Source organism: Saccostrea cucullata, unplaced genomic scaffold (genome assembly GCF_032062105.1).
Source record: "Saccostrea cucullata isolate Sc308-1 unplaced genomic scaffold, CSIRO_AGI_Scuc_v1 ctg330, whole genome shotgun sequence".
In the NCBI taxonomy this organism is placed as follows: Eukaryota; Metazoa; Mollusca; class Bivalvia; order Ostreida; family Ostreidae; genus Saccostrea; species Saccostrea cuccullata.
Window position 1 is genome coordinate 94959 of NW_026935947.1, and position 72089 is coordinate 167047.

General features: G+C 32.8%; 5 protein-coding genes and 1 long non-coding RNA gene across 6 annotated transcripts; 1 reads left to right on the forward strand and 5 right to left on the reverse strand.

The window, feature by feature from the left end:
- Positions 1-2168: 2168 nt before the first annotated feature.
- LOC134244303 (uncharacterized) lies at positions 2169-5240 on the reverse strand. Its single transcript, XM_062726560.1, has 3 exons — positions 4974-5240; positions 4406-4519; positions 2169-3306 (listed from the first exon to the last, which is right to left on the reverse strand). The coding sequence occupies exons 1-3, from the start codon at positions 5146-5148 to the stop codon at positions 2546-2548; spliced, it is 1050 nt and encodes a 349-aa protein (XP_062582544.1). The 5' UTR covers positions 5149-5240; the 3' UTR covers positions 2169-2545.
- Positions 5241-5860: 620 nt separating this feature from the next.
- LOC134244304 (cytoglobin-2-like) lies at positions 5861-12703 on the reverse strand. Its single transcript, XM_062726561.1, has 3 exons — positions 12334-12703; positions 7512-7749; positions 5861-6349 (listed from the first exon to the last, which is right to left on the reverse strand). Exons 2-3 carry the CDS (start codon positions 7715-7717, stop codon positions 5992-5994), a joined length of 564 nt encoding a protein of 187 aa, XP_062582545.1. The 5' UTR covers positions 7718-7749; positions 12334-12703; the 3' UTR covers positions 5861-5991.
- An 8721-nt stretch (positions 12704-21424) lies between these two features.
- LOC134244305 (beta-1,3-galactosyl-O-glycosyl-glycoprotein beta-1,6-N-acetylglucosaminyltransferase 4-like) lies at positions 21425-23365 on the reverse strand. The gene has a single exon (XM_062726562.1). It carries the CDS (start codon positions 23012-23014, stop codon positions 21488-21490), a length of 1527 nt encoding a protein of 508 aa, XP_062582546.1. The 5' UTR covers positions 23015-23365; the 3' UTR covers positions 21425-21487.
- A 14933-nt stretch (positions 23366-38298) lies between these two features.
- On the forward strand, positions 38299-39704 carry LOC134244306 (beta-1,3-galactosyltransferase 1-like). The gene has a single exon (XM_062726563.1). The coding sequence runs from the start codon at positions 38482-38484 to the stop codon at positions 39442-39444; it is 963 nt and encodes a 320-aa protein (XP_062582547.1). The 5' UTR covers positions 38299-38481; the 3' UTR covers positions 39445-39704.
- A 4794-nt stretch (positions 39705-44498) lies between these two features.
- Positions 44499-49887, reverse strand: LOC134244329 (uncharacterized). Its single transcript, XM_062726602.1, has 4 exons — positions 49724-49887; positions 47250-47848; positions 46766-46917; positions 44499-46214 (listed from the first exon to the last, which is right to left on the reverse strand). Exons 1-4 carry the CDS (start codon positions 49769-49771, stop codon positions 46042-46044), a joined length of 972 nt encoding a protein of 323 aa, XP_062582586.1. The 5' UTR covers positions 49772-49887; the 3' UTR covers positions 44499-46041.
- A 6835-nt stretch (positions 49888-56722) lies between these two features.
- Positions 56723-59373, reverse strand: LOC134244323 (uncharacterized). The gene is made up of 2 exons (XR_009987195.1): positions 58970-59373; positions 56723-58229 (listed from the first exon to the last, which is right to left on the reverse strand). It is a non-coding gene; the product is annotated as an uncharacterized LOC134244323 (long non-coding RNA).
- Between the last annotated feature and the right edge of the window lie 12716 nt (positions 59374-72089).

A 72089-nucleotide genomic window follows, 5' to 3' on the forward strand; every position in this document is an offset into this window, starting at 1 on the left:
AAAGTTTTAAAATAAAATCAGAAAAACAAGTATGATTTTTGTTATTTAAATGTGTAAAAAAAAATGTTCGAAAGTATTTCTAGATTCATCCCGTCTTTCTCTCTCTTTCTCTCTCTCTCTTTCTCTCTCTCTCTTAATATTAGGGTATTTATTCTTCATTCTCGAATTAACGGTTACTAGAACACAACATATCCCCGATAATATATAATTATATATACAGTTAAACCTCCGTATCTCAAACTTGTAAATGGTAAATACATGTAGTTGTACAGTATAGTCAACTGGGAAAGATTTAACCACAGTGCAAAACAAATGTGTATGTGGGATTCACTGAAAATTTCCATCCTCTTTTCCTTTTTTATCATTTTCTATGCCATTCACTATCACGTAATCTGATGGTCATAGTTCTTCAGAAAAAAAAAATTGGATAGCTTGTAATTCTGGGGCGGTTTGAATACACTCTCCACATTGTAGGTCGATAGCCGTATCATGGGTGGAGGAAACAAATAAAAAGTTGGGAGAGGGGCGCTAATTGAAAAGGGGGGCTAAACCTACCAATAATAAGGTAAACCCCAATTTTAAATGCCTATTTTATGTCTATCTTTGCAAAAAAAAAGTAGGGGAAGATAAACTCCCCCCTCCATCTAGTCCCCCCCCCCCCGGTTCTGACGCCTATGCGTATCCGGGGTTTCAAAGAACTTGACAATGGAATCTGTACAATTTCCAAAAGTGTTGCGATTAAACGCAGTACATATGTAGGACTCGATTGATTTTACATTTGTCAATAAAAGGGGAGAAAAATAAATGTTCGATTATGATGTATCTTCCTCTCTTAAACTATTCTATTTGCATATTAACTTCTTTTTAAGAAAGTTACATGATCGAGTTGATAGTGAACAAAGCAAGTTCTGAAAAACTTTGATATTTTATCCTTGGCTACACTGAAGCAGTTCCTTCTCTTCAATTCTATAATTTGTGCACACTGATCTCGATCTCGGCCACATTTTATATAATTGTAAGAATGAAAGTAGAAAAAAATTTAAAAGAGAAGAAAATTAGCACGATAGACAAGTAGGCTTAGCAAAATAAGATGCATTATTTTGAAAATTTTGAGCCATAATTATTTTAAACCACAAATGATGTTAATGAATGAAAGTCAAAAGACGTTATCAAATTTTGTGTGTGAACATGGTGAGGCACAGACGTTGGCTCGGCGGCGGGGGGGGGGGGGGGGGGGGGCATAGCACCTTTATTTGCAAAGATAGACATAATATATGCATTGAACATTGAGGCAGTCACAGAAGAGTAAGTGGTAGTGTTAGAAAAAATATGGCAATAAAAAAGTTCGAACCCCTCTCCCCCCCCCCCCCCCCCCCCCCCACACACACACACACACACACGAAATAGTATTAAAGTAATTTTTTTTGCTTGTAAAGGTTTTTCAGGGCTTTTTTTTTCTTTCAATTAGCCCCCCTCCCTACTTTCAATTTGCTTCTGTATGACGCCATTGTGAGGGGAGGGGAAAAGGAGGATGTTTAACAGGCTGTTCAAAGCATATATACTCAATACTTGTAACGGCCCTGAAGCGAATTATATGAAATTTGTTTGAAAACTCTTTTTAAAACGGCTACAGCGTTTCATCGATAGCGTTGATGATAACGTATTTTGTATTTCAGTGTGTGTGTGTGGGGGGGGGGTGCATCTATGATACCGTGTAATGGTATGTGAAAAATACAGAAAATAATTAATACAATATCCTGATATTAAGCGAGAGGAAAAAGAAACAAGGGATTTTTAATAGAAAAATTGCCATTTGCTAATTTCCAGTGCTTGACTGTAGCTTATTTAACCACTAACAGAGAAGAAAAATGTTATTTAAATGGTTTAGACATCGGGATCGAGATGCGTTTCATATCTCGATACGGATACGGATACGTCAGATAGAACAATCATTTTTAAAAATGCGTTCAGTCTTAGGATTTCCGTGAACTTTGGAACAAAGTTCGAATCATGCGTGAAGTTTTTTCCCCTCTTTACATACTTTAAAAACATTGATGAAAAATAAATTAGTTGTCAATAATTTATTCAACAAAATATAAAGAACATATATGTAAGGAATGATATTGGCAATACAACTTTTAAAACCTTTCATCGATTTTTAGAATTGAAAATGTACACTCCATAGAGCGGGGGATGGCATTGCACGCCTTCATTTTTAGGTACATGTGTATCTTTAGTTTCAGTGAAAATGCATTGGTCATTCCAACTGAAAGTTTCAAAGCCATCAATCATTTTATTTGTAAAAAAAAAAAAACCTATACACCAACAATATTTTACTTTGAATACTTTGCTCACATTAAAAATTCTCAAACACATTAAATAATTTACTAAAGCGTCTTTTTTTATTACTGATGCTGTATACTTAAAGATGCGTTGAAGATTTTGAAGTTGATAAATGCTGATGCTTATTAAAAGAGTTCAAGCCATGGCTCAAAGGGTCTGTATTGGCAGAGAGAAATTTTGATATTTTAAAAAGATTTCAACGTCATCGATCTCGAGGGCTGCTAGAATGACTAGACCCTTCCGATGAACTATGGCTACTGAAGGGGGTCACAGCGGGGGTTCCGGGAACTTCATCAGTTCTGTGCTCCGGTCGATTCCATGGAAACGTTGTCGGGTCAAAAACAGGGTCCCTGAGCTCTGTAAGAAATTCGCAATCATCCGTCTCTTTTTCTAATCCATCCACAGCTTCCTGCAGATGATCCAATCTAGAAATCACTGTGAGCCTTCGCTCAAGAGCCGGATCTTCAATTACTTCCGCTCGCTTTGGTTCCTTTGGTTTGCGTGGTGTTTTGGCATCACTAGGGTTAGCATGAAGAAGGAGAGGATATTTATCCTCATAATAAGCTTCTTGTTCTTGTGGAGTTTTAAAAACTTTGGGTTTAAGGTCAATTGTTTGTGTGAATTTAAAGAACAACGGGTCTGAATCGTTTATAGGACTTGTTGGTCTAACGGCTGGTCTTCGTAGAAGTCTGCTAGAAAAAGCATGTGCTTCGGTAGGATCAGGGCTATGCAGTTCTATTCTAGGAATTTGGAATTTCTTTGGAGTAACTGATTTCTTTAGTCCAGAATTAAGGTGTATTGCGGGCAGAGTCTGTTCCCTCCTTATGGGGAAGTGGAGAGGACTGTTCTGTGATCGTTGTGTGTTTCGAACACTCGCTGAAAGCAATGGCCGATCTTTTCTCGATCTGTATACGCTAGACTCTTTTTTTAATAAGTAGTTGATGAGGTTTTTGGTCTTTACATCTACAAAAAATATTGAAGATTACAATTATAATGTTGCTTTAAAATGTAAATGCAGGGTTTATGGGTTATGTATCATTGCGCACGAAAGTATGCATGAAAATTACGAATTACTGCATGCTATGGACAATGCATACATGTACATGAGTATACCCTTAAAAGACTAGAGCAGTGTTTCCGACGAAATACAGTTACATTTAGGTCTATAATAATTGACGACACGTGTTCTATATTAGGAAGACGATCAATCCATCGTGTGTGCGAAACAGATCTGTCTGAATTTATATTTAAGTCACCAATCGGCATGGGAGTGCTAGAATTATACATTTCACGTGACACAAACATTTAGATTCTTGCTATTAATTAATTCCCTCGGAATGATATATGTTATTTGGAATTATTCCATTATTTCACGAGCGTAAGAAGCTACCTTCCTTAATGTTTTCCGAGGCTTCCGTTTTCTTGTCCTTGAATTTAATAGCGCTGGAATTGCTAATGCCAATTTCCATTTTCTAGGATTAGCCACATGATGCCAATGAACGGCGAAATGTGTGATGACTTTTTGTGCAAGATCAGAATTTAATGCTTCGTAAAAAGGTTAAAATTGTTAAGAGCTAAATTTGGGTATATAGATCTACGAAAACTGCAGTGTCTCAAAAATGCCGGCAGATAATGCTTTTGTGGAAATGTCACAGACTTATAGTCATAAAATAGGTAGATTTACTCCGGGGAAATCAATACCAGCATATTGCTCTCTACCGAGACCTTATAGATGCCGTTTGTGGGCAGCGCAGTGACGTTTTATTGAGATTAGGAAAGTAAAATTTACGAAAATCCATGGTTAAAAATAGGCATTTGAACTTTTATTGTTAGAACTCAAAAATGTAATGTGTAGCCTTTATCGTCATTGTTGATGCAAAAAAAACGAGACTTGCTTATTGCTATTTGTGACAAATCAGGTTTAAATAAATATTTGATAGTTACAGTGCATAATATCTTGCTGCTTATAGTAAAAGATTTTAGCATTTAACAACACATATTGATGGAATAATAATGTTTTGGAATGCTAAACATTGCTTTACCTTTTCTAAGCAGACCTTACCCTTTGCCTGGGGGAGGTTTTCTGTTCGGTACATCCCTCTCAGACCCCGAAGCTGATGTAGGGGAACCTCGTAGTCCTGAGGGGGTGAAATGGTGGCGTCATAAAGATGCTGGCCTTTTAATGATATAAAATTAAAAATTAATTTTTGTTCTTCACCATTATATGGTCCAGAATACACATGAATGAAATTAATCTTCAGAGTTTGAATTTGTTCAAAACAACTTTTATCAATTTTTAAGATTTTGGAATGATCAGCTGTGAATTTTATGTTTTTTCTTGGAATATTGCTCATTTATGCTCATTTATGGAGTCTTGTTTTCCTCACGTTTGATTTGATTGGGGTCGATGACACTATAATTATAATAATAATATTTGATCAATCCTGTAACCATCTAACTACATATTTGTATTAATCACATGGGGGAGTATCACCGTTTGGTTAATTTAATCAAAATGATGGTAATATAACTTTTTTCCAGTAATAAATCTTATGAGGCTTATCTGTGGTCACGAAATAGTTGTTTTATAACACTCTATATACAGAAAATACAGTCTTTTGCATACATACTCTTTGCTCTTATTTCCATATGACTTCCGAGTGCACTACAAAGGCTGCGGGTACTAATGACACTGTTACTTCGAAACTCCTCGAGATTCGAGGTAAGATCTCCCTCGTAATCAATTCCATCGTCTAAAGGAATATCTGCTTCGGAGAAATCCGGTGTAAAATATCCATAATTCATATCTGGGATCGAAGAATCTTCAAAAATCGTCAAGATTCCGTTTATGTCCGCGATTCTTTAACATATCCTAATTAATTAGTATCACCGTTTTCTCTTTATTCTTCACCATTATGTCAAGTCCAGATTACACATAAGTGAAATTAATCTTCAGAGTTTGAATTTTTTCAAAACAACTTTTATCAATTTAAGATATTTTGGAATAAGCAGCTGTGAATTTTAAGGGGGGTATTCTTTAAAACGCTGAACGACAAACTGAAAAAAAAAATCCCGAACGCCGCCTTTGAAACAATAAAACAGGATATATGAACAAACCCAAATCACCCAACAAATCAGATTAATACCTTGATTGTTTATTGATTATCAGTCTTGCATGACACTCAGGCTTTAAAAGCTGCAGGTATTTTATGATAACAAAAAAGATTCTTACTGTTCGTGAGGCTAGCTTCACGTGGGTCAAATCACGCAACCGGGGAAATTTAAAACAATGTTATCAGAGCGCTACAGATCATTCATACATATTTCAAATAAAAGATTTTTACGACGTTAGTAGAATTTTCCAAAGCCATGCCAAATTGCACATTGCTGATTTAGACTATTATCTTCCAATCTGACTGAATAAATCGAAATTTAGTGACAAGAGATGAAAAATAAACGAAATATAGATTACATGTACATGTATACTGGTTGGTTTACAATGAATTGCAAACTAAAGTTTGTGCATAATTTTTATTTTACATTATTTTTAAAAACACTCTCGCTGTTCAATACATGATTGCAAAATTTTCATATTTTATCTGGTGTGATAAAATCAGATGCAAAGTAAAAAAAAAAGCAAAGTTTTAGTTAAGATTTTTCATCAACAATATCATCTTGGCACTCACTAAAGTAAAGTTCGTAGCCTTGCACAATGTATCGCATAATGTAGGTAAAAAGCTGCGCCCAGCATTGTTGTACTTCCGGTATGAACTCTTCGCCGATTGCGCTCTCCCAAACCTCCAGAAGAGCTTTCGTGAAAAGATTTAAATAAGATATTTGAAATCCTGGAAATGTCGCATGTTTGGCACCCAGCATTAGCAAGGCTTGTTCAAAGTCCGATTTTTCTTGGTCGAGATTCTCCACTAAATAGTCGATGATATTCATAAACCTTGTCACGTGATCGATGAAAAGTGGATGATGAACTAATTCGTTTTCTTCCATGTCACTGAAGAGGGAATTAAAAATACATAAATATCAATTATTTTTTGTTTTCAGTAAGATCTCAGATTCATGAATATCTAATGAACATGAATATTGTATGCAATTTGAGTCACTGAATCCCGAAGGTCCAGTGCAAACGCATTACATGTACACCTTATGCATTAACTCTGAAAGACGGGTATTTACCATCTCCCTAGGAGACCTTTGCTTTTTTGCAGAAAGCTTTTAAACTCATTAGAAAGTGTCGGTTTGTCTTAAGCAAATGAACTGAAATCAATTCCGATTTCACCGTTTTAAGTGAGTATATCTTGTATATAAAATTCCATTATATAAATTGAAACTATTGCACCGAAAACCTTATTTCTAATCATTATGTCATTAAGAGACGATTTCAGGAAGTGTTAATATCAGTTTGAAATGTTAAAAAATGCTTTGTAATTCTTCTCGAGGTTCAGGTCATTCAATATCTCCTTTTGTAAATATTTAAGGAAAGTTCAAAAAGAAAATGAAAACAGATCAATCTTATATGCGAATTAATCTTGGCCATAGTATTTACTTTACATTGATCATTGCGGCTAGAACCTTACACACAAATAAAGTTTTTGAATGAAATCGATAGTTTCTGTCAGTTTTTTTGACATCACCTATTCATTACGCAAGTTCTCAGAAAAACTAAGTCTACAAAATATCACAATGTTTATGGATTATCACCACCCCCTGTAACTGATCCTTTGTTTTCTGATTCGTCTGACGCGTTCATTTAGCCGACGAGATTCAGTGTATAGCCGTCGGTTACTTTCTTAATCCAATTTTCTCGTTTTTCTCATTTAGCAATTGTTAAACAAAATATTGGTTAAATAACAAAATATCGAATAAACAAATTCAAATACATGTATAAGGGAACAATAAAATATGTTATTAAGGTCGGAGTGTAAAGCAGCACTTCATTTCGGAGATTAAAGTTAAAAAGAGTTTAATTTAAAAAAGAGTTTAAAAAACAAACTTTCAAAGATCTGAAGTTCTGAAAATTGGATGTCACAAGCTTTCACAAAGACCTTAATTTAGAAGGAAACTATTATATATTTGATTAAAGAAGCTTTGCATCTTTGAAGCTACTAAACAATTTCATATTGAATGTAGCTCACTTCGAAACAAAGAAAAAGTACCTGAATGAAGAGAATGTATATTTCAATTTTGGCTCCTCCAGAAAAATTTTCAGAAACACCTTCGACCCGATGTCGGTCATGTCGCACGCTAATATTGGCCACGTGCTTCGTATTGTGTCTATCTGTGTGTCTGTGAACTCGAAAGTATCACTTTCAATTTCTTCAGTTTCAATGACGTCTGTTGACTTGCTGACGTCACATCCCATTAGAACTGGCAGCGATCAAAATTTCATGTTTTCTGAAAACAAGAGATATTATCATATCAATGTTTAGAATCCGAGTAATATAAAGTCGTGACTTCAGAGCACGTACAAAGCATTTATTGACAATTGTTCCCTGCTTTTGTTTTTCTCTGGATTTGCTAATTGTCGATAATTGAATTTAGGTGGATGTGTCAATAAAAAGCTAAATAATCTAATCATGATGAAAATCGACCATGAATAAAATATCCCTGCGTGGGTCGACATAAAAGTACATTATTAAATCTGCATACTAATCAAACAATATAATAATGTACCACTTAAAATTAGCTGTATCTCATCATTAATGAACAAAATTTAATTAAACTAAAACTAGATGCTGAGAATAAATACTATCTACAAAATCTTTGTACTCAGAATTAAGAGATAGCATGTTTGGTCAAAACATGAACAATGAATTCAGAGATTTTCAAGATTAGCGAGATTAAAACTTGGAATACAAAATAAAAGCAGGAAGTTCTTACCAAAGACGTAATAAGCAATGGATATTTAACGTATATAGTTTTCAGATTCTTTATACGAACACATAATTGCTAAAAGTTTTGAAATGAAATTTAAAAAAATTATATCAAATTCTATGGTACATTTTAGCCCTTAAACATAATTAGTTCAAACAAAATTATTTATGTTTGGGGAACATCATCAAAGTACGTGAACACAAAGCAACAAAACACTTCTGAAAACGTGAGGTTCGCACTTGATCAATTATGCACGATCGAAAGCCTTTTATGGTTACATGTAAATAAACAGCATGCAATTATCAAAACTGGAGCAATTATAGTTTTATCGTATTAGGAGTCGCCCACAGGGCGCAGTGGTTAGAAGTTTGTTCTAGACTAAGGAGTGATCCGGGTACCTGTAAAGTGCGAAACGAAATAGAAACGAAACGAAACGAAACGAACTGAAACGAAACGAAATCTGCCAAAACGAAACGAAATCTACCGAAACGAAACGAAATCAAGACGAAACGAAATCAAAACGAAACCTGCCAAAACGAAACGAAGCAAAACTATCAAAATGTTTTTTTTCTTTTTTTTTTTTTTTGTAAATCAAGGTACATGTATATAATTATAAATGTGTAACTACATGTGGACTTTTTTTTTTTTTACTTCAGATAAAATTCATATACTTCAAGCACTTGATCAATTATGCATTTACATGTTTGAGCTGCAAATATAAGCCTATGCATGTATAGTTTTATGGCATTATTTTCTAATTTTTATATCTTACTCTTTACATGTACATGTAAACGTTTATGTACGGGTCGAAATAAAGTCACTGTAATTGTCCTAAAACAAAACCAGAGACAGATATAGTTCCAAGGTGTCTGGTTTTTTGTTCAATCAGATTATACATGTAACTCCAACGAAATCTTGTGCGCAGTGGTAATTTTAGGAACGTTGCAATGCTCGACCATAGACTTAAAGATTTAACTAGTCTCTCTAAGCGAACGATTCACTTTTAAGTAGGTAAATTATTGTGTTGACATGTTCGGAAGCGGCAGGGAGGGGGGTGGGGGTGGGGGGTGGGTTAGCCTCAATCCCCACTATCTTGCAAAGATATATATTACATAGGTATTGAAAACTGGGTTTACCTTTTTTGTTGGCCCCCCCCCCCCCCCAACTTTCAAGATGCCTATGTAGGAACGGAAACAATTGCCCTATATAAATTTCATATGAAGTAAAAATAGACCATATAAACATTCTGAAAGGTTTGTTTGGTTTCGTCCCGGCAGGTTTCGTTTTGATTTCGTTTCGTTTCGTCTTGATTTCGTTTCGTCACAGATTCATTTCGTTTCGTTTCGTTTCGTTTCTATTTCGTTTCGCACTTTACAGGTACCCGGAGTGATCCTTGTGTTGCAGGTTTGAATTCAACTGCAGTACTTGGAGACCGGTCCTTTGGATAAGACCATAAAAACCAAGGTCCCACGTCACAATTCATGCTGGCACGAAATAGTTCCTTCATTGGCCAAAGGCTTTAAGTATCAATTTTAAGTACAGGTCTAAATTTGCAGCCCTCCACCGGCAAGTGGTGGCATCTCAATATGATTTAAAAATTCTCAAAGGAATGTTAAACAAAAAAACATCCGAACAAAACTGTCGTGTGATGAAGCAAACATAGGGAAATAAACATATAATTATACGGTATCAGAGATTTTGCTCCAAGTATGCAAAGGTTTCTAGGGTGCTTTATAGAGCAGTCGGAAATAGTTTTTTTTCCTATATAAAGTTTGAAGTGGTGAACTAATAGCTTCAAAGCATGATCTGATTTGATGTAACAGACGTGTTAAATTATCAATCTCAAAATATATACATACAATGAAACATAGAGGAGATATCGAACAATATTCAAGCCCAAAAGTCCATTAAACAATACAAAATAGAAGCAGAGCAAACACGGACCTTCAAACATCAGAGGTGGGATCAGGTGACCTGAAGGAGTGAGCCTCCCCTACCGACCAGACATATCCGACGTGTGCTCCTTGTCATCGGAAAAATCATAAAGCTTGTTTGTTAGAGTACCATTAATGTTTTTATCAAGTACAATATCTAAAAATGAATAGATGGTTCAGACCATGTGGTATCATATCCAAGCCCATCGGGATATATCGCATCGAAATAAGAATAAAAATAACCATTGTTTATTGACAATACGTAGTCGATATATCTAAATATCGAGTTGAAGGCCACTTCAAATGTTCTTTCGTGTATTAGATTTTGAAAAATACTGCTTCATATGAATACAAAAATTAAATGTCCTCGTTATTATATCTACGTCACTTTAGTTAGATAACCAATCTCCACAATAGATTATAGACCAGATTCATAAACTGCCTCTTCAGTAATAAAAAAGGAACTGTTACATTTTCATACCTTGTCAGTGGTCATGGATAGACTTTAATCTTTTTTTCATTCTGATTCTACACACATATGCAGATTTGATTTGTTTTGTTTAGAATTCTAATCTACAGACAAGTTAACCGAGGTTCAAAAGATGTCCGAGTTTTTTAATGACGACATCATTGGGTTTTTTTCGGAGACCAAGTCTTCTAACGAATTTTTGAAAATATACCATCTTCTTCTTCCAAGGCACCCGATCCCACCTTTGTTTCCAGAGGTCTGTGTTAGTCATGCTTATCATTTGTATTGTTAAAACAGAATATTTAATGATAATTATCTTCACTTTTCATATTTAAAGAAGTGTATTCATTGTATGTTAATGGTGGTGTGTTGGTGTTAACGTTGCGTACTTATATGTTAACGTTGTGTGCTTATGTTAACGTTGTGTACTGATGTTAACGTTGTGTACTGATGTTAATGTTGTGTACTGATGTTAATGTTGTGTACTGATGTTAACGTTGTGTACTGATGTTAGCGTTGTGTACGTATATTAACGTTGTGTACTAATGTTAACGTTGTGTACTAATGTTAGCGTTGTGTACGTATATTAACGTTGTGTATTAATGTTAATGTTGTGTACTGTTAACGTTGTGTACTGATGTTAACGTTGTGTACTGTTAACGTTGTGTACTGATGTGTTGGTGTTTAACTTAGTGGCGATGTACTCTCTCTCATTGTTCGTTCATGTGAAAGTTATTATTTAAAAATAATAAACTATAATAATGGCATTTTTAATAAATAATAAGAAATTTATTATTTTTAAGAAAAGTAAACAAAAATAATAAACTATTGTATTTAAAAAATGTAGTGACATATTTAATAAGATAAAATATCCCCCGCAATGACCCATTTTTTTACTGGAATAAATTAATCAATTACTTATTCTTTTTATAATGAAATCTGAAAGATTAATTAATCTCATTTTCAATACATATTTTTTTTATAACTTTAGATGAATATCGACAGCTAAACACGTTCACCATGCAGTGAATGAAGTTTCTCATTAACCAAAATATGGTAAAAGCAATTATGTGATTCTTTGCCTAAGTGGCCTAACAGATTAATTAATCTCATTTTCACTGTACATAATTTTTTGACATTTAAGGTTCAAAGATTTAAACACGTTCACCATGCATAAGTCTCTGTCCGACTTCATATATATCATGCAAGCATCACTTAACCCTATTCTGTGTTTGGGGTTCATCTTCATGCTTAATGCATGGGTATTTCCTGTTGATGGAATATATTATCGCCTCGGCAGATCGTAAAAAAGTGGGAAAAAGGTCTCGTTACCATGGCAAATTAACATCTCATTTTTTTATTACACGATGGGAAGATATCTTTCTTTTGAGCACGGAGTTGTAGTAATATAGAATTTTTTTAGTGATGATTGCAAACGTCTCTTAAGCACACAAAAGCTGTTAAGCTTTGCACAAATTGCATATAATACCTCAAAAAAATCATAAATATATAAAATCAAAGCTTCAGAATTACCCTAAAAATGAGAGAGAGAGAGAGAGAGAGAGAGAGAGAGAGGGGGAAGAAATAAAAAGAATGGTAACAAAGACTCACCTCATCAAAGCAGGTGAATAAATATATAGATCCAGATCGTAAATTAAGAACCTTTTAGCAAAGATCGATCTTTCTAAGACATTTACTTACACTGCACAAGAAATGGTTGCTTTATCAATTCGTTGTCGAATTTCAAGTATCTCCGTATTTTAAAATGTTGAATCCTCATAATATAATCAAATCCAGAATCTGAACACGTTGTTCCTGTTTTAATACATGTACAATGTATACGGAATCAGTCCGAAGTTTTCCAGTTTTACCGGCAAAATCAATTTTCATTTGTTTGAATATAGTATTTTATCCGCCTTGAGATCGATTATGTGAATAATAACGGACGATAATTTTTGTCGTTCCTTCTAAATGTCTACAAATAACACTATATTGGAAAATGCTGCACTTGTCTCACACCTCATAGGTTCTCTTATTGCAGCTGACTGGAAAATGTGTTCTATACGTCAATCAAATATGGTATAAAACAGTGATGCGTCGAAACCCATCAGCGCAAGCTGCTTTAACTTTTGTTTGACGTTTGGATTCAATTTCTGTCCAAATTTGATTTGTTGAAATTCAATATGAATGATCTGAGGTCCTTGGTAATTTCCGCTGATAGAAAAATACATTATCGTAAGGTCCATTTTTAATTAAGAAATGAATTTAATTGTTACCCATTTGATTTAATTTAATTTTCATTCATTTGGTGTAAGAAAAAAGATGACTGTTCTTAAAATATGACTTCAATTTGTACAAAATTTGAATGTAACGTCAGGCGGATTGATACGTTTTTGACGCAAGTCATTGTGATGTAGGCAACCCATTTTAAACGATATGAAGTAAATTTTTTATCCAATTAAATACAGTGTTACAACCAGAATTAAATTATTTCAGGATAAAACCAAAGTGGCAGGGGACTGAAAAAGAAGATGCGTGTTTTCCCTTATCCTTGAGTCAGTTATCTACACTGGTGCGTGCTTTTCCCTTCTCACTTGCACAATATACATTTTTTAAATAAATGAAAAAATATAAGACAATGCCTTTATTTTTGAATCTATTCCTTTCAGTGTCACAACCACGTACTGATCTTCATCGAGGACGGTAGCTGTCAATATGCTAGAGTCTGCAAAAGAGTGCGATTTGCAAAGAAATGTCCTTGAAGTACTAGTACACAGAAATTTTATGGTTTATCAATGAACTTTATGGTCATCTTAACAGGTAAAATTCAGATTATTTACACAGTATTAAGTGAACATGTGGACATATTTACATACTTGTAAATTTACTAGACCTTGAACTTAAACGAATCACTGATACATTAGATTATATTTCAAAATTTGCTACCGTTGTCGCTTTTCTGCATAAAGTTCAAACAGCTCTAGTTAAAAACTATGTTTTGGGTATTGTAATAAATAAAGCAGTTTTATTGATTTGCCTGAAATTTATTGAAAATGTTTTTGAAATACTAATAAATGTAATAGTGCATTGATAAACCAAAACAATTATTGTTAGCTTTGGCTACATTGGTGTTTATTCAGGAAAAAATCAAACACATTGCACTAAACCCAATAAATGCAGTAAAGACACGCCATTAGGCATATTAATTTCAAGAGAATATTATCAACTTGTCAAATGCATTTGGTGGGGGTGGCGTGCTATTATATCAGATAAGGAAAAGCAAGATAAAGTATGTTAATTGCCTTTAATGGCCACGAATTTCCAGCCCTGCTAGGCTCGCTGCAATTTTCATTATCACAGGGATAAATGAAGCAAAAAGAAAATTTCAATTGCACTTGAAAGATGTAATTGAACAGAAAATGGGTGTAATTCTTCATCTTAAGTCTAGAACCATGGGCAACGATTCCTGAAGAATTCAGAGGAAACATTGATTTTAACGATATGAGATTTGATTTTCCCCCTAATTATACCTCTAAATTGATGATTATTTGGATTATCGATTTGATGAGATTGAATTAGACCAACACTTGCCTGAATAAGTAGTCTGTACATGATTTATAGCGATAACGTTTTGGATTAGCATTAGCATCCGGAAGTAGTCTAGGCAGTTCCGGTTTTGATCTCTGGGTAACCATGCATGCAAGTGAAATCAACTATATTTGTGGGTGGACTAAGAGCAAAAATGATAGAAGCCCAAAAATAATTAATGAATTTTTTATTTTAAAAATCACTTAATCATAAGGAAGAAGCAGGTATTTAAGACACATTTGCTCTGAAAAGATTTGAATTTATGATCAGTCACCATGCTAAATTATGCCCCATTATTTTGAAGCACACATTATACCCTCATTTTTATGGAAATTATCACGTAATGATCGAGAAAGGAAATCGTTATTACTTACTCTGAAATATATGAAGATAACGTACAGTATTCAAGCTGAAAAGTCCATTCAAACTATTCAAACAATACAAAACTGGAGCAAAGCAAACTTGGACCTCTAAAACATCAGAAGTGGGGTCAGGTGATGGGAAGGAGGCAGCATCCTCTGTCTACCACCACACCTACCGTATGCTCCTTGTCATGATCAGAAAATAACGGAAAAATCAGTTCACAATTCAGAGTGTAAATAATGACCTAACAATTATATGAAAAAGCCATAGCAGTTGACTTTTAAAATGATAGATTGTATTCATTGAATCGATCATAGAACTTACGAAATGATGACTTTAAATGAGATTATTGATATTCTTTTTTCATCAACTTGTTTGTCAATAACTTTCCTCGTTATAGCAATTGATCATACGTAGAGCATGCTAATGTGTATCAAATCAACTGCATTATTTACGAAAATTTATATTTTTTGTATTTAATGCTTACATAACTGAAGAACTGAGTTATATAAATAAAAAAGTTTTTGGTCTTTCTGTCTGTCTGTCTGTCTGTCCTTTATATGTCTGCTTGTCTTCATAAAGTTTAACTTTACCTTTAACTCTTGAATGGTTGGTTCTACTATTGCTCACATATTTCACATGAGAATTTTTTCTTCAATACCAAGATATTTGACCTCTTGACCTTGGAGTTTATTAAAATTTATTAAACATTTTTGTGAATTTCAAGTGCTCAGGTCTCTCTTTTGACATTAACATTTTTAACATTTTAATTTCGGAGTTTGGTCTACTTTTTGAAAACTTAAGTCTTAATTTTTGAATGGTTGATGGTAGATCTCTTTTATACAATATGCGTATTCCATGTGACCGTGAAGATCTTTCTATGTAGAAATAAGTCACCATGAGTAGTACTCATTGAGAAGTAAATTGTTTTGGAGTTTAAAATTGAGAGCCTTTCTTTGATATTGCATGGAAGATTGCACTTTGCATTTTAAATTCAAATTTTTTAGACGCAGTAAATATATAAGCGAGGTTAATTAAACCGGATGCCATGGGCAAACGACAGGCTACGCATGCGCGAGAATGCTAAAGAGTTCGCACCTGAGGAAACTTGCCCGTAGAATAATTCGTCCTATTCGAATTAAAATATGCCATTCATTGGCAAATCCCGCGTTTAAAGGGGCATGGACACAGTTTCAACTGAATTTTTAAACCAATTTTAACGTTTACAATTTCTACCTAAGACATCATCTATTGATTAGAAAAAATTTGAACATCATTTGTTGATTAACAAACAAGATACAGAACTTAAAGTTCTTCACAAAATAAACAAAGCTCGTGTCTTGTTTTTGTTTACATATAGAAAATATCATATTTATAACAAAATGAAATTCAGCAAATTAATAGTAACTGTCGAATCGTATTTAAAATTAACTTTTATTTGAAATTATCTTCATTGAACGAACATATATTAGTATATTAACTTGTGTAAACAAAAACATGACATACTGTATACCTTGTTTACAAAACAAAGGTTTGGAGCTCTAAATCTGTCTTGTATCTGGACAACTATCGTTCAAATTTTTGATAATCAATAGAAACCCTAGTTAGATATATGACAAGCGTACTGTATAAGTCATATCGGTAGAGTTGTAATATTTTACCCGATATCAATATCCTCAGTTCTGCCTCAGTCAAACATTGACTCCAAATGATGCTGGATCGATTTCATCCTCCTTTGATTCAGAAATCAAGTATTTCAGTAGCAAGCTAATAGAAAAAAAAATATTTTTTGAAATTTTAGCTGAAATCGTATTATATATATTGTTGACGGATCTGAATTTCTCTCTTATATATACAGGCGCGGATCCAGGAATTGAAGTTAGAGGCGGCGCACCAAAAGTAGGCAAAATCCGCTGGATTTTAGAGATCGTATTTATATATTACATTTTTAGACGAAGCTGTGATTTACGTTAATTTTGACTCTTTTATATATATATATATACTTTTATATACAGACTAAACATTGATTCTATATCACAAGCATTTTAAAAAGTAGGAAGAACTTGAAGTGTATTTAGATATATGTATCTTAACAACTTGAATAAAAAATGTCATTAAACGACTACTTCTAGCTTTTGAAAAGATAAAACAAGATTTCACCGGCATTAGTTTTGTATATGATATTTCAGCAATCCAAATGTCGTTTGATAGAGGTCTGTAGCAACGGTTTTAATGCGGGGGGGGGCTCCGACAAAAAAAAATCTGCGTACTACAGAGCTGTGCTACACGTGTACCATCAGATCTATTTTTCCCAAGAAAGACTTCTTCCATATAAATCCAGAACAGGTGTCAAGTCCCAGTCATTATGGGTTTCATGCATCAAAATAGTCCGATTTTTTAAACTGAGAAAACTATAAAGGCTAAAAGTTTTGCTTTGAGACTACTATCAGTCATAAGTAGGCATATCATTGTAGAAAATTAAACAAACCTACATGAATATTCATTACACCTAGAAAATTTCGTAAATTGAATTTCGGTTAGAAACACATGCATATGGTCTACGTATTGCAGTCCTTTTTTAAAGGACAGCAACTTGTATTACATGTTATTCTTCAAAACATAATAAATGAAGTATGCGATATTTAGTGTAAACTGAGATTTAAAAAAAAACATGCATGATTGTGTTACATATATTATTTGTTACATTGAATACAGAATTTCTCATTCTATTTGAGTGACACAAAAATCAGGTTCATTAACGGAAGAGGATTAAACATATTACGTAAACCAAAGAAAATGGAACGATGATTTATGTGAATTTCAGGTAACTTTCACTTAGGTCTCTTCCATTTTCTTCCTTAAAGATGCTTTACCTTAATCCTATGTATTCCCTCTGATATGGTATAATAACATTAACATTACTGAAGGAAAAAGATCATTTAGTTTATGTTTGATCCTCATTGATAGAAAAAAAGTCCAGCTCTCCTAATCACATCATTAAAGCTCATCTTTTGATATTATAATGAACAAACTTTTAAATATATTTCGCATGTAACAAAAATTACATGAAATAGAATTGGTTTTCTATTTCTTTTTAACATCTATATAAGAAAATAAAATCCAATTTTTATATATATGAAGCTGACCTTGATTTTTAACCTATAGTTAAAGTTATCATTTATAGTTTAAATTCTGACTGTATAGCCTCGTGGTCGGGTTAATATATCATAGAAATACTCAAGTACATGGAAAACATAAAAAAGTTTTCAACCATGTCCATAACTTTTAATTGGTTGCAGCTGTGGTTTTCATATTTCACGTGTATTCTTTGTGACAAAACCTTTTCTTGCGTACCATCAAGTTTGATCTCTTGAATTTGACCTAGGAGATAAACTTACTTTTTCAAAATTTTGCCAAACTTCAACCATAGCTTTAACTTTTGAACATATGGAGCAGGGCTTTTTACATGTATATTTAAGGAATGTTTTTAAGTTTTGTGTGAGTTATTGGTGTGTGATTCACACACCAATAATTCACACTAAACTTAAAAACATTCCTTATATTTACATTTTACATGTTTGGAAGCACCAAAAATATACTCAGTATTTGAATTTCTCGCTGCCCTATATCGTTTTACATTTACTAACGTCGATGTAGCCTTATTGTGACGTCACGTTAACGCACCTTCGAGTAGGACCTACTTTTAATCATGAACATTTTAACCATGGACATAACTTTTAAATGGTTGAGTGTCACAGCTTTTATATTCTATATGTCTTTTTCCGTTTGGCACCATTTAGACCCTTTGACTTGAGTTTGGCGTTAAATATGACTTGCATTGAGAAACCTTCTTCATTAGCTGCCATTCATTAGCATCAGTGCTTTACAAACACATCTTGTTTTACTCTATTGTTGAATAAAGATTTTAAAATTGGAAAATAAATAAATAAATCATTATCACAATGGCTAATGTGGGCAGTATGACGTATGAACAAAACATCAACTCAGTCGTGTTACCTCTGTTGACTTTGAGATTCCTTGTTTCACTCTCTGTCATTGACCCTCATGTTACTTACTTGCTAGTTTACAGAAAGACTAGATTGTTTATTTTGAGTTTTCAGATACTCTCGGGACCAGCGTTGATTGACCGTAAATGTTTATAATTACTTCTTGGCAATTTCAGAACCAAAAACAAGAAACATTGACACTGGCCGAAAATCTCAGTTTCAGTAAGTAATCATATACATAATGAAAAATATGATGACAATGTTTGGCGAGAACTATAAAACTATACTGAATTGTTACATCTGCCTCCAGAAAATGCCTACTATCCACCTCTGATAACTAATCAGTAAACTGAATTCATTTACTCAATGCCTAAAATTATGAATTTTATTTTACATTATGTATATTTTGGTCATTGCTAAGGTCTTATTAATCTAATTTCTATTCATACAGTGCCATTTGTACTATTATTAATTAAACAGGAAAGTAGATTCCTTTATAGCTTTTGTTTTGAGTTAGCTATGAGACCATCCACCTGGGGAGAACTGCTGACCCTTGTGACAAACTTAGAAGATACAGTCTTTTTGATATTATTGACAGCTGCTTCGAAATAAAAATGGAACTAGTAAATTTACTCACCTTGTCGTTGGTCATTTGCAAAATTATTATTTTAAAACATCCTGATTGGACACACAAGTACTCTGAAGTTGATATTAAAAAGAAGCTCGAGTCTCTGATTGACAAGATCTATGTGGTTTTTGAAGATCATGTTTTCCAACAAGGTATTGGAAACCAAGGGTAAATTTAATCACATTGTCGTAGGTCTATTTTTGTTTGAAAATAATTGTTTAAAAATCTTATTCGTGTAAAGAAGAAAACACTTGTCGTGGCCTTCAACTCGACATTTAGATATATCTACAACGTATTATCAATTAACAATGGTCATTTCCATTCTTATGAAGATACGATATATCCCCGTGAGCTAAGATGAAATATACCACAGAGTCTGACACATCTGTTTCATATTTAGATATTTAACTTGAAAAGACGTTAATGGTAATTTAACAACCAAGCTTGATGAGATGTCTTTTAACTTTTCAATCGACAACTTCCCTTACTTATGCAGCAATATACCTTCATCACCAGCATATAGAATCTATATCTCTCAATTGATTTCATACACAAGAGCATGCTCTAAGTATGATCAATTTCTAGAGCGGGGTAAGTTATTGACAAACATGTTGAATATCAACAGTCTGATTTAAAGCCATCATTTCGTAGGTTATATTGGCGGTACAATAACCTTGTCTGCAAATACAATCTATCATTAAGCCAAATGCTGATTGATGTTTTTCCTACTTATTGTACTTGGCAATTATATGCACACTGAATTTTCGACGGATTTTTTCCGTTATTTCAAGACATGGAGCACACGGCGGTTGTGACAGGTCGCCAGGGGATGCTCACTCATCCATGGCACTTGATTCCATCTCTGATGTTTTAGAGGTCCGTGTTTGCTCCGCTCCTATTTCGTATTGTTTAATGGACTTTGAGCTTGAATATTGTTCATTATCTTCATTTATTTCATTATACCCTGCTACAGCCAAAAAGGTGCGGGTTTACTTGAGTGGAGCTAACACTGATTCAATATCCGTCTTGAAAGGTATTCTTGGGAATTTCGTGTTATTCTTAGCTGTTTCATTTTAAAACTGAAAAAAAACCAGCTGATCTTTAAATTCCTGCAAGCCTTGGGATACCGGTATTTACTTGCAAGGTGATTTTACATTCCCGGCATTTTTATAAAAACTTCTGGACCTTAAATTAAATGTTGGTTTTAGCATTTGGAATGTGTATTATTGGCGTATTTTTGTCATTAACTGTCCAAACGAATAAAAATTTGAAAAGTTTTCATAAAGTATAAGGATTTGTGGTCAAGGCGGAATCAATACAATTTACAGACTCAAAGTTTGTATATCGTTACTTTTGTCTTGTCGTAAATTTTGAATTTTCCGGGTGGCAGTAAATACAAAATTTACAACGTACATGTATTTACTGCCACCCGGGAAATTCAAAATACAACATGGCACAATACTCAAAGCATGTTTTTCATCATTAATGTCGTTTACTAATTCTTGAATAAGAAATTCGTTTAATGAGTAAACGACATTATTTATTTATCTATTTATTTATTTACTTATTTATTTTTGCTATGCTAAATTTATTTACATGTAGCAAGAAAAAGCAAACTATTGATTTTAAAAGTTCAGCGGTTCTTCGCTGAAAATTTCTGAGAAAAAAAAGAGGGGGCAGGGTCTTCATGTCAGATAAAACCTATGGTGGGATGAGGCTCGGTTTGAATTATTTGAAGTTACTTGTAGATAGTGAAAGGGCTGGCCACACACGTTCAATATACATTGGGCATTCATATTCCGAGTAGACAAGGTCAAATGTCAACCCGATCTCCCTGCTTACATTGTTTATTGGTATAATAAATGTCATGGCTTACAAGATTTACAAAGAAACTCATGACTTAGGTAACATATCATTCGTTCTTATTTTCACTTTTGGGTTTTGTGAGGTGAATTCTATAAAAACTTCTGTATCCAGTAATAAACACCAAAGCGCATCCTCATGAATATTAATTAAATTCAAATCACTGCGATATCTATCTCGATTTTTTGGAGAGTAATAGCGACGTATATGTCATACAAAGTAATACCGTGGAATCCAATTTATTCAGGAAAACATCAACATTAAACAATAAAAAAACAAACACATGTAGATATTAACATACATGTACAAAAAAATAAGATCCATATATTTACATAAAATTGCATTTTACTTCATAGCACAGAGTATATTAAAAAAAAACAAACAGAATATTTGGCGCAGATTTTTTTTATCTAGGCACTGTGTACATTTGAATTGAGCTGCCGGGAAGTAGATATTTAAATTTAACTTTTTCTCCTCGTTTTAATTTGATTGGTTCAATCGATAAAGTTTGATTTTTCAACCACTCCTCCTTCTTTTTCTGTAAATATTCAGCACTTAATTTGGAATCAAATTTTGTAAATATTTTGGCCTGTGGCAAGGTGCGGTAATAATACCAGTCTAATCTATGCACGGACGGATCGTTCGTTCTATTTCTGAGCAGATCTTCTAAGCAGTCTAATACTAGATGATCAAAATGATAATCAAATTTGTTGGCAATTAATTGAGGCCTACTAGCAAGCCATGGTAAATCTCCGATGCCAAAAACGCAGACACTTCTGACATATTTGCCGTGACATTTAGGTTTATCATCTTCCCAGTTTATAGCACGAGACAAAAAGGTTCCATATTTATGTCGAATCTCTGTTTCATATCCTCCCGGGGCCCACGGGAAGGTATTTAATGTCGCCCAGACATTTTCTTCTGGGGAATATGTATTGTTCAACCACTGAATAAATTCATTAGCTATGCGATCACTCAAAAGAAATTCGACAAAATTCCTTGAAAATGCACCATATGCGCTTCCTTTGCTGATTTCAATGTTATATCGAAATGGTTCCTTTATATCTGAAGTCTCGACCAAGTTTATATTGCTAGTATGATATTTCTTTTCAAAGCGCCATTTTAAAAACTGCGGTGTATTATAAGATTCTATGTCGTTGGCTCCATTCAGGGAAGACAATATTTCAACTATTTCGAAATTAGTTTTTATTGGAAACTCCTGTCCTGTTAGATTTATGTAATATTTCCATTTGACTTTGGATTTCTTACTTAAGATTTCCATGCATTGGAGATCACTTTGCATGTGTGCGTAGCTTGCATAAACGACATTTAAACGTTTCTCAACAACAAACACATTGTTAAAACACCTCCCGATCTGTTTCATGATTTTGAAAACAATTTTTGATGTTTTTCCATCAACATAAAGGCAATAAACATTATGCGGTCTGTATATAGTGCGGAGAAGTCGCTCCGCTTGCTCGGGATCGCGATGCATTTTAATTCCAAAGGCCAGCGGAAAACTTTTCTCCCTCTCCGAAACAGGTTTAGAAGAATATTCGTGTGCTTCGTCCAGTCTCCAACAGTCTTTGATAAGAAATGATAATTTGCACTGCGAAATAACAGGTGGATCCATTAGTTTAAGGGGGTCATCAACCGTTCTATCTCCCATGAAGAGTCTTGGACACAGTTCCGCCCTGTAGCCAATTGGAAGGCATAGTTCGGCTAGTGGATGCCGTTTTTTCCTGTGATTTGAAACGCTGTAATTTTCAACTTCGTTTGGAAGTTGAGTTGACAGAAGGTTTTCAAAAGATGTAGTTCCATAATTGTTGTAAAAAGTGGTGGAATATTTTTGGTTTAGCCAAAAACTAAGAAATGTTGCAACGGAGAACAAGTGTAGAAATATTGTCGTCAGGCAATAATGTCGCAGTGGCATAATTCTTGGATTTTAGCAATATCATTGGACATGTCGAAAGGATATTCTAAAATGAGGAGGAACTCTTTCTTTGGTCTGTATTATAAGAAGTAGGGCGGTGTCCATAATATAAATCACTTTCTAAAAGTCTTCACGTGACTTGGGCATAATAGTTTACGACGCGGGACCTTTTCACCCGCGCTAATCTCCGATATCATGGCCAGCCTAAAACAAGAGCATTATATTAATGGCTGTGGTAACATTTCAAAAGAAACAGATAAATACATCATTTTACTCCACGTCATTTTGGTACAATTATTTTCGTCCCACCTCTGTTACTCCTTAACGTAACATCTTTAATGAAATGTTGACTCCGGGGACATTTTCATCAAATTGGATCTTGTTATATGGAAAGTGTGACCTTTACCCTCGAGGGACAAATAGCAACCATATTCATTCGCTTCACCTGTCACGCTACAAACAAAATTGTTTATTTCATGACTGTCTTTTTTCGGATACATGTGTACAGGATTACGTATTAATTAACTTCTTTCCTTTAAACATCGTGTATATAGTGTCGCACTGACGTCCGCGTTTGATTTTTCTGTTCTATTTCCGGAAAATGGCATTCAGTCTGTCTTTGAAATCTGATGTTTAATGTATTGTGCGGAGTTAGTTCGATTACGACCCCCTGACCTTAATTTGGCGGAGGTAACCCATTTCAATAACTGTAAACGACGATTTAAAACGCCAAGTGATGGAGAATTTAATCGAAATGACAATTAGTGAACATCATGACCCCAGAAATGAAGATGAAAATTGGAGGTACTTCCGTTAAAAAGGAAAAAGACCTCCCCCAACATCTTAAAAATTCCTTCATATTGGCTTTTTTCATAATATTTTTGTAAACAAGGCAATAAATGTAGTTTAAGTCCATTAGGCTATTTATTTAGATTCCGATCTGCACATCGACGGCAATACTTGTCCTTCGGATAGACCGCGATGTAACAGATACACAGTCCACGATTTCTTAGAGCTACGGGCACTGTTCGGACATTAACTTAAAAATCTCCGTCAATATGAGTTGTCCTTTGCCCCGCTGTCAAATAAAATTTCTTTATTATTAATAGAAGCAAAAGTTAATGACATTTAAATCGTGTTTTAGCTTTGTTTAGTAGATTCGGATGAAAAATTTTCGAGGTTAAGTGCTTCCAAAACTTCTCAACTTAATGTTAATTTAGCTTTATTGAGCTTTGAAAAATTCTAAGGTTCAGTTTAAACCCCATTTCTGATGGCTATCATCGATGAAAAATTTGTTTTCATTGCTCTGCGATGTAATAGGTTAAAAGCGTTCATGAGGTTTTATGTGATTATCTTCGGACCGAAAGTTGATGGACAAAATGTTCAAGTCCAATGTTTCTAATGGACGTTTTAACTTGAGATTTTTTTAAAATCAAATATAAATTCTACTTTCCTGCCACTATTATGTCGTCACATAAGATTGTGTCATTTAACACAAGACTGACAATATTTTTTTAATATTTGAAAATTTTTCAAAATTTAATCAATATTATTTTCGTCTGGAACAAAAAAAAAATCAAACCTAATCATAATAATAATAATTAAAAAAAAAAAACAAAAAAAAAAACCCACATGATTTTCAGTTTATAAAAAGTTAAAATTAATGCATGTTACTTTTAAAGTAGAATGTTTGTTTAAAACCATAGAGATGAGTAACTTTTCTTTTAAAAATCCATGTAAAAATAACATGATATTCAATAAAATTATAAAAAAAAACTTCAAGGTTTGAACATTTCCGTGGTATTAACCTTGAAAAAAAAACTTGTTTTTATTAAAATATAAGTATATCTTCATGTAATAAATTTGTTTATTTCATATTTATTACCATATCATAATAATTAATGCAATAAGTTCGCTTACCTGAAGGTCGGTATATCGGAGAGCCCACCTGTGGGTTTTACAGGTAAGTGAGGTCCGTTAATTTGTTAGATGGACCAGGCAAGTGGACAAGCCAGCCACCACGAGAGTTTCTGATTATTTATAGCGAGGAGACAACTCGATTATTGCCTTGGTGTCAATAGTCATTTCATCACTTTTCACATGGCTACACAGACAAGAAATCTTGCAGGAAATAGTTTGTTTCCCATTTAATATTAAATTTTTGGAATAACTCTCATTGATCTTTTTAGATGATATTTGTTAAAGAAAAATTTGAACTTTAAAAACAATGAGAAAAAAGTACTTAAAATTATTGCCTATTGACATTTCCCTGTTAATTAATTATACATCAACAAGTAATGTGAAAGCGATACATATTATTCCTTAACTATATTAAGAAGGCTATACAATAAAAAAAATCATTTAAAATACTCAGTATTTTCCTTTCATTTTTATTATTTTTTTTATTTGATTTCACCGCATTTAAAAAAAAAAGAATTTGAACTTGACATTTCATTACAATGTAAGTTTAAAATTAAAAGTAATCTGTATGAGGTGTATATCTTTGTCTCCACGAACAAATATGAGAGGCATTTGAACATCTTCCAAATATTGTCAGATGTCTTCCTCTTCACGATATCAATAAACTAAAAAGAAGGACATCAAAAACAGATGACAACAGGTAAAGTGAATAAATTAATTAAACGTTGAGGAAGTAAACTGCTCTGTATCTACTGCGTGGAGGTTGACTTGCTATAAATTTTACCACGCAATGTCAATTTGACCAACAAATATCTGTGAGGCATTTTACAAATGGCGCGTGGTTTATAATTACGTATTGCTGGAAAATATCGCCAAACTACAGTATAAACATTTCTATGTGTAAAGGCGTAGATATTAAAAAGCTCATTTCGAATCGTGACACTGTCTCCTATGGTAAACATGTTAATATTGTTTTTTCAGCTAATATTTTGGTGGAGAAATTGAGACAACGAGACTGAAAAAGTGCACTTGAATATTAAGTTACCCGTATTGTTACTCTGACACCAAAATCGATTCCAAGGCATACTTCTATGTATATACCAACATTAAATAGTAAATTCTCTCTGGCAAAATAGACAAAGACAGTTCAGTTTATGTACATTTTGAAGAGGTACCAGGCCAGTACAAGGTTTAAGGTTTACCTCCCTCAAATCTAAACTGTTCAAAATCGAAAATCCTATGATATTTATCCTTGATATTTATTTCATTTCGGTTTACATGAAAATACATTATAAAAATAGTTCTTTAACTAGAACATGTAATTGAATACAGTTCTATCAATATCTGCTAGTTCGTTATTCTAAATCTTACACACACACACCTTTTAAGTTACATGAAAGTGCATAATATATTGCATTCCACTTTTGAATATATTGATCTTTTAACCTATTTTTGACTATTGCAACGATCGACTTTCTTTAATAAAAAGTTGTTTATTCATTCATACCACCATAAGTTAGATAATCAGAATTGTCAAAAAATATTTTGAATAAAGGAAATTCGAGTTTTTGTTAGTATCATACTTGTCATCTTTTTTTTAATAAAAAGGAAAAACTAAATAATTCTAGACAATAAATTTTATGAACAAGGTAATTTTGCTCACTATATATATTACAATTCTAGACTAGCTAACAGGTAATAAGTACGTAGTGCCGCGAGACTGGGCCTTGAAATGCCTGATTTATTATCTTATTCTGTTCATATCTTGATGAATCGCCAAAAAGTGCAAGAGATAATACTTGTGAATAATACAATTATTTTTAACCAAGTTATTTATAGAATATCATAAAGTATACCCATCTCCTTTATGAGTTGTAACGTTTAACCTAAAGTAATACAATGTATATATATTTTGTACATTGCTACAAACAAAAAGCTCATGGACCTTAACATTACTTGAGTGAAACATATGGAGATAACGCACAGTATATTTAAGATCAAAAGTCCATAAAACAATACAAAATAGGAGCAGAGCAAACACGGACCTCCAAAACATCAGAGGTAGGATCGGGTGCCATGGAGGAGTGAGCATCCCCTGCAGACCGGTCACACCCGCCGTGGGCTCCTTGTCATGATTGGGAAATAACAGAAAAATCCGTCGTCAATTCATTGTATAAATAAGGGAGTAACAATTATGAAATACGTCAGTCAGCATTTGACTCAATGAAAAATTGTATTTGCTGACAAGGTCATTGTATCGACTATAGAACTAACGAAATGATGACTTTAAACGACTTGATGACTTTAAGCGAGACTGCTGATAGTTTCATCAACTTCTTTGTCAATAATTTACCTCGTTTTAGAAATTTTTCGTAGGTAGAGCATGTTCTTGCGTATCGAATCAGCTGCGATATATAAACTCCGTATACAGGCGATGAAGGTATATTGCTGCATAAGTAAGGGAAGTTGACGATAGAAAAGTTAAAGTCATCACGTTTATCAAAGAGCTTGGTTGTTAGATTACCATTAACGTCGTTTTCAAGTAAAATATCCAAATGTGAAACAGATGTGTCAGACTCTGAGATATCTTTTATCTCAAACTCACCAGGATATATATTATGAACATGAGAATGGAAATTACCATTGTTGATTGACAATACGTGGTCGATATATCTAAATGTCAAGTTGAAGACCACAGCAAGTGTTTTCTTTTCATGAATAAGATTTTGCACAAATTCTGCTTCATATAAATACAAAAACAGGTCTGCTAATAAAGGGGCGCATTTGGTACCCATGGGAATGCCAATGCTCTACTCCTATTTTGTATTGTTTACTGGACTTTGAGCTTGAATATTGTTCGTTATCTCCATATTTTCATACATAAAATTACGCCCCCACAAACCGGAAAAATATAAGCAATCCACAAATATCAACACATAAAAAAAATATGATTCCTTTGTATACTGGTATTAATTCGAACGAGCAGACTGACCCTAATTACAAGTTGAACCTTCCTTTTTGAAATTTTTTTTTGTGTTTGGAAACTTTTATCAGAATAGGATTTTTTAAAATGTTTTTTTAGTTGTGAAAAATCTAACCCCCCCCCCCCTAAAAAGTCTTTAATCTTCCCTAAAGAAGGGCACAAAATAGATAAAGTTGGCTAATTTTTTGCTTCATAAGAATAATGAATAAATCATTTAAATCTTAAACTCAGTCCTTCATATATATTTTCTTGTATATCTCTTTTTCATCCCTCTAATAACAACAATCCCACTGAGTTGTCATTTGATTCTGGTCATCAAACTGTAAGCTTGCCAAATCCATACAAAACCCACTCTCTGGTGATGTTATGATGTGAAGGAGCTTAGCTGAACAAGCTTTGTGTTACAGAAGTTACCTGCTTAGCTGTAATAATCTTTTTATTAAAGCTTCAAAGAAGAATGCTACACTATATGAAATATATGTTAGTATCTACCCGCTGAATCTTGTCAAATAGGATTGGTAAATTGCTATTTAAGACAAGGAGGCAGTGTAATGTTGAGGGAGACTTTCTACCGCTTCTTTGATTATTGCACCGGATGCATCTAATAAAATATTAATCACATAGCTGACAGAAGATGATGTGATATACCAAGGCGGCGAAGACAAAGAACTTTTTGAATCACTATAGGAGAGAAATCTCGGATGTAGACATGATTGCAAATAGTCACACAAATTAAGCAGGCTGACTAAATAAGGAATAAAACTCAACCCGACAGAGGAAAATTGCAAATCCATACTATAGAAGATGTTATCTTAGAATACATGACAAAAGAGAACGGTTAAAAGTAATTTTCTCTTGAAGAACGATGTTCTATGATTTTTTGGCTCATTTTCTGCAAATGCATGCAGTTCCTGTCTGTTTGAAGAGTCGATATTAAACTCTACGATGAAGATAATTGTCTACCAAAATTTGCAATTCTTTTTAGGAGACAAATTTGGCATCAAGGAATGGGTTATTAGACTTGTGTGCTTTTACAATCACCGGTATACGTATTTAGTTTATTTTTTCCAATTTATTTGCTTCTCAATAACATGCTCTGAGTACGACCGATTTAACCATTTTAATGCCTCCTAACTTTTTCGCTACTCATTGGCATACTCTGAGCGAGATCAATTTTAAAACCTGTATACTAACACAAATGTTAATGTTACAAGGATTTCAACAACCTTGTTTAAAGTCAGCATTCCGTAAATTCTTTGGTGGTTATAATGACCATTAAGTATGGTTATTTCCATTCTTATATCCCGGTGAGCTTGAAATAAAAGATACCATAGAATCTGACACATCTCTTTCATAGTAGATACATGTATTTTTACTAGAAAAGGACATTAGTGATAATTTTAACAATAAAGCTTTATGATAACTTTTAACTTTTCAATCATCTTTAAGTTACTTCCCTTACTGATGCAGTGATATACCATATATCTCATGCATAATGGTTTTATATCTCTCAGTTGATTTGATAAGCAAGAACATGCTCTACAATGAACAATTTCTAAAACGAGGTTAATTATTGACAAGTTGGTGAGACAAGAATATCAGCAGTCTTGTTTAAAATCATCATTTCGTAAATTCTTTCGTCGATACAATGACTTTGTCATTAAGTCAAATGCTGACTGGAGTTTTTCATATTAATTGTTCGGCCATTATTTCCACGCTGAATCGTCGACGGATTTTTTTAATATAAATTTTTCCAATCATGACGAGTTAGACGACAAGTGTCACCGGTCGGCAGGGGATGATCACTCCTCCACTGCACTTAATCCTATCTCTGAGGTTTCAAAGGTCTGCGCCCGATTTGTAATGAGGTCTGCTCTTGATTTGTAATGTTTAATGGACTTGAGCTTGAATACTGTTCGTTATCTCCAAACAATATTTTTCATTCTAAAAATGAAAATGTCCCTTCTTTTCCAAGGATACCTCTGACCACAAATAAATAAATGGACTCGATTACAAATGACCTTGCCCCATTTGTTATAACGCTGAGCCAAGATATCGACACAGTTTACTGTTGCTGGCAATAGCATACTAAACATTGAATCCATTTCGGACAAGGGTTTCAAAGTGAAGATTAGGACACCACATTACCGTCAAACACTAGTACATCATGGGCAATAATACTAAACTTTGAATCCAATCCAAGCAAAAGTTCGATTATTATAGACCAGACTCCATTTCACAGCCTCTCATTGCTCAGTAGTTTTGACCATAAAGAAAAGATATCGAGTTAATTTCATGAAAACCTATGTCTTGGGCATGAACGGGTAAATGTAACCCATTTCAAACAAAAATTTGAAAGTTTGGTCGTGTATAATATGATCTAACTGAGTTGTCCGGAGATTTTTCCATTATCTCGATCATGTCAAGGAGCACACGGCGGGCGTAACCGGTCGGCAGGGGATGCTCACTCCTCCATGGCACCTGATCATACTTCTGATGTTTTGGATGTCCGTGGTTGCTCCGCTCCTATTTTGTAATGTTTAATGTACTTTATAGCTCGAATACTGTTTGTTATCTCCATGTATTTCATTAAGATACTATCATGCAAAGGTCAATACAGAATGTTGTCCTAACGCCCTTTTTGTCGTCGAAATTGTCGAAAACGTTTAATATTTTGGCTTTTTCTTTAAGTTTCTACTAGCGAGGGATCTATTTTTTTTTAACATGAAATTTGTAGAAAATTTTTTTAAGGATATCCAAAAAAAATGAAACTTAATTATTTGCCATATTCTTCATTTTTTTTTACTAGAACAAGGAAGCCAGATTAGTCAGTTTGGATCTATATGTACATGTATACAATATCATCTTTTAGTGTGAATATAAGTTTGATTACACGTAAGTCATGGGTTCCTTAGAGTAAGGTTGAGGCACAGAAAGTGGTCAAACTTTCCATCGACAATTTAGATTCAATCCATTTTTTTTAATGTATGAGAAAGCAGGGGCAAGTGCGTGGGTCTTTGCTGAAATTTCATTTTTAGTGAAACGTTAACACATCATAGGGAAATGTTAAATCATTATACTAGTACGTAGTATGAAGTTCGAAAACCCATTTCCTATTTATTCAACCTATGTAGTCTAGACCATTGAACAATGATCATGATTATTTTCGCGGTTAATGTCTATCGATGAAAAGGTCTACTGATATTTATACTCTGTAGCTTGATTTGAAGATGTTTTCCATGTAGATACATGCATGATTAGCAACTACTAGTATTTTGATACGATATATTTCCAATGCAATATTAAAAAATACATTACATTTTCTGTATTTGATGTCATGGCTAAAGAGAGGCCAGCATTAGGTCAAGAGAGACAACTTTCTCAAATTATTTTTGCTGAGATTGAAGAAGAAATTATGAATCCTTTTTTGAAACCAGAATACCAAAAATATGCAATTTTCTGTTAAAGAACTGTTTCCCTTCTATAAGTAGAATGATGAGTAAAACTAAAATGGCACTTTTATTACTATCCTTAAGCGTCAACCTAAATGTTGATTGTATAGTTTGTTTGATGCTCTGTTTTTACTGCTGGCACAATCAGGGGTTTGATATAACGCTTTTCTACTAAAATTATGTCTCCAAGAGCTCTTCTTAGATTTAACATGGTTCTTGATTTATCTCTTTGCATAACCTTCATAAATTTGCCTCCTTGCCTCCGGTTACAATTTGTACATTTTTGGCCAAGTCATTTTTTGAAATCATTTTAATTATTGTTGATGCCCCGTACATGTGCATTAAGGCTTCAGTTTTCATTTTCTTGATGAGGGATAAAATGTCGAAGAAACAAATTTTAAAAAACACGGTTGTATGAACCTTTCATGCATTAGCCATGCATAATCTTTGGTATATGCAAGATGATGTTCTGTTGATTTGCAGCAATGTTTAATTTTTTAAATTTCTTCCCTTGGTACAACTGGGGATCGAAAACATTTTTTTTCAACAAAAACCTAGTTTCCAGAAGAACTTACTTACTTTTTAAGCTGTAGCCAAATAATATTTTAAATGAAATATTTGAAGATAATGAACAATGATTGTTGATGTTTTATCCCATGGGAAGTCGAAAACAGTTTTTTTTTTTAAAATCTGATTTCCAATACTGATTTTACTTTTAACGCTGTGGCCATCTTTTTGGATATGATTGTTGATATTTTATCCTTCTGCAATAAGCTTTCGAAGTTTTATGTTAAGTTTTATTCAGATAGCGAATTAACAGTAAAAAAAAAAAACAAAGTATTTTTCTATTGAAATGTTTCCAGAATTACTGGCAAGTTTCTTTTAATCTTGGGCTGGGGAGAGGGGATTTATACGGAAGCGTATTAGGGCCGCAGCAGTTTTTTTTTTTAATTTGTTATAACAAATTATTAATTTGTTATATCAAATTATTAATTTGTTTAAACAAATTATTAATTTGTTATAACAAATTGATAATTTGTTATAACAAATTATTAATTTGTTTAAACAAATTATTAATTTGTTATAACAAATTGATAATTTGTTATAACAAATTGATAATTTGTTATAACAAATTACTAATTTGTTTAAACAAATTGATAATTTGTTTAAACAAATTACTAATTTGTTTAAACAAATTGATAATTTGTTTAAACAAATTGATAATTTGTTATAACAAATTGATAATTTGTTATAACAAATTGATAATTTGTTTAAACAAATTGATAATTTGTTATATTATATAACTTTGTGAAATCCAGTAATCTGATTGGTCAATACGAAGTAATTATTTTTTAATAATGACCGCTGAAAGCGAATAATGACTCGCACGAGCTGCCTCGTTTTCACTTTCGCTTTAGACAAACATGAAAGTTCGCAAGTTTGCAAGTTGTAGGTGAGGAAAATTTAAAGTATATAGTGAAGAACTCTAATAGACTGAGAATACAAAACAATTACAAGGATTTCTGTGAACATTTTTCGGGAATACTTAGCACACACCATTCCATGGTTGAATTCGACTTTTCCACTCGGCGAGCAGAGTTTTGACGCTGTTTCCGCGATTACGGAGACTAAAGAAAATAAAGACTAGCGTGCCATGTATTGTATCTTATCGTAGAAGAAATAGGTATTTATATTTTTTCAGTGCATATAATTTCCTCTGCAAGTGTAAACGAGTTCGATTCACAATCTGGGGGAGGGGGTACTCTGTGTTATTCGGAGATAGATAGGCCTACTTTGTGTTATTATCATGCTATGGCGGGTTAATATTTATTCCCGAAACAAGTTCCTCTGAGTAACATTCAATAAATTCTGAAACATTTACATTCAGCTCATTTATGGTTAATACTATCTCTGTAAACATTAGGAAGATAAACTTGTATCAATAAATTCGGGAAAATATTATTTATATAATATAATAAATATGGACTCAATGCACGGTCAATATGCATTTATAATGACCCAGGGTGACAGATATTGACCAAAGATACATGGAGTATATCGACCTCGGGCTAGCGCCCTGGGTCGATATACTAAATTGTATCTTCGGTCAAATATCTGTCACCCTGGGTCATTATAAATGCATATTGACCTACATTGAGTCCATATTTGTATAATAACAAATTGATAATTCTAAAACTACTAATTTTGTTATAACAAATTATCAATTTGTTATAACAAATTAGTAGTTTGTTATAACAAATTATCAATTTACTTAAACAAATTATCAATTTGTTTAAACAAATTATCAATTTGTTATAACAAATTATCAATTTGTTATAACAAATTATTAATTATGATTAATAATTTGTTTAAACAAATTATCAATTTGTTATAACAAATTACTAATTTGTTATAAAAATAATTTGTTATAACAAATTATCAATTTGTTATAACAAATTATCAATTTGTTATAACAAATTATCAATTTGTTATAACAAATTAATAATTTGTTATAACAAATTAGTAATTTGTTATAACAAATTAATAATTTGTTATAACAAATTAGTAATTTGTTATAACAAATTAAAAAAAAATACTGCTGCGGCCCTAATACGCTTCCGTAGATTTAAGAACTGAAAATTTGCAGTGCATTTCTTATTTAATCTGATACAAAATCTTATTGTACATCTACATTTCTATTCTTATGTCGATACGATATACGTGTATCTCCGTGAGCTTGAAATGAACGGTACATGTTTCACACAGTCTGACACATCTGTTTCATATTGAAACGGAAATTGGTTTTTGTGATTTAGTTTCGTATAAAACGTTAGACCTATGTTTTCGTCTAATTTCTTAAACACTAAAAAATATTAATTTTCCAATCATTTACGTAGTTTGTAGCTGCCTACGTACTGGGACTGACTGCACTGAGGCAACACATGCCGTGTTACAGAACTCAGGATATCTCTCTGGTGACTGGCTTGTTGAGGCTTGACTGTCTTTTCTCTTGAACTGGTGGTAAGACCTGAATAAGGCACACAGTTTTGGGGGATAGGCAGTGAGGGGTCACCAATATTAGCTAATACGTAAGACCTGTATAAGGCAGTAGGTTGATGGAGAGAGAGGTGGCATACCACAGAAGTGGGGGAAGTGCCAAGATGCAGCAGTACAATTAGAGTGGCAGGGCAAGAAGAAATTCATTGCGGGAGACACCCGTTGACCACAGTTAGTGGTTGTCCAATCAAGAAGAAACCCATTGTATTTGTACATATTAGATTATAATCGTATTGGTTAACAAAAATCTGAGTTAACAGGTTAACGAACCTAAGTGTAACGCCTCGGTGATACAAAACGTGTCACCAACACCAAGCTCGGCCGCGTTGCACGTAACATTATTTGGTGGCAAGCGTCGGGATTTTGTTGACCATGGATTCGTCTAAGAAAGTGTCAGAAACTATAGAGCGAATGGAGAAGATCTTAGAAAGGATGAGAACGCCAACCAGCGACGGTGGTCAGGCAAATGCGGCAAGCCAAGAGTCTGGATATGCGACACGCAGTACTGATAAACAACCGGCCGGTATGTCAGGAGATGTGTCATTTGACGAGTACGGCGCACGGCCTAAAGTTAGATTTCCAGACGAAGGCAAACCAAGTTACACACCAATTGCTGTGGTTGACGACGTTGTGACGGGTCATCTATTCGACACGCCAAAACTACAGAGGCAGTCAACGGGGCCAGACAATGCCAAGACAGGCCATATAATCAAGCCAGCCACGTATGACGGAACCAGTTCCTGGCTTGACTACAAATCACATTTTGAGGCCTGTGCTGTTGTAAACGGGTGGACAGAGGAAAAGAAAGGTCTTTATTTAGCTGTATCACTGCGTGGCCAAGCACAGTCAGTGTTAGGTGACTTGCCAAGCGATACTGGTCAGCATTATAAGACACTGGTCAGATCCCTTGAGGAAAGGTTCTCCCCTCCTAACCAAACAGATCTGTATCGTGTTCAGCTAAAAGAACGAAGACAAAGAGCATCGGAGTCCATACCAGAGTTAGGTCAGGCCATTAGACGACTCGCCAATTTGGCCTACGCATCAGCAACTGGTGATGTGCGAGAAACTCTGGGCAAAGATGCATTCATAGATGCCCAGGAAGATGTTACAAATTGTCAGGCATTGCAAAGTTTTGTACATATGTAAATAAATTGTAAATAGTTAATCATATGCGGGACGCATATAATCTTGAGGGGAGGGTAGTGAAACGGAAATTGGTTTTTGTGATTTAGTTTCGTATAAAACGTTAGACCTATTTTTTCGTCTAATTTCTTAAACACTAAAAAATATTAATTTTCCAATCATTTACGTAGTTTGTAGCTGCCTATGTACTGGGACTGACTGCACTGAGGTAACACATGCCGTGTTACAGAACTCAGGATACCTCTCTGGTGACTGGCTTGTTGAGGCTTGACTGTCTTTTCTCTTGAACTGGTGGTAAGACCTGAATAAGGCACACAGTTTTGGGGGATAGGCAGTGAGGGGACACCAATATTAGCTAATACGTAAGACCTGTATAAGGCAGTAGGCTGATGGAGAGAGAGGTGGCATACCACAGAAGTGGGGGAAGTGCCAAGATGCAGCAGTACAATTAGAGTGGCAGGGCAAGAAGAAATTCATTGCGGGAGACACCCGTTGACCACAGTTAGTGGTTGTCCAATCAAGAAGAAACCCATTGTATTTGTACATATTAGATTATAATCGTATTGGTTAACAAAAATCTGAGTTAACAGGTTAACGAACCTAAGTGTAACGCCTAGGTGATACAAGACTTATCACAAACACCAAGCTCGGCCGCGTTGCACGTTACAATATTAAGATATTTTACTAGAAAAAGACGTAAATGGCAATCTAGCAACCATGCAAGCTTTAAGATAAATAATGATTTAACTTTTCCATCGTCAACTTCCCTTACTTATGCAGCAATATACCTTTATCTGCTGCATACAGGTTTTACATCTCTCAATTCATTCGATACGCAAGAACATGTACTATGGATGAACAATTTCCAGAAAAAGTTGATTAAACAAGAATATCAGCAGTCTCGTTTAAACTCATCATTTCGTAAGTGCAATGTTATCAAATGTTGACTGACTTTTTCATACTACTTAGTAATTGTTAAGTCATTTTACAAACTGATTTGTCAACGGATTTTCCCGTTGTTTCCAGATCATGAGATGTAGTACACAGCATTTGTCCATGTGACCGGTCGGCAGGGGATGCTCGCTCCTCCTTGGCACCCGATCTCAGCTTTTATGTTTTATATTCTAAACTTGATCGGCATCAAAATTTGTATTCTTTAATGGACTTTTGAGCTTGAATACTGTAATAGTTATCTCCATATATTTCCTTATATTTCTGGGAAAGTCGTTTTCTCTGTAGAGAAAAAGACGACGTTTTCCAATCCATTTTTCCTTAGGAGTAAAAACGACAATACCAACCCTTATTGCACTTTTGCAGGACAGAGCGAATCATATTTTCAAAAATTATATTTATACATATGAATATGCTTCAAATGAAAAGTAATTTGGAGAAGAAGACAGTGTAAACAGAGCAGAATCGCGTATTTTTGGACAAGAAGATTAATTATTGCTACGATAGTTAGTTTTATCAAACTGGAATTGTAGCAATATGAAACAAAATCAAAATCGATTTTTAACCGAGTCAGACAATATGCTTCTAGCTCTTCAGAATGAAGACAATGCTTTTTTTTAAGATGAACGAAAATTTATTTACACAAGCTGATAAACAATTCTACATCTTTTATATTATTATTAACATGTAAGTTACAGGTTTTGAGGTATTCACTTCGTATTTTGACAATCATTAAGTTAACTGAAATGACTTCATGATTTATTATTATTGATTATTATAATGACTTCAAAGGGACAGGAATAAACAATTAAAACCTATTCAATGATTAAAAAATAAAATCACATTAATTTGATAATAATGATACATGTTATCATAATAATAATCATAACAATACGCAAAGAATTTCACAGCCTTTTATTCAAAATTTTGTGATCCATTTGTCTTCAAATTGCTGACATGATGTGATAAGCGAGATCGTATAAGGAGTGTTTTATATGTAAGAGTTTATCTTGGATGGTTATCGCGGTCAATTTTCAACAGCTGGTGTTGGTTTCTTTATGAGTTTTACTGTGTGACATTGATTTGAATATTATTGATGTATTTTATTTATTATCATAAATTTATCGAAGAAATGCTGAAAGGGATTCAATGAGATTGCACAATTTTTAATTTCTATCAAGACAACGTAAATCTTATCTAAATTGATACACTTGTTAAATGAAAAATATTTACCAAATTACAGTTCTTCACACGTTTCAGTTCCTCAATGCAAAAAAATATACATGTATACATGTATGTACTTTGGGAGAGAAACGATACTAAATTAATGTTTTAAAGATAAATCTAATATTGTTTTGTATTCAAACCAGAGTTTCTAATGAATCTCGTGTGAGAGGAACATTGTATTTCGACTTCTGTTTCTTTTTATTTTTACAATTATGTACATGTATCTTGACTTAATATTTTTAAAAGTTCAGCAGTTTCGAGAGTATATCTTAATTATCAAATAAAAAGTAAAAGTGTAATAAAAACACAAAATTGAATAATAATACGAAAAACCTACTATTTGCAATTATATTTTGGTTTAAGCTTAACAGTTATAAAACAATTAATAAAACTTGACATAAGCAATAATAATTATGAATTTTATTCAATATATTACTGAGTAATACCATGAAAAAGAGCCTTTGGCTAGATGTATGTGTAATACACGCGCATTGTTGATATGAGTGTGTTTTTGTGACGGCGATTTGCAATTGTCAACGTATGTATTTATCCGCCACAGGTAAAATTATCTTTGTTTTGTCTTCATGGCAAGGTAATTTTATATATGGAACACGTGCTCTGAACGAAAAATTCTGTAAGCAAAAAATCTTAAGGAAGCAAAACTTCAGGATTATTACTATTTTATTGGATTATTTAAGAGAAATCACCATGCAAATGAGGATTTTCTTTGTGACATGATGTTAAGGTTCGTCTATTTCATTATAGTTTGTGTCGTCATATTTTTTATGCTATTTTTGTCGATAAAGTACACCGACAGAAAGAAACGAATTTACACCAGAAGGATTATAAATCCCAACAAGTTGGGCCTTGAGGACATTGACTACAAATTAACTTCTAATGACCACAACTTTTCCTACTTGATCTCCGAATCCGAGGCTTGTGAAGAAGAACATATTTTCTTGCTTGTCATCGTCTGTGTTTCCTCGGGAAATTCGGAACAGAGGCAGACGATAAGGGAAACGTGGGGATCAGTGGCGGAATATGACCCCTCTATAAAACTCATGTTTCTGTTGGGAAATCCACAAAATATAACCATTCAAACTCAAGTTGTTGTAGAAAGTGCTAAATACCATGATGTCATTCAGGAAGACTTCATCGACTCCTACAGGAATCTCTCCATTAAGTCCGTTGCTCTTTTGAAATGGGTCCACCAGTTCTGCAATGATGCCGAGTATGTTCTTAAAACAGACGATGATATGTTTATCCATATTAGAAATTTAATAACGATCTTAAAGAAGAAAAATCCTATAAATGCTGTCATAGGAAGGCGTATAAATGGAGCTACGCCTCTGAGGGACGAAAATAGTAAATGGTATACTTCTGTGAATGAGTATTCAAAACGTTACTATCCTCCTTACTGCAGTGGAACTGCATACGTGCTGTCAGGGGATGCTATTGAACCTCTTTTCAACATTACACAAAAAGTAGCTTTATTTTGGCTGGAGGACATATACATTACTGGAATCTGTCGAACTATTGCAAAGGTGGATATCCTTGATTTCCGAGAATTTACTTACCTTAAACGTGATCCTACAGCGTGTTCCTACAAATCTGCCGTATCTGGTCATAGGTACTCAGTGTCCGAAATAAGACAGATATGGACAGAAATTCAAAACAATGTACCGTGTCCAAGCTAGAGTATTATTGAGAAGGGGACAATGTAATGTTTCTCACATTTTTTTGGTTATCATTAGTACTATGATCATTAATACTGCAGCAATCAAATTTTAAATTTGTTTTTACTATTCATAATGAAAGATTATTACATGTTCTTATCATGGAAGAAAAATGGTCTTTCACACTTCTTATACAAAAATGTTTGATAACATGAAGTTTCTCTGCATATTTTTGTCACGTATTGTAACAATGATTAATTGCTTTTTTTATGTTTTTATTTTCATGCTACCTGATTCTTAAATATTCATTTTTTAAATATAAAAAAAACCCATATTTTATTTTTTTTTGGAAAAATGTTTTTGTTTTCTGAAAATCAGGCATTGAGTAACTGAAAATGCTCACAAAGATTCTAAATTTCAAAGTAAAATGATTTAACGGTGTTTCTAATCATTTTTAAATTTAATCATTTATTAAAGTAAATAAATAATTTTTCAGAACTTAGAATCATACGTAGAGGCATAAAATGAAAATTATTGAAAAAAATTCAATTTGCTTTATTTTAGACTTTTTGAATTAAATTATAAATTAAAGGATCCTTCCTGGCTGAGGATCGGATATGTTTAAAGTATTTATTCTCCCTCTCCCTTCATGTAGCTCAAATCATGAATATATGCTGCTGAGTCATTATTATGCTTGAATATTAGAACAACACAGTTACAGATTCAAATAAGACCAAGAAAAGCAGAAAAGTACGAGCTAGTTATATATTCAGTTCCATGAAAACAGCGAGGAATACAGTATTTTCCATCTATCCGTGAATCGATGACAAAATGAATGGATAAAATGTTTCAAATGATTTTCTGTTGTTCTAGCCTACTTTTTTTTTTTATCTAATTGGTGTTCAAATTTATTCTCATGTAATGTAGATTTGTTTGTTCATAGCTGTTATATTGTATAAAACTAGAAAAGAAATCCAACTTTATTTTTTTAATTCAAATTTTAGGGGTGTATATCTTCAGTGGAACTGTGCTTAGAATAAATAAGAAGTTTATTTTTTATACATGAAGATTTATTTTTATACAGTCTAGGATATGTTTGGAAATCACTGCATTTTTAGATGCACATTTGATCAGTGCAGTATTTATAATTGTAATAAAAATATTTTCTTAGGGTGATATCTTTTGGGGGGAATATGTTATTCAATTAGATGTTTGAAAATGGAGTGATTCAACGATGAAAGAACTCAGGGAGTAAAAAATTATATACTATTGAAAGAAATTACCAAATGTAGTATTGTATGTTTTAAAGACATTTGTTATCATCTTTTTACAGAAAATTCTTTTTTATTCACGTTACTTAGAAGAATTCTAAATATATTAATAAAATGTCACGATTTATATTTGTGTTACTCAGTATATTATGATAAATCATTATGATCTACTTAGATAAAATTTGAATGAACAGACACATTTTTATTTGGTAATTGTAAAAAAAAATGTTTGTATAAATTATTTGTCTGAAAATAAAAGAATATCTTTAGGGAACATCTGTAATGAGCAACTTTCCAAAATAATACATGAACATGAGAATTTTGAAAATAGACAATCAAATTACATGAAGTTCCATTCTCTCTAGACATTATTATAAATTTCTAATGCATTATGTCAGTTATTACAATAATATTAATTACTGCTTTAAAAAAAAAAAATTATGATAGAGTAACTGACATGTGCATGTATAAAATCTGGTAAAGATGAGAACAGAACTGTTTCTGTGAAGTACTAGCATACAACATTTAGATGTTACCTCTCCTCAGTACATCCGTGTTTTTATGTTACCACACCAGGACTGGTTTTACAAAGTATGTTATATATATTTATATATCAAAAATATGTTTGTTTCCACCCTTATGATCCATTTTACCTAAAACGCAATTTTCAAAGAAGGTTAAGGAATAGAGACCTATAATTGCCGTCTTTCGAGTCTGTTCAACTTCTTCCTCAAACTCTTACATTTTTTAAAAGCTGTTTCCAAATCTTCTTCTTCAGTAACTACAAATGATGGTTTTCTGTAGATTTGCTTCAAAATTGTATATATTTTTTAAAATTTGATTTAATTTTTTATACATGCAGTACATGTAGTATGTTATCTTTTAGAAGACAACGTATGATGTCCGGTAGATTTTGAGTAGTGTTTTTAGAATATTCAATTTCATTCTGGGGACAACTGACTGAAAGCCATATTTTTCCAACAAAAAATTTGTTCCAGAATTCTTTCATTCGTTTGACCTTGCATTCAATTTAGAATATGATTATCATTGTCCTGACCTATTGCATAAAGATTTTTGAATTTTTGTCCAGAGGGCATGGGAACAAAAAAGTTTCTCTTTGAGAAAAAAAAAACAAAACATGTTAATAGTACCCTTACAGTTAAAGAAGTAGATAAACTTTATTTGGAATAAAATTGGTGATATCTTCTTTTCTTCTTTTGGCTCCTCTAATTCCAAAATCTCATTGCTTTACACTTTATTACATTGTATAGGTATTTACTAGTATCTTATAGTTTTGGGAACGTTTTCGGAGAGAAAGTTTTCAGTCCGCTGTCCTTTATAACAAACCTGAGAATTCTACAACCTATTACACTTCAACAGGACATAATCATTCATATTCTAAAATTAAAAAAAAATCGTATGAATATGCTTAAATATGAGGAAGAAGAGTGTGTGATAATACATTTTTACTTTGGCAGGGGGCAATTTGTTATATATTAAAGAGGGTTGTCTTCAAACCTGGGTTTTATCTCTGGATTGAAATAATAAATGTCTGAGAGGAAAGTTGCATTTTGACTTTTATTTTGTACTAAAAGTTGTCTAAACTCTAGTGAAAGCTTATTCTAAGACACAATTGGATTATTCGAATTTCATTTATTCTTATGTCTTATATTTCAAAATCATTCCAAAAATCCTTCATGAATAAATATATCTGTGAAAAACATCGTCCCTTAAAAAATAAATGAAATTTTCATAATCATAGTGATAAATCCTAAAAGTTGAAGGAAGAAATTATTTGCTGATGTTTTATTTTAAATCAAAACTTAATGGATCACTATATACCAATATTTATATATATAAATACAGTATCAGAATCTAAAATGAGATGTATCTTCTAAAACGTTTGCAATTCATATAGATGGGTAAAACCTAGGCTGTTTCAATAGTGTAGATATAAAAAGAATGTGGTATAAAAAAATATATTTTTGCAGATTTTTCAAGTTTACAGACGATTTATTTTAATATGTTACCAATATTCTCACAAAAAAATGTTTTATTTACATTATACAGTGAAGAATTTTAATTCATAAAAATGTTAGGATTTTTCTATATTATATGATTAAATTCACTATGATATACTTAGATAAAAGTGGCATGAAAAGACAAGATTTTATTCGTAGAATGTAAAGCGTATTTAATAAATTGCTTTGACCTAATTGCTGAATTAAACAGAAAGCATTAGTGATTACCAACACCGGGTATTCAATGTACATATGCATAAAGATTTGAATTTGAATTTCCTTCTAAATCGAGTAAGTTATTGACAAACAAATTGACGAACCAAGAATATCAGCAATCTCGTTTAAATTCCTCATTTCGTAAATCCTTTGGTCAATACAATGATTTTGTCTGCAAATACAATCTAACATAAAGTCGAAAGCTGACTGACGTTTGTCAAACAAATTCTCGACGGATTTTAACGTTATTCCCGATAATGACATGCAAATACAATCTAACTTAAAGTCGAATGCTGACTGACGTTTGTCAAACAAATTCTCGACGGATTTTAACGTTATTCCCGATAATGACAAGGAGGACACGGTGGGGGTGACCGGTTGGCAGGAGATACTCACTCCTCCATGGCACCTGATCCCATCTCTGATATTAAAGAGGTCTGTGTTCGCTCTGTTCCAGAATTTTTATTGATTAATGGACTTTTGAGCTTGAATGATGTTCGTAATCTCCATATATTTCAACTTCAGAAAATTATAAATATTATAAATCTATATATTTCCATTTCTAATTTTTTTTCTCTCTGTGATAACTCTTTGAAAGTTAGGGGGAGTTTATTTCTTGATAATTCTGCCGGAATGTAAATTAGGCAGGTCGATAGTTCAGGAGCTAAGGAGGTCTAATACGCATGCAAATCTCGTGCGCATCTGTCTCTGTGACTGACGCTAAGGAGGCCAAATATGCATGTAAATCTTGTGCGGCTGCCTTTGTGTTTGACGTCAGTGGGCGAGGACTATTGAAATGGAAGTCCTCATGTAATTTAAATCTATCAATCTACATTTTTAAAGTCTAAATCTAAAATTTTATTTCACAATGAAATGGAAATATAAGGAATCACTGTCTAGTTAGTGTAGTATGCGAAGCCCTGGCATACTACACTAACTAGACAGTGATTCCTTAAATAATTTCTAGTTTGTGTCAACTATCATAACTGATATTTTTAATCATTGCATTATCTTAATGAAAACAGGAAATGAATGTAACTCCGAGGTGTACATATATTCAAATGTAAGTATATGGGTTTTCCCTCAGTTTCCAATGGAAAAGAATTCTTCTGCGTTAAAAACGAAAATATTTTAATGAAAGTTCGAAGAGGGCCAAATACTATTTTAGCTTCAGACGGTGTACTAGATTATACTAGAGTAATGCAAGCCCAGCCAGTTTTAATGCTTATCACCAATAGTGTGTCGAAACCCTGAACCAAGGAACAGCTAACGTGACACTGATAGTTCTTCATATGCACCGATATAAATGAAGCCAAACCGTACGATAGACACGTAAAGAAATGAGAATATTGGGTTCGCAAGATGCACAAAATGACGCATATGTTCAAAAGTTAAAGATATTATAGAGGATCTTTGCTGCAGTTTCTGTTAACCAAAAAATGCATAATAATTTAACATTGAGGATTAACGTTCAAAAAAAAGTATAGAGCGAGGATCCACTGATATAAGAAGAATTTACTGTACACTCATCAGATCTACAGTTATATAACTAACAACAAAACAAGTCCTCATTATGATAATTTATTCTTTTTAAACATCTAACTTAAACATATTTTTTAAAACAACAATATTGCAACTTAATTAATCAGATGTATAAGTGATACAATTTACAGCCAAACTATGCTACCTTGATTGTACCCAATGTCAGGGATATGTTGAAGTCAGTCCATGGTCCCAACAATATAATGAATAATACAAGTCTACACTCAGATACACATGTATCTTGAATCCTTTGCTATATTCTTCTTTCACAGGTTTCAATATACGTATACAATACATTACATATACAAAATATATATTAGATCTGGTCTGCAAAAATTAAACAAATCTACAAATATTTATATCTGACATGTACCAAAATAATCATATTGTCATTCTTGCAAAACGATTTTTTTTCCAATATTGGTCTGCGTATTTGTATAACGAACATTCATAATAATGAAAATTTATGAGTAAGTAATTGAAACTCACATGCTGTAGAAGTATCAAAACCGATTAACCATTTAGGTTCATAAACCCTCCACTCACTCATAAACTGTTTCTTTAATCCTTGTGATTTTCAAAAAGAAATGTATTTGTTAAGTTAAATACAAACAATAATAGCAGAGCTTGTGGGGGAAAATTGGACTGAAAAAGGCGTTTCAACTTGACAAATTTATAAAGGAATAGACAGTTATCTCTCTTATCAAAGTAATGATGAACCATTACATATCCAACATCAAAGGTAAAGAAGATCATAGATTCTATCAATTTTTCTAAATATAAGTTTTTCTAAAGCATAACATTCTAGTTTATTTTTTGACATAGCTTAATTATCATAGATTAACACAGTCACCATTGTGTCAAAAGCACCAATATTTAATTGATTAATGCAAGTAGTGTTTGCTCAAAGACTGATTGAGAAGCATTTAGATGATAAGACTGAATGTACATAATATGATTATGGATGGCAGTTGTAATTTTTATACACAAAAACTTTGTCCAATAAATATGAATTAAAAGGCAGGCCAATTTTAAATCTGATACATGTATGTAAAAAAAATATCACTCATCAAATATGATATCTACTAACAATTACTGCACATACATAACACTACAATTACAAAAGGTATAATTACTCACATATCAACACATGTAATGCTTTTATTTTATGATTGGCACATAGTAACACAAACAATTTCAAAATAAAGATGCATCCACACAACAATATTTGTTTAAACATACTGTCATAATAAGCTTTTATTTTATCTAATGAAATATGTTTCACAACAAAAAACATATATTTTATAAAATATCTCATTAGTTGACAATTAAAATATACATGTATACCTGGTATATAAACACAATGCTACTTTGTAAATACATATATATATTCTAGCCTTTATCAAATGATAGCTAGGATATTCCTGAAGAATCTTCCATAGCTATTTCTCCATCAAAAATATCCCTCCCCCCTTCCCATATATAACCTTTCTTTCATCCTTTTGAAGCCAAGCAAAAAATTCTTTGATACTCTAAACCTTTTATTCTACATACATTTAAACCTTTGGTCATAGATTGATAAAATTTTCACTTTCATTAACAATACTGTCTTCCCCATCACTGTGGCCTCTGTTGATTAATAATTGTCTTTGTTCCTCGTCACTTTTCCTCTGCCTTTTCTTTATTCTTTTCTTGAATCTTTTTAACATATCCAAGAAAGAGAATTTTCTCTCAATGGTCTCTAAATTTAAGAGAGAAATAATGATTGTTAAAATCACATTTTTTTTTCTATTTTTGTGGGTCAAATTCTCTTGGTTTGGAAAAAAATTTTGGTTCTAAAGAATTTGGCACTGTTATGTATTCAAAAATTTAAATTTTATGGAGGACATGGATTTGTGAGTTATTTCCTGTCATGAAAAGAATGAAAATTAAACCCAAACAAAGATAACTGTAAAAGTGTATTCACAATAAGCAAATATTACAAACTTCTCTTCAACAAATGTCACATGTAAAGTGAGGACTTAGTAAGTCAAACACTTAATAATTATTCGATGAATTTTCAGCACAGCACTATTTTTTCATCGCTATAGAAAATATTTTATATCTCAAGATAGACTGCAGGGGTATGGATGCTTAAATCATCTATGATCGTCCAGGTCTGGCATGTAAATACAGTGTATCAATTTGCAATGTTTGTACCTAGCAGGATGAATAACTGAGAAAGCTTTAGGACACAAGGAAATATGTGTTCAAAGTGAGATAATCCATACACTATATAAACTGTAAACTTACCGTAAACGGTTGAAGTATCCCAATCATCAATGTAATCCACATACTGTAATTCGGATTGGTTGTACTGAGTCAGTTTACAGCATTTTACAGCACACAGGAGAAGTATAATGATGAAGGTCATACTCATCATCGCCCACTGTGGATCATGTGAACTGTGAAAGAAAGTATCTTCCTTTTCTCTGGTCTCTTTTAACACATTTTTGTTATTTGCAATTGTACTTTTCAATCCAGACAAATTCTCTACAAGACATGTACTGTTTTACATTCTAATTATTAATGAATTGAATGAAAGAAATACTTTCTACATTTGTCACTTACACAAGTGCTTGAGGATAGAAATCCCCCTTCCCAGTTAGACCCTCTTAGCCTTTAATTCATCTTTTTCTGACATATTTGTGAACTAATAATTTAGTTTATCTAAAATTTGATAAGGAGGAGGGGTGTCCTGCCCTCAAGCATCTTTGGCCTTTTTTAGGTCACTTACAGCTTTATGGCTAGTTCTCTCTCAATCATTTCCAATTCAGTTTCATTAAGTTTGGACCTATTCATAGAAGTTGCATTGGCTTCTCTGGGAATCCTCACAGTGGAGTTATAAGTTGTAGCACCAGTGAAATTTGAACTCTCTTTACCACTTCCTTTTTCCTTTAGTAATCTTGGTGATGTGTCATTTTCTTTTGATGATCTTTTAAAAAGTTTGTCTCTCCTCAAATAATGTAAAACTTTACTCTTAACAAAAACAATATCACAATTTGTAAGTTCTCTTTTTGACAATAGGTTAAAATAAACTTCATCTGAATAAAAATCCATGATGCAACATTCTATACTTGTTGAAAATAAATCTTTGTTATGTAATATTATTTTGGAAATTCCAATATTTTTTGATAAAGAGGGTATTTGATTTGGCTTCATGGGGAATGGCATTGTTTGAATGCTTCCACAATGTCTTATAATTTCGTGGTATCCAAGCTCTGAACAGTTCCATACTGTGAAAGAATCCTTGAACACGCTGGGTGAAATATTGCAGTGTGCAGTATCTTTAAGTAGTTGGACTGGGAAGGGTTCCTCCTTTGTTTCATATAGAACCTAAAATAACATATACATGTAAATAATGTGTACATGAAAATAGGTCTAATACAGCAATTAATGCATGATTCTTTCAGGCTTGATCACTAAAGTTATTGTACATATCATCTGTATCTACAGTATGGTGCAGAGAAATTCTAGTTTTTATGTATCCTAAGTAATTTTGCAGAATATATGGCTCAGGTGGATAACTGTATTTGGACCAAACCTTTCAGTCTGAGTCAAATCTCAGCCAAGACTGGCACAAGCACATTGTATCTTAAGATGCAGAGCAATTTCAGGTTGGACCATTTAAGACAGTGGCGGATCCAGAAGTTCATGTGGGGGGGTTTTGAGGCCCAAAGGGCCGAAGGGGGAGGGCATGGGAGGGGGTGTCCCCCTCCCATAGGTGGGGGTTCGGGCCTCCCCCGAGAAAATTTTGTTTTAAATGGAACTAATTGGTGCATTTTCCAGCATTTTGGGGGTACTTTTTGTAGCTTTTTTGAAGACCGATCATCACAAATTTTTGATAAATGTTTTAAATTTAATTAAACTTTAACACAAGACTTTAGACTTTGCTTTCAAAAATTGTTAAATCTGACAATTTTAGGAATACAAGAAGTTGACTTCAAGTTGTCTTTACTTAAAATGCATTTACAATATTAATTTAGTCGTATGTCAAGCTGACTTCCAAGATACAACTAATGTGCAAAATTTTTAAACACTAAAAAACTTTTTTGATTTTTTTTTCAGAATCCCTAACTAGACTATGTGCTTTTCAACTTACTAGAGTATATACTGTCAATATGAATTGGAATATAAACACACATACAATAAATGAAATTTCAAACTGAAGTCTCAAGAAAAAAATTACAAAAAACTGGAGAATCTGTCAAAACTAGAGTGGTTTGCTAAGCCAACCTGGTTTTTAAAAAATATATATTAATTTAATTTTTATAACGGTAAAAAAAAACCCTGATTAATAGTTTATTCATAGTTTAAAAACATGAATCAGGGACCTATATACTATATAGGTCCCTGCATGAATTTATCAGCAAAAGAATATTACTGAGCAGCACCGTAACTATGCACTTTTCTGTTGTTGGTATCTGACTACATTGTACTGTGACCTTGTGACTTCACTAGTTGCACAGACAACCCGATCTCTGTGTTGATTACCTGTGTATTGTGTGCGTTCAAGCGGAAAGTGATTTCCTGTTACGTTGTTGATGTATATTTCACAGTTGTACAAACAAAGGGTTCATGTTTATTAGAGTCTTATAACTGCAACAAAATGATAAAATAACACTTGTAAAAAAAAAATCAATGAGTGGGGGGGTTTTCCCGAACCCCCCCAAACCCCCCTGGATCCGCCATTGTAAGACATATCCCTTAAACTATAAATTATCATTCCTTTGATCAAATATGTTTGATGATACAAGTCACATGATAATGCAGCATCAAAAAAACGATTGCAGCACTGCATTTCCCGCTGAAACATTCATGCAGGCATGCATGCCTGTTGTTAAATTTGTTTATCTTAAGAATACATACAACAAATTTTCTTATATCCCACACAGAAGATCTATTTTTTCAATAGAAATGTAGTTACAAATTTTAGTTGTGTGAAGTGTTAAAATACACTCTTGGAAATGTCCACAGAAACTTTGGAGCAAGAAAACTGAATACATTTTATCAACTTAAAAAAAACATACTGAACTGTAAAGTTGCACTTTTGCACATTTTGCCAAATTATATGGATTAGCCAAACATAAAGTTGTTTAACTAAACAAATATCACTTCTACAGTTAAATAAGCACCTAATTTAGAAAAGATATCTGAATTTTGGAAGAAATAAAAAGTTTGTTTTATTTATCCTTTATCAGTTACACTTACAGTCCCGTTGAACAGCAACAGGAATAGGAATAACGATAAAGCATTCATATTTTGTACTGTCCACTTCCATTTTTCAATGAGTTTTGTCTAATAATGCATTTTCTACGCAAAAACTGTATATAAGTTAAAATTTATTTCTTTTCTGTTTACACCGGAAGCTCGTGTACATAATTTCGTAATTGTTGAATCTCGAGCTCGATAAAAAAAAAAAGAAGAACAAGAATCGAAGAAACCCAAACACTTCCAGACCAGCTTTGGATACAATGGTCTTATTTATTTAATGATATTTATAACTTTAACAATGAGAGATAGCTTTATTTAAAAATCAGTAAATTTTATTGAAACTTCTTTACGTCCCTGGAAACAAGAAACCATTCTTAACACCTCTCCTTAATAAATGAAGTCCAAGGAACTTTTCATTAGACAATTTGAAATTACTAAATTTAACCAAAATCAACAACATGAAAACATACGACTTTTAAACTGTATATACAACCAATACCCATCAAATGAATTGAAGTCCGGACTTTCTGACATCATTAACAGTTGCTTTTTCAAAAACAAAAAATCGTAGATTTTACTAAGGAGTTTTTTTTTTTGTTTGAACATATTTTATTGTATAAATACAATACAAATGGTTGGAACACAAGTTCTAACAACTTACTTGGTTCTCACCATACAACTGTCAATATATATACATAGGGAAAATAAGTGAAAAAGGAATATTGATGTACAAACATGTTTGTTAAATTGAAACATACATTTGTTACATATGATAAATATATAACTCTGTAGAGTGTAAGTGTTAGGCAGTAATAATTAATTATCTTATAAATTTTTGAACTGACTGAAAAATATATTTATTGATTTCTACATTTTGTGACTCATCTCCACTAAGGAGTTTTGTAAATTTGCAAAATTATTTTGTTAAAACATTCTGATTGTACACATAAATACTCTGAAGTTGATATTATCGATAAAAAGATGCTTGAGTTTCTGAGTGACAATATCTATGTGGTTTGCCAATCATGGTTTATTTTGGTTTATTGACAAACAATTTGAAGAAACAAGAATATCAGCAGTCTTGTTTAGAGTAATCGTTTCGTAAGCTTTATGGTCGATACAATGACCTTGTCAGCAATACAATCTATCATTAAGTCAAATGCTGACTGACGTTTTTCATACTAATTGTTAGACCATCATTGACACACTGAATTCTCGACGGGTGCTTCCGTTATTTCCTGATCATGACAAGGTCAAGGAACACACGGCTGGTGTGAATAATCGGCAGAGGATGTCCGCTCCTCCATGACACCTGATCCCAACTATGATGTTTTAGAGATCCATGCCTGCTATGCTCCAAATTTGTATTGTTTAATTGACTTTTGAGCTCGAATACTGTTCATTATCTCCACATATTTTATTTAGTGAGTACGTCCACTATACTCAATATCTATGAAACATTGAGTTCCCAGTCTTTTGTATTTAGCGAGAGAAATAATTGCCTTGTCTTTCTGAAGCATTTTTTTTTTGGCTGCATGTGTACATTTATGCATTCTTTGCAAAAATTGTATGCACAAACTTAAACACTACAACTTTTAAATCAAAGTTGGATACAATAATAACAATTACAAACTCAAAGCATAAGAGAGAGTTGCGTGGGAAGAAGGAATGGGTGTGCAAGGAGGCAGGAGGGAGGGAGTGTGTGAGGAAAGAAAAGGAGGATGTGAGGGGTGAGGGAGTATGAAGAGAGAGGGAGTGTGGAGAAAGTAGGAGAGAGTCCGATTGAGTGTGAGACCAGGAAGGGAGTAGGAGGAGAGAGGAAATATAAGGAAAGAGAGTAGGAGGTGAGAGGCAGTTTGAGGAGAGAGAATATGGGAAGAGAGAGCCAGAGTGAGTGTGAGAAGAGGAAGGTGGTAGGAGGAGAGGAGGAATATAAGGAGAGAGGGAGCAGGAGGAGAGAGAGCCAGATTGACTGTTGGGAGAAAGAGAGAGAGTGTGAGTAGGAGGTGAGAGGTAGTGTGAGGAGAGAAAGTATAGGAAGAGAGAGCGAGAGTGGGTGTGAGAAGAGGAAGGTGATAGGAGGAGAGAAGGAATATAAGGAGAGAGGGAGCAGGAGGAGAGAGAGCCAGATTGACTGTTGGGAGAAAGAGAGAGAGTGTGAGTAGGAGGTGAGAAGCAGTGTGAGGAGAGAAAGTATAGGAAGAGAGAGTGAGAGTGGGTGTGAGAAGAGGAAGGTGATAGGAGGAGAGGAAGAATATAAGGAGAGAGGGAGCAGGAGGAGAGAGAGCCAGATTGACTACGAGAATTGGGAGGGAGTGTGAAGAGATAAGGAGTAGGAGGAGAAGGGAATGTGGGTAAAGAGAGAGTATGAAGAGAGTGTGAGGAGAGAGGCAGTGTAAGGAGAGAGAGAAAGTAGGAGAGAGAGAAAGTAGGAGAGAGAGAGACAGAGGGAGTGTTAGGATAGAGAGAGTAGCAGGAGATCGAGAGGGAGTGTGAGTATGAAGAGATGAATCAGGAGGAGAGAGGAGTGTGGGGATGGAGAGAGAAGTGTGGAGAGAGACTGAGTGTGAGGACGGGAGAGAGCAGGGGAGTGTGAAGATAGGAAGGATGGAGAGAGAGGCAGTGTAATGAAAGAATTAAGGATTAGAAAGAGAGTGTTGGGAGAGTGAGAGATAGTGAGGAGATAGGGAGTGAGTAGAGAGCCAGAGTGAGAGCACATGTGGTCGCATTATCTGTTCAAAAGCTTTGAAAACCATTTACAAATGCATAAATATACCGGTATATCATTTATGTAAACAAGGTGAAATTGGTGAATTACGTACATGTAGCATAACGAAAATCTCAATAACTTTCTTTGATGTGTATGTATGTGAGAGAATGTGTGGTAATAGTGTATGTGTATGTAATCACAAACAGTTTCGATTATATGTTTATAAATATAAAGATTATAAATGTTAAGGTCAAATATTTACGATATACAATAGGAAATGTACTACCACAGAATGACACACATTTATAAAACCTTTTCCAATACTTTAAAAACCAAATGAAAGAGGTCAGTATTCTATTTATTTGTTTTCATTGGCAAGATATGTATTTAACCCCATAGATTATTAAAACGATGAAAAATCTTTTTGATAAACTTTAAATGATTTTTAAACAGATATAAAAATAAACAATATTTGTATATTGATCGTTTTGATTGACGGCTCCATTGCAGAAAAAAATCTGTAATTTTTTCAGGAGGAGGATTTGTACCGTTAATTCCAGTATATTTGAACAGACTACATTTAGATTTACAAAATTGAATAATACACAATGAAATTTTTATAGTGACACACAAATAAAACCTTTTCAACTTACTTTAAAAACCGTTTTTGTTGTTGTTTTGTTTTGTTTGTTTGTTTTTTTAAAATTATTTAACCCCATAGATAACTAAAACGATGAAAAATCAGTCAGTGATAAACTTTCTAAAAATTCATTTTTGTACGATAAACGCAAATCAGGTTTGATTGATGGTGAAGTTAGAGCTTTGTATGGGTCGTTTTGTTTCTTATTATTAATTTTTCATTTTGGGACTTTTTTGGAAAAGTGATATGTAAACTACACATCCAACTAAGGTGAAATGTTTTTAGGGTCAGTAGACATGTTATGGGAGCGGAACGAAGGTCGAATTTTGCGCGCACTTGCTTGCGAAGAGCGCGCATGCAACACGTGAATAACCAATATAATGTATAGTGCAGTAAAAAAAAATTTTTTAAAATGTTTTGAAAAAATGTAAGGATGTATTTTTTTTATAAATTTTGACGTGAATAAAAGAAAAACCATGCTGATTTACTTTATTGGCATATTAACATCTGAAACTTTTTTTTGAAAATCTTTTGAAATTTTGAACATAGCAATGCATTTTATACAAAATGATATATAGGAATTATCATGAAATCACGTGCATTTTCTGATTGGCTGAAATTTTATAGCTATAACTACCTACTGGCAAACAGATGGGAAAAAAAATATATATAAATCAAAATACTTCATACAAATGCATACACGTGCATGTACAAAGTGTTTGGTGAAATTTTAAATAGCTATAACTCCCTTGGTTTTCAACTAACAAACAGTAACTGTTTGAGAACATAGATATATATCTGGAACACATTTACAAGAATTTTTCATTCATGCAAAATTACGTATGTACGAAAATATTAATAATATGGCTGAAACTTTAAACAGCTATAACTCCCGGTTTTACAAACAGGTAGTGATTTGAATAAGATATATATATATATATAAAATAAGTAGGTATGGTCACCCTGCACATTTACACGTGCGTGAAGGTGCTGCATTGATTGGCTGAAACTTTAAACAGCTATAACTCCCTTGGTTTTCAACCAAAAGTGTGGGATTTAAAAAATAGCCAACCCAAACATAATAGGATTTTTGAAGTTGGAAACATTTTCTATGGCTCCCCTTTTTAAAAAAAAAAAGCGTTTTTTTTTATACTTTTGGATTTGTACTTTAATATTTAGCATATATAGAATATGTATGGTATTGTGCATAACATTTTTGCAAGTGTGCAATGATAAAATTTGAATGAACATGGTACACTTCTGGGTAAACGTGTTAAAGTGATCAAATGCTTTCCTTATTTAATTACGCTTACAGTATGAATATGACAGTTGGGCAACATGCGTGATGGGTAGAACATCTGGGATGTCGGTCCCCTTTTATTAACTAGTTGTATATTGATCGTTTTGATTGACGGCTCCTCACATCGAATCTGTAATTTTGATTGGACAGGAGGAAGATTTGTACTGACTCGTAGATTTGATGACCAGACTAAATGTAGATTTACAAAATTAAATAATATTGCACATGTATTTTTATAGAAATTATTTTCAACTTACTTAATTTATCGTTTTTGTTGTTATTTTGGTTTCGTTTGTTTGTTTTTTAAAATTATCCACGTAGCAAAAAAATAATAATATACCGGTAGTCTTATTCGTTAGTCTAAAAATTCATTTATGCACGATAAACGCATATCAAGTTTGATTGAGAGTGAAGTTAGAGCTTTGTATGGGCCGTTTTTATTACATTGAATGCATACTTATGTGAGGAAGAATGGAAAAGTTCTATGCAACTACATCTTCGCAAGCAAAGGGTTTTCGGTCCGCTTCACTCTGTGGGGAGTGAAACGGACCGAAAACCCTTGGCTTGCGAAGATGATGCATTTACAATATTTTCTTGTAAAAAAAAAAAATTTAAAAAGTTACATTAAAAAATACGTATTTACCTCTTTTTTTTTTAAATTTTGATATTAAGATTTAAAAGAAAAACAATGCTGATTTACTTTATGCATATTAACACCCTGAAACGTTTCCCCAAAATATCTTTTTTAATCCATCGATTTTATCAATAAAATCAATATTTTTATTTGCAGTTATTTTACCGGGTTACCTACTGGCACAGATAAAAAAAATTATAAATCAAAATACTTTTACAAATAGATAACACAGAATACAACATGTTTACGTAATAAATGGCAAACTCCCCCTGCACGACTTTGGCATGTCTTAACTAACAATGTACATGTAATTGTTACCGAGCACGCTGAGACACATGTCTCTTTGAACACATTTATCAAGAATTTTTCTTATTCTTTCAAAATTACTAGTAATGAAAATATTAATTATTCGCCTATCTGATGAGGATGGATACAAAGTGTAGGATATATAATTGGATGATATAAATATGTAAAATAGTAGGCGGCCACCCCTCCTACTTTTTTTCTGTTGAAAATGCTCATTGACTATAACAAATGGCAGTTTGTTCCGCAGTAAAGTTAAATCAGGGTTCAAAAAATTCACGCCAACCCAAACAGAATAGGATGTTTGAAGTTGGAAACATTTTTTCTCTGGCTCCCCTTTCTTTTTTATAAAAAAAGTCCCTGGTTTGTATATACACATATAAAAACTGTATAGTGTATGTATAAATTTTTGCAGTTGTAAATATGTTCTCCGACGATAGACAGAGGCCGTGTTGTGATCATCTATCTCCATTACGATCTTACACTGTATGACAATGGCAAAAATTAAGCAAATGCCTTGAAATTGGTAAAAAGACATCTGGAATGTTGATTAAGGAATGGAATTAGCGAGATGTTTTTCATACATAAATCTTATGTTATTGAAAATATTTTCTCACGCTTGATTTAGAAACGCAATTTCTTCTCTAATATAACCTTGCTATTTTTACCGTGCGCCGTAGGACCGTACCTTGTGCACATCCAAGCAGAATAAAATCTTTATTTTTGAATATATATTATCAAAAACATTATGATTCACTTAAATATGATGAATAAACATTTACTGAAAATTTCAGCTTAGTGCGCCCATTACTTTTAGAGAAAAACGCTTTGTCCACGATTTTATGGGACAACCCTCGTATAAAGATGCTTTAGATATATGTACAGTACAACAGACATAAGGGCATGTGATAAAATGATATTTTATTAAAATACATTCTACTTTTCAATAAATCCGTTGATCCGCTCACATACGATCGTTACACAATATGTATCGATCGCATGTGAGCTGATCAAAGGATCTACTTTTAATCAGATTGTACATTGCTGAAAGAAAACAAATATTACAATTTGATTTTTTTTTCTCTATTAAGATATTAAAAGGAAGTTTTTTAAAATTCATTTTCGCTGATGAGCAATCAGATATATTACACCTGTAAAATATAGCTGCATTTAACTGGTATTATCTGACTTAACACGAATGTGTCACAATGCAGGTTGTATCATCGTGTCTTTGTTCTCAAATGATTTTTTTTGGCACTGTTGCAATATTAAAACCAAGTTAAATAAGAACTTTACAGTATTTTTGACGACTGATTCAATAGATCGGGTGTGCGTACTGCACTTGTTGAACTTGACTGAACAGCTGTTAAGTGTAAAGTGCAGACAATTAAAGAGCATAAAAAAATAAACAAGTTAATCATCATTTAATCAATATTTATATAGACAATAGTACAAAATTGGTAAAATCTCAAAATAAAAGAAAATTAAACAAAATATGTCTCTCGATATAAATACTGTCTTTGACCCTGTCTTTCTGCACCAAATTCTGTCATGACGGGGGTGGAAGGGGGGGGGGGTGAGATCTGAGTGTACTTGGAATGAATTATGCGTATTGTGTATTGACGAATTTAAAATTCTATTGCTTCTATATAATTTTTCATGTATACATTTAAATATAAAAATTATGTTATCCAAAATTAAACATGGAAGGAAGTAAAAATACTTAAGTTTCTTTAAATGTTTTCATAATAGTAGTTTCAATTTCAATACGCTTTACCTATATATAGCTGATTGTAAAAGTCATGACAATACTTCGTTTAAGTCTTGCGTCATTCCATTTTACTGTATTCATAATAGCATCAAGCCTCATAAAGTATTTATAAAAAGAATTCAATAACCACACAAAAAAAGTTTGAATGACATTTAAGCATTGATAATTTTGCAAAGAATCACGGCGTAAAACATTTAGTCGTCAAAATGGCCATGGCAATTGGGAAAAATACAAATGTTATGAATGTACATGGAAACACATATCTTTATTAGAGACAATGCTTAGCACAATGTAACATAATACAGACACCATCAATAAGTACTCCATCACATATACAAAAATAGTAGAAAATGTTATTACAATTAAAATCAAATATCTGATTTACACACAGTTTTACCGGTATTTCCGAACTTGAGATCAATGGGAAATCTTCAAAAAAGTCAGGATATATTCACTAAGACATGACTGTCGAAGATCATCGATTAAAACTTAAAAATGACTATGCATGTACAAAATGACAAACTGGCTTTAATTAAAGTCATGTCAATGATTTGATAAATATTTACAATGAATGTCATAAAATCAGAACAAAATATATTATTGATGTATATAAGCAAACATATACAAGACGTAATGCTTTTATAAAGCAACAATGAGGGATAGAGCACAGCTTTGCTGGCATTGTTAGCTACCCCTTAGCAACAGTGTATCCAACGCGCTAATTTCACTGCAACATGGAATCGTCTCCGCGATTTTTCCCGACCTGTCCATATCGCATAAACTTACTGGAGTTACGTAAGCCCCTGTAAATAGACCAAATGCATGCTTCCTGTTGGAAAAAAGGTAAAAATCAATGGGGGACCGTGCTGTGACTCATCCTACAAGTTCCAGAAAAATCTTTCATCTCACTTAATTTTTTCCTTTCTTGAAAATCGTCATCATTATTTATTCGTTTGATAACATCGGACTTATTATCGTCTCTAGCTGTCCGCTGTTCAGCAATATGACACACAGAGTGTTAATATTTATCTCGTTATTGTTTGTATTTCTCTCTCTGGTCCGTGAATTTTAAATTATCGGAAAATCTCCCTGAAGTTCGTTATAGCGATTTCCTCATAAAAGTCGAAACATGAGGAAATGTACATCTGAAAATATCAAAATTAATTTATTATCTAACTGCGAGTAAGAAGCTATAAATTATTTGTGAAAGATTTTTTAAAACATAATTTTGAAAAGTATTGCATAATAGTCCATGCATATTTAGGTAAGTTATATAATTATATATATGCATGATTTCATTATGTAGTTATATTGTATTATTGTATATATTTAAAGACAAGTTAAAAGTAAAATTTCCAAATTATAAATAGCTTTTTTTGATAAAATATAAATAACTCTTGTCATATGGCGTGGTGTTTTTAAATACTTCCGTAATATTGAGAAAGCAGCGAGTAAACATTTAAATAAAACTACATGTGTACTTTTGTTCTTAAAGCATCAACGCAAGTTCATATACAAAGAATTAATTTATTTTCTATAAGGGACACTAATGGCTAAATCCATGCAATTCAGATTTAGCAAAAATATGAATCTTTTAGAAATACTGTAACCAAGTACATCATGCAAAATTTAAAATATATATAACAACACAAATTAAAAAAAAAAGACAAATGAAATAAAAACAAAAACAAAAATCTAAATGAGAAAAAATATATCATGCTTTAAGTTATATAATTCTCCTTAGGGAGGTTTGAAAACTAGGTTCTTCTATTAAAAATGTCACCTTTAAAAGGAATAAAAAAAAATCTTTATATTTCTTTTGAAAAAAACATTTGATGAGAGAGAGAGAGAAGAAGAAGAAGAAGAAAAAGAAAAAAATATATACCTTTAGTACATGAACAAACTTATCCGATACACTATAGCCATGATTTTTATGGAGACAGTGCAAATATCGGACAGAAAGTCTGGCGGAATAACAAGCATACGGACATTTTTCATGAAGGCGTAAGTTTCATTCATTTCATCTCCTATTAAACGACACAATCTCCCGACTTGTTGTGCATTGTTCTTTAGTTCTTCATCCATATCAATATTCGGACAATCTCTCACTCCATGGTCAACTTCACTGGTATGTCGTTTTCTTTTTCGGACATTTGTCTGGGATTGGAGCATCTTTTCTTCACCTGTTTGTTTTATTTTCTATCTGGTTACTGGATGTTCCAGCTACATATATTTATGTACATTTTTTTTCTCTCATAACATGTGCGCATAATATATTATTCCCAAAACATTATTTGCATATCAAAATAAACATTGAAACCACGTGGTACTTACCACGTGCTATGGAATCTATAGCTGGTATCTAGGTCATTGATTTGTCTAAATATAAAGATATCGTCACCCTCAATATCATCCCTCATTAAGTTCTTAAAGAAATATATAATCATTAGATTTTCAATATTTGGGCAGAATATGGATGATTATGTATATATCTTTTTTTTTATTAATTGAATTTTGAATTTAGGCCTTTAATATTTTTTTTCCTATCAAAATTAAACGCAGTTCATGGATTAAGTAAATAAATGACCCCCATGACACGATATTGACATTTAACTTGCCAATAAGATAAAGAAAAAGATAAGGATATAGCGTGTCAATATCGGTAACTTGTGCCAACAAATAATTTGTTTAGAAATAAGAGTAAGCTATTGAAAATTTCCCCCCATGCAGATATGAAATACACAAACAATAATAATTTTGATAATAATAAAAAATATTTCTAAATCACATCACTTACGAAAGTCATTCCAGGGGCCTTGACTTTTGTTTAACCTTTTATGGAGTTACAATAATTAAAAATGAATTTAAGACATGCCATCTAATTGGGAAAAAAGTCCCACAATATTTTGTCATTTAATATGTAATTCTTTCCTCTACCCCAAAGAAAATTATTCTCCCATGTTTACCATTAAATCCTATATATCACTCCCAGGATTTGCGAAAACAAAGAAACCATAGGTACACTGTAATTGGGGTTATTTCTTTATCAGGTTCATTACGACTATCCTATTACAGTAAGGCTGACTGGAGATTGTCCTGAGTCTTGCATTATGAGTATAATTATAAATGAACATGTACAAGGATAGCGAATTCAATTTTTCTCAATATCAACATCATCGTTAATTAATAGTCAATCTGAAGTTGAAAAAGTTTGTTACGACTTATTCAGTGGCGGGTCCAGTATTAAATCTTGAAAAGGGAAACCCGACCAGTTTAGGGTCGGGGTAGGGGCCCACAACTACACCAAAAGAAAATTGATTTATTAAATCGTATGTAAATTTTGGACACAAAAGCCCCCTCCCCTCTAAATCAGTGTTATTAATCATCTGCATATTAATAATGAACAACAGTTTGATCAATATACCCACAAAAGACATTTTGCCTAATCGGTGTTGTTCATACTCTAATATAACTGCATATTTAATTGATAAATCAATTCAATGTGTGCTTTAATAACACACTCCATTGACAGGCAGAAAATCTATTTTTAAAACCAAGGTTAAAATTTTAATATTAATGATGCTTAAAAATATCATCTGCAACCAAGCCCTGAAAACTCATTGGTAATTCGATCCCATAAACACGATAATCTGCCTGATCGGGTCGTCATTTGGAGCACATTTCATTTAAAATCTTTTTTCACATGATGATTCCCCTAGTCATGACATTTAATAAGTATTTAATTTGGTCCCACCTGGAATAAAATATGAAACATTTTTTTCAAATTCTTCCTTTTAGAAAAATAGCTTTGTCATTCTTACTGACATTAAAAAGAAGCTATAGATAGGTATAAGTGTAATATTTAGTTTTTGGGACTTAATGATAATGATTCTTGCTCCCATTATAAATAGAGATAGAGATCTTGGTAACATAATATACACCTGTACTCTGTATTGGAAAAAAACCAATCACATTCTTCAAATATTTTATCATCATAGATTGGCATATTTTTTTAACATTCGGATTTTAAAAATAAAATTATTTCTTTTAGTATTTCAAGATTCTATTCCATATGAATTCATTGTGATGCTTCTTTAATTTTTAAATATGCATCTTAGTACATTTTACTTCTCTCTCTCTCTCTCTCTCGTGAGCGAAGGATTGATGAATCAATCCAAATACATGTACTTATTTGACAAAATAAGTTGTAATGCGATGTTATTTGAATTAAAAACCTTTCAGTGAATTATTCAAGAATAACAGCACACGACAGGGCCTCATCATTCAACTCAAGAAAAGTTAACCAAACATTCGGGTGAGTCATGAATTTCAGAAGCAACATTACCAGTAAGTGGGCCACGTCCGATATTTTGTGGAATTTAGCCAAAATGGAATTTTTTTTCCGTTTTTTCCCCATTATTTTTACATCATTCCCCCTATTGATTCTGATAAATATATAAGATAATGCATTAAAATTTGATGACTTTTTATAATATGTGTCACATTTCAATGTTCACATACATAAGAATTAAATTTTATTATATTTTAAAACAGAATTTTTAAATACGATTTTATTAATCCAATGCAAAAGTACTTATTCAACCAGAGACTGACTCACTTTACAAGTACGATTGTACCTCAGAAATTAAAGTCGATTTTCCCTATCAGTAAAAACTCCTCATTTACTGTGCCCGAGGAAGTTTCACTAAAAGAACTAAAAATTATAAGACCTAAAAGTGGTTATTTGTATGCTTTAATTTTTGCATTTAGAAAATTTCGAAAGGAAAAAATGGACAAAAATGAGAAAAGAACGCCATTTTGATGAAGAAATGGATCCCTTAAGGCGATATACAAAAAATGTATATATATACACTTGTGAGTGTTAAAAAGATTTTTCTCTGATCTTAATCTAATTTTTGGTGTCATAATATACACTTTCGGCGACATTCTGACAGTAATGGTTATTTACTGTAACCGTTTTCCATTATCTTATATTCCCAGCACAAACTGTCAAAGACTTGGGTTGGTCTCTAATCAAACTTTTATGCAAGAGTAGTATTTTATCCGACATAACAATATCACTGGCCCTGCTGCTCATCAATAAAACATTTTTTGCCGGATTCCGACTTGTTAAAAAGCTGTTTACATTTCCTGTTCTTAAACCCAGCCTGACAGACCAGATGTGAGTGGTTCAATCTACGATAGTTCGTCCTGTATATTTTATACACAATGTCAGTCTATAGTTGAGTAATTCCCCCTAGGTATTCTGGACAATGTTAGAGGGTTTTAAATGTAATTCGTCTTCAGTGACCGTCAGTGATCTTTTTTTTTTTTATATATCACTATTTTGAATATGACGAACAGATTTATAAGGAACAACTGAGTACAAAAATTTTATAAAGAATCATAACAACGTGGTGTACGTGTATTCATTTCACTAAACACTTGATATTTAAATGATTTATGGTTTTTATTACAAAAGCAATAAAACGTTTTTGTAGTTTTTATAAAACTCAGTTTAGCTATTTCTTGGCAATCTTATGTTATGGCAAAACGCAGTCTACGTAACAGTTACATGTACTGTAGTTTGCAAAAGCCCAGTTTAACTGTTTGCTTGTAACTTTATATCGTAAAATGCAAAATATACGCAAGTTATTGTAGTTTGGTGAAACCCGGTTGAACTGTATGCTAGTAACTTTATAATACAACAAATGCAGAGTTTACGTAAGATAACCAATAAGATAAGTAACATGCACACTGTTACCAACCAATATCAGTCATTCTGCTTACAAATTAGAGAGTTCTATTTATTTTGACATAAAAAAAACTTTCTTAAAGTAATCATATTTGTATATGCACTGTAGATATGACAACAATGAAATAACAAGATGTGTTTGTGAACACTGACGTTCCCGAATGGCAGCTTATGGTGAGGTTAAAGTTTCTCAAATGAGATTCAGACTCAAAGGTCAGAATTGTTGGTATCCAAAGAAAGGTTTCGTCATAAGTAATAAAATATAAAGGCCTCGGTACTGTTTTTAAGTGGGTCAAACCTTAAGGTCAAAAGGTCAAATTTGGTGGTACCTTAAGATAGGTCTTGTCACAAGGAATACACCTGTGATATATGAAAGCCATAGCCCCACCCACTCAAAAGTTATGGACAAAGTTAAAGTTTTTTGTGGACACACAGACAAATGGACAAGACAAAACACCATATACCCCGACTCTTTGTTAACGGGGGCATAATGAAGTAATGTATCTTAAATAAGTCGCCCAATTTAAGTTGTAGAGGTCACTAGAGGACCAGCTTAAGTTCAAAGTTTTATTGAAACCACAGTAGAACTGTAAGAGGAATAATGTTTTGGAAAAAAAATCTGCGTAAAAATTTACGTAACCATTGCAATGTTAACCGTAACATTGCTCATCGAAATTAAATTTTTAACAGTAATCAGTTTCTGACCAATAGAGCCAAAATGAGGATTCGTTGTAATTCTTTAGTATGCAGCATATATGGTTGTTGTTTTCTGTCGCAGCCATTGAACAAAGCAAAAAACTTGCTATTTTCAAAAGGATACATCATTCACCAAAATGAAAAAAAAAAAAGATAAAGAGGTTGAATCTTTTAAAAACTCGTGTGAGTAACTTTCATGATAATTTTAAACCTGGCTTACATACGGTCATAAGATTTTTTAAAAAGTACAGTCATCTGTAATGTGAGCCATAATTACATTTATGAAAAACAGTGGGTAGAGGGAGTGGGGAGGAATTAGCTAGGTGGTGGTGATTCTCTTTATACTTTCTGGGTTTAAATGTCAAAGACGAACGACCATGTAATTCTTCCGGTCAAAACTGATTAAATTAGAACAAATGATTAACTGAATTATCACCGAACTTATGTCACGATTAATCTTATCATTAGAGTGCGAACTGAAGATATAAAAACAACGTTAGACACAAAGAAACATTGGTTAAATTTAATAAAAGTCTTGTTGGCACGAAATAAAAACACACAAATGTCTAATCGACTCTGAAAATTTTCACATTTTCTTCGACAAAATGATATTTGCTGACTTGATTTACATGAAATGACCGTGAATATTCGCACTGAGAACTAAAAAATGGGTTGCTGCCTAATTCTTAATTCCGCAATTTGCAAATGATGGGAAATCGTTCGAGATTCCTCTATTTAGTTTCGGTCTCTCGGCAGCCTTTGCGGTTAATATGCCAACGGCTGAGAATCGAGTTAACGGGTATGAATCAGAAGCTGAAGATATGTCAATCATCTGAGAAAACAGTTATTAGGAAAACTAAATTACGGAAACGACGAAATGTAGACAAAGAACTGAGAAAGATGCAACCATTTGTTAAAAATCGAATAACCTACTTATAGCTTCAGAGCAAATGACGGTATATCAGTCAATGGTTATTTCGTATGGTAATCTACTGTTTGCGGATCAATTCAAATGTACTCTTTGAAATTAAATCTTTATTTCTGCTTGATGTTGTAGTTTTCTTGTAATCTCTGTGCGCAGATATTTTTCTATGAGTTTTCAAAATTAAACTTAAAAATTATAAAGAGAAAAAGAATTTTCGTAATTTGTCGGTTTTCTTAATCCTGTTCATTTTTTAAATAAAATAAGAAATTGTTCCTCCAATGGATAACGTATATTTCGATCACTGACCTCTACATATGACCTTAATTTGAAATACTAGTAACCACCTTTTACTGAAAATTAATAAAAAAAAAAATGATCAAAAAAATGTATATATAGTGTAGTACAATTTTCAAAGGGTTTTAAACTAATTATAAGTTTTATAAGAACTTGTATAAAAATGGTTGTAAAACAATTAAATTTTAATAAGAACTTCTATCAAAATCAGTTTCCGTAATTATTTTTGGATAAGAGATCCTTTTCAAGTAGATCAAAATTAGGCAAGAATACTATAAAATTTTACATTCTTCCATGGTCTGAATTTATGGGGAAAACATACACAGAATCCAGCACCCTTCAAAAAAATAAAACAACTTGAAAATGTGAAAAAATGAATAACTGCTTTCATTTTTTTTCTTTTTCATCTTAATATATAAGATGGTAATACTCATATTAATATTTTTGTAATTATTGTATCAATTTTCTCCACATAGTTGATTGCACTCATTCTATATATCCGCTAATATCAGTCGTATGGTGTGTATTGAAATGAGAACGACTTCCACACGCTGTCATCAGAATTCTAGCACGGCACGTTCACATCAGGAGGTGGACATTCACCTCTCTCCTCGGGCCTTAAGGACGTTAAACGCAAGGACATATACCAGTTATCATGGAATGGTCGAAATGTAATTAGGGCTGATGAAACTTCAAGGTCGAATATAATTGTTGCATATTGGTTTAAAGTTAGCTCAGTTTCTTACATATATTTTAATTTTTTTTTCACAGCGTGGGATTGCAATGTCGCCCTGGTCGTCTCACTGCATACTATTTTGTGTCTATTTGTGGGTAATTCAATGGCTTACATAATATGTCAAAAATATAGTTCCGTGTAATAGAAATTAAATCCCAGGGATAATTTCATTTAAGGAATAATTGTCTAGGGTTTTTTTTTGTTGATGATGTGATCAATCAGTTTGCTCGCGTGATTATTTGTATGCAGACCGAAGGCGTTTATGTTTAAAATTATAATGCGAGCAATCTAATTCATCATCATCATGAAACCAAAGAACAAGGCGGTTTTTCCTTATATTTAAACGGGATCCTTCATTCAATAAACAATTACTCAATAGTAAGATTTTAAGCATCCTTTTCAGGTGTATTACTAAGCAACAATTAGCGAAAAGGTATATAGTTCTGCCACGTGCTGAGCAAATCGCTTTATGAGGTTATAAAGCTATTACCTTAATTGTAGTTTTATCTCAGTCAAAGACATTAGAAATGTAAATATTCATGTTGTAATGTTTGTTTCATACATCACAAAAAGCAGGCACGTACTTGGGGGATCAAAACATAACATTTAATGCCCCCGCAATCAAAGTTATCGGGTATAGTTTTTGCCCTGTCCATCTGTCTGTCAGTTTAGCTGTCTGTTTGTCCGCAGAAACTTTAACCTTGTCCATAAATCTTGATTGGTTAAAGCTATGGATTTCATACTTTACTTCTATATTTCTTTGACAAGTCCTTTCTTTTTGGTTCCAAGATGTTGACCTCTTGACATTTTAGCCAGCCTACTTTTGCAAAAAATTCCAGACGTTTATTCTTGGTTAACCTTTAACAGTTGAGCTAGGACTTCCAGATTTCACCTGTTTATTGTGGCAAGACCTTTTACTGGTATCTATGGCACGCCAAATTCACAAAAATGAGATAAACCTAGTTTCACAATTGATAAACTAGGTTTATCGACTGTAAACTATAGTTTACAAACCGTAAACTATAGTTAAGGATTCGTAAAGTATATTTAATGATTCGTTAAGTATAGTTTTCATCTGTAAAACTATATTTAACGGTTGTTAACTATATAGTTTACGAAAGATAATCTAATTTATCTGTCTGTAATAAGCGTTAACAATACATTTTGTTGATAAACATAGATTCACGTTTGTAAACTATAGTTTACAATCGTAAACTATAGTTAAGAGTTGTTAATCATAGTTTCACAAATCGTGAAACTATATTTATCAGATCGTTAACTATAGTTAACGGTTTGTAAACTATAGTTTACAAATCGTGAAACTGTATTTATCAGATAATCTTTGTTTTGCAATCGCAAATGATTGATTTCGGTGTTAAGTATAGTTTACGGTTGTGAAACATAGATTATCGCGTTAACTATGGTTTACAGATGCGAAATATAGATTAACGTTGTTAACTATAGTTTACGGTTTGTAAATTATAGTTTACAACCGATAAACCTAGTTTATCGATTGTGAAACTATGATTATCTCATTTTTGTGAATTTGGCGTGCCATAGGTATCATTGTATTTGTCCCATTGACCCTCACCTTTGAGTTTGACCAACTTTAAAAACCTTTGTCATTGGTCAAATTCTCTGAATGTTGACGTTTGAGCGTTCAAATTCTTTTATTAAGTATATTCATTACGACAAGTCCTTTCTTTTGGTAACAACATTTTTCATCCCTTTGACCTTGACCTTGGAGTTTGACTTGCATTTGAAGAACTTCAACCCTCGCCATAAGCTGCTATACGGGGGCACGATAAGTGTTTCACAAACACGTCTTTTTTACTTTTATACCTTATACCTCAATTCATAATTTCATATCCTTCCAAATTTAACTGAACAAGTATGCCAATGTTTGGATAAAAAATTTGGAACCCAGTCACGTGTAATTTTGCTGCACGTATAGTACGTACTAGTATTTTCTTCCTTCTCTTGCCAAGCTGCATTCTTTGTGTTTCTTTATTACCAGTAAACATGTGAACGTACTTATTATAATTCCATTACAACAGGAACTAATATACATATAGTAATAGTTATTTTAGGTCAGTGCTCTTTTTTAAAATGAGAAATACAAGAGGAACAATTTCTTCGTTACAAATATATTGCTGATGTAAAAAACATCACATTTATGCACCGAGCGTGAGAAAATTGCATATATACAACGAGTCTGTAAACAACTTGTATATTATATATGTACTATTTACTCATATTGACACTGTTAGCTTGTTAGAGGATGACCTAACACTACTCACAAAACATACAGGGTGGGTCTAGAATATTTTAATTGTGGCGCCAGAGCAATTGGTGAATGCATGCTTCTAGCTTTATATTCACGACTTTGCACCAATTTCTCTATAATGAGTAAATGAGTTCAGAATATCTTTTTAATGGACTGCATGACACACAAGCACATATAAAGCCTTTTGCAATAAAGGGCTACAATGCTCACCCGAGATGTATTGTCCTTACGTTGAAATGTCTTAATGTACAATGCATGATCTAATTAAGATTAACTAGACAAAAACGGTGATTAAAAGAGAGAAAAAGCTCAAGAGATTCCCAGTGTATCACGTAATCTGACAAACTATGTACAATCAGGATTCAAGAGCAAACGCTCTTTCTGTTATATTTAGATCTAAATCTTCAGCCTCCCAAGTTTGATTGGTTCACGTTGGTTGTTTGTTTACGCCACTTCCAACTTATTGCGGCTGAGTGTGTCTTGTTGTAAACTTTGAAGTAAAATTCTGAATTTAACGGTGGCAGATGTACACAATGTCATGTACATGTACAAAATTCATGTTGTGTTGTAAATTTTGCATTTACCGTCATCCAGTAACTTCAAAGTTCACAACATGATAGATGCATGGAAATTTAGACCTTGTTTTTTTGGCAATAAGTTTTAACCCATATTATAATAATTATTCTTATACATGTACTATGGGTTAAAAATTTATTTAAGGAATCACTGTTTAGTTAGGAGAGTATGCGAAGCCCGTTATGCTAAAATTATCCCATGTTTCCCACTATTGTTGATGTCCCTGGCATACTCTCCTAACTAGACAGTGATTCCTTATATTTTCATTTCATTGTGAAATAAAATGGTAGATTTAGACTTTAAAAATGTAAACATAGACTTAAATTACACTAGGACTTCCATGCCAATTTCAATAGTCCTCGCCCAATGACGTCAAACACCTAGGCAGCCGCACGAGATTAACATGCACATTTTGACTCCTTAGCGTCAGACAAAGAGACAGATGCGCACGAGATTTGCATGCATATAAGGCCTTCTTTGCTCCTGACCTATCGACCTGCCTAATCTACATTCCGGTAGAATTATCAAGAAATAAACTCCGACAACTTTCAAATAGTTATCGCAGAGAAAAAAAATCAGAAATGGAAATATTACCAAATCAAGTGTCTGAGCTGCATTTTTACAAAGGAAGAAATCTGTTTCGTGTCAACATCTACTGTGACGTGAGACCTATAGTCTCAAACTAAGGAATGATATTCACTCCGAGCAGTGGGATTCGAACCCGCAACTTCATCTTAAATACATATTCTGCTTCATCAAAATACCACAGAACCATCTCCAACATCTTAAACAAGATGCGTTTTGTTAAACACTGATACCCCCACTGCAGCTCATAGTAAAAGCTAACATTTTAAATGTACGTCAAAGTCCTAGGTCAAGGTTAAGAGCAAAATTATTGTACCAAAAGAAAGGTTTTGTCACAATCAATGAAAAGGTATGTGAAATATGAAAGTCCTTGCAACAACTGTTCAAAAGTAATAGCTAAAATATATTTTTTCTACAGTTTCTCAAACGCCAAAGTCAAAGGGCTAAAATAATTGGTGCCAATAGGAAGGACTTGTCACAAAGAATACACATGTGCAATATGGAAGCCCTAGCACCAACCATTTCGATGTTCAGACCAATGTTATTTTTTTATCAATAGTAAGTCAAACTTTCAGAACAAGCAAAAAAGGTCAAAACCATTGTTACCCAAGGCGAGTTCTTGTCAAAAGGAATTCACATATAAAATACGAAAACCCTAGGATCAACTGTTCCAAACTTAATCATGTTTAAATTTTTTTTTTTTCAAAAATGTCCAAGGTACATGTAAGTAAAAATAAAGTGTCACAAGGTACTTTACATGGGGTAATTGAAAATGAGCCCTTGCCAAAGCTATTCCAATGTTATGGCTAAAGTTTAAAAATTCCAAAGTAGGCCAAGCTCAAAGGTCAAGGCGAGAGAGTCCGAATTGCTAGTACACAACGAAGGTCTTGAACAAGATGTGTTTGTGAAACACTGTGCGCCCGACGGCAACAAAGTTTGAAAAAAGCTATTTTAGCATAGAGGTCAGAAGATCATTGACCTTGGTATCATTTTAAAGAACTTGTTAAGTGGAGTATGCATACCAAATATGAACTCTGTATTTTTCATGTTTCAAAAGTTATGTTTAAGGTTCAGAAAAGCTATTTTTATCATATAAGGCACAGTCAAGGAAACAAGGTCATTGAACTTGGTATCATTCAAAAGAGCTTAATTAGTAGAGTAGGTATACTAAACATGAAGTCTCTTTCTTTCATGGTCCAAAAGTTACGGCAAAGTTTGCAGGAAAAAGCTATTTTAAGCAAATAGATCACAGTCAAGGTCTCAAGGCCATTGACATTGGTATCATTGGAAAGAGCTTAATAAGTAGAGAAAGTATACTAAATATGAAGTCTCTATCTTTCATGGTTCAAAAGTTACGGCGAAGGTTAAAGTTTGCAGGAAAAAGATATTTTAAGCATATACACTAGACAAAATTGCTAACGCACCACATAAGAGAATTAATATTTTACTTTTAAAAACCTGTTTATGATGCATTTGATACATAAATATTTTACTTTAACAAACAATAAGACATATTAATTTCAAACCTTATAAATAACTACAATGTTTATTGAAGTGTGACCAATTCATAGAATAAGATAAAATCGTGTCTATTCCATTCTTGAAGAAAAAAAATTCAATTTTGTCTTTGTATTTGTGTTCTTTCCAATTGTATGAATTGAAAACTCAGAGAAAAAAAATTACACTGTATGCAGCGTTTGACGCTAAAAGAGCGTGCAAAAGCAGACAGGATGGCGTCTGCAGGGGGTTCCCTTAGAAAAAATCTGTAAAAACTAAAAACAATAAAAAACTTATGAATTCCACTCATGAAAAATTGTTCCAAATAGATAAATAAACATAAAAATGTTAACTACAGAAAACCACGGCATTAAGTTAGCAGCATACAATAAGTTGAAAATTGTTCCACAAAACTGGGTCAACCGGAAGTGGAGTGGATTTGGTATGGACACTAAGGTATCAGATGATTACTAGGAGATATTGGAGTCAATGACTGTTTGTTATTTTATTTTTAACCGGGGGACTACTCCTTTGGCAATCTCACAGACCCCTTTAGTGATCAAGAATTTCATATCTGTGCAAAAATGGTGCGCAGTGCACAGCTGGAAATTGGTTTTCGGACAAGAAGGTCATTCAAGGGTGTTTTATGATGCCAAGACATTTGTCAATCCCACTGCTTTTGAAATAATGGCATATCATATTTACTAGAACCGATCCGGCAAATGTTTAATTCACAAATAAAAATTTATAAGTGGTGCGTTAGCAATTTTGTCTAGTGTAGGTCAGAGTCAAGGTCACAAGGTCATTGACCTAGTTGTCATTTGAAAGAGCTTTATTAGGGGAGTATGTATACCAAATATGGAGTCTCTGTCTTTCATGGTTTAAAAGTTATGATGAAGGTTAAAGTTTGCAGACGAACAAACAAACAGACCAACAGACAGACAGACAGGATAAAAACAATATATGCCCCGGATCTATCGATCTAGGCGCATAAAAAGGAATACACTTGTGAACTTATAATATGAAAACTCAAGCATCAACTGTTCAAAATGACAAAGGTTAAAAGTTTTTTGCAAATGTGGTTACTTGAAGGGTATTGTGATAAATTTGCAATTCTTTTTTTATATATATATATATCCATCCGTCTTTCTGTCTAGCTGTTTGTCCGCAAAAACTTTAACCTTGCCAATAACTTTTGATTTAGTGGAGCTATGACTTTCATATTTCACATATGTGTAAACTATTTCTTTTGACAAGACCTTTCTTTGGGTACCATCAAATTTACCTTTTGACCTTATTCTTGGAGTTTGACCTACTTTTACACAAAAATTCCAAACTTTTACTTTGGCCATATCTTTTAAACAATAGATACCAGGACTTTTATAATTCATATATATAATCTTTGTTAAAAGACCTTCCATTGAGTACCAATAACTTTGACCTTTTGACCTTGGAGATTTTTGTACTTATAAAAAAAATCTTTAACCTTGGTCACAACTTTTAAACGGTAAGGGCTAGGGCTTTCATACTTGACATATGTAATCCTTGTGAGAAGATCTTTTATTGGATACCAAAAACTTTGACCCTTTGACATTGGAGTTTGACCTACTTTTAAAATACAACCTTGTCCATAATTTTGGAAGGGTTAGGACTA

What these genes read in the sequence shown, in the direction of transcription:
- LOC134244303 (XM_062726560.1), bottom strand. Translation starts at nt 5,148, where the DNA reads ATGAATTATGGATATTTTACACCGGATTTCTCCGAAGCAGATATTCCT. An exon ending in TATGGAAATAAGAGCAAAGA is followed by an intron (nt 4,520 to 4,973) that starts GTATGTATGCAA and finishes TATCATTAAAAG; the next exon opens with GCCAGCATCTTTATGACGCC. An exon ending in AAACCTCCCCCAGGCAAAGG is followed by an intron (nt 3,307 to 4,405) that starts GTAAGGTCTGCT and finishes TATTTTTTGTAG; the next exon opens with ATGTAAAGACCAAAAACCTC.
- LOC134244304 (XM_062726561.1), bottom strand. Translation starts at nt 7,717, where the DNA reads ATGGGATGTGACGTCAGCAAGTCAACAGACGTCATTGAAACTGAAGAA. An exon ending in TATACATTCTCTTCATTCAG is followed by an intron (nt 6,350 to 7,511) that starts GTACTTTTTCTT and finishes TTCCCTCTTCAG; the next exon opens with TGACATGGAAGAAAACGAAT.
- LOC134244305 (XM_062726562.1), bottom strand. Translation starts at nt 23,014, where the DNA reads ATGCCACTGCGACATTATTGCCTGACGACAATATTTCTACACTTGTTC.
- LOC134244306 (XM_062726563.1), top strand. Translation starts at nt 38,482, where the DNA reads ATGATGTTAAGGTTCGTCTATTTCATTATAGTTTGTGTCGTCATATTT.
- LOC134244329 (XM_062726602.1), bottom strand. Translation starts at nt 49,771, where the DNA reads ATGAATGCTTTATCGTTATTCCTATTCCTGTTGCTGTTCAACGGGACT. An exon ending in TGTTGCTGTTCAACGGGACT is followed by an intron (nt 47,849 to 49,723) that starts GTAAGTGTAACT and finishes ATGTTATTTTAG; the next exon opens with GTTCTATATGAAACAAAGGA. An exon ending in AGAGAACTAGCCATAAAGCT is followed by an intron (nt 46,918 to 47,249) that starts GTAAGTGACCTA and finishes TTTCTTTCACAG; the next exon opens with TTCACATGATCCACAGTGGG.